The following is a 72,089-nucleotide window of genomic DNA, read 5'->3' as shown; positions in this document are numbered from 1 at the left end:
GAAAAGGATAAACTTTTACGATTTCAAGATAGTACTAAGATTTTGGATAATATTCTTAGTATTCAAAGGTCTCCTGCCATCAAATATGGTCTTGGTTTTCATGAAACTGTTAAAGGTGAATCTAGCTCACAAACTGAGGCAAGGAATTCTAATGTAAAATCTAAAATGCTCAACAAGGGGATAAGAGGTCAACCCCATCAAAAACCAAGGAAAGGAAGTCTTCAAAGAAAATCATTTACTTAGAACTATGGAAGTGTTAATCGAATCTTTCCTCCGATGAATGATGTTGAATGTTCTACCTGTCATAATTTTGGACATGTTGCAGCCAAGTGCAGAAGTAGAATGTTTCAAGTTAATAACCATCTCACAGAAAGATCATCAGCTTTTAGGTACTTTAAGGGATATTGTTTTTCTTGCAATATATTTGGTCACAAAGCCATTGGTTGCTATAGAAGTAATATGAAATATATAATATGTTATGCATGAAACTAGTTTGGGCATATAACAAAAGAGTGCAGGGACAAGTCTATGTATCACCATAGACAATATGGTATGCAATCAAATAAGCACATTTATATCAGAAAATTTGAAAAAGATGAATCCACCAAGAATCAAGAAAGGGAAGATCATATAAGGTGTGATATTTCTCTCTGCTCTTTCAAAGATGAATATGATAGTAGATGTTATCATCACATGACTAGAGACAAGAGTAAAATGGAGTATCTAATTAAGAACCATCATGGTAATGATATTCTTGAAACTGATGTTCTAGGATTAGGTACAATCAGAACAAACTTAGAGGGAGCTGAAAGTGTGAAATTTCAGTACTTCACCTTCCATACGCAGATCTTATGAAGTATAGTCTTGTATATATGCGAGTTTGAAACTGCACAGTCATGTATATGTTGGTTTGATGAAGAAGCAGAGGGAGAGACTTAGAAAGAGGGCCTGATATGGTTCAAACAATTATCAATTGTCTTTTCTATTTTTATGGTTGATGACTACAATCTGTGGATGTTATTTAGAAGTGGTTTTGACCCTCATAAATTGTTGATGACTTGATGTATAACTAGTTGATGATGTTTCCTTGATGATTCTCACTGATATATGCAATGATCAGATCTGACAGTGAACAATTGGCACAGGTTCAGGGGGAGAATATGTTATGCTTCTAATAATGCATTGTTGGCATTATGTTTAGAAGTCTTTGGTACATAATGATTCTTATCAATGGTGAGGATTCTTATGTTGTTGAAGTTTTTAAATGATACATCATGCTATGTTGTGGTCATGGGTTGCCTATGATGAAATCTTAGATGATACTTATATTGCTTGAGCCACATGGTTGTTATTCATATCATATTTATGGATGATTCGGATGATTCTTTTGATGATGCATATAGTACATATGTTATGTTGTTTACATGGTGATCTTCATAAGTTTAAGGAGAAGAACAAAGCTTAATAAAAAAACTTCATTATTTGATGATGATAAGTGTCACTTATTTCTTTTATGTTGTTGTCATCATGATTCCTATAGTTATTGGCTATCACCTAGTTGAGGATTGCTACTCTTGATGGTATCAAGAAAGTTTGACAAATGACTGTAAGCTCATGGTTTGCTTTTTACATTGATGAGAAGCTAGATACATATTATGTTGTTAATGGATGATGACTATGGTGCATTCACATACATATGATATGATGTGAATGGTTTTTGTATTACTGCTTGGAGGTATGACATATTCTTAGTTGATTCATGGAAGGCTATGTTAAGGCTTTTTCTACTAAGGAAACAAAGCAAGTTGATCTTGATAAGATCAAGAGGATGAGTTGATATCTATATACAACATACTTTGTCATAGGTTGATGATATTAAAGTTACATTGTCTTATCTTGCAAATTTATGATGGACATATACAGGTTGCTATTCTTGATGTTGCTAATAGATTCTTATGGTGCAGATCATATATGATGTATGATAATTACTAATAACTATCATGGTCTTGTTTAGGTTTTTGGTCTTTGTTATAAATTTCATGTATATCATTTGATGTAAAGGTCACGTAAATACCTACGATGTGACAACTGGCATATTCAGTCATGTATGGACTTTTGAAATCATGTCAAATATGTAATCCCACTAGGTTGGGTGGATGAGTCAAATTTGTATCCCCACTTGGTTGGGAGATTGATGAATGTATGAGTCATTGGTGATAGGGAGGTCATACTCACATAGTTGAGTTATAGAGTCATGTTATTCTTTTGAAAAAAAAATAAAAAAATTTGCAGACTCTAGATGTGCTCAGGGGGAGCATGGACAGTATAGTTTATCTCAGCATGTACTAAGGGGGAGTTTAATCAGAGAATTCAACATGTGCCTCGGGGGAGCATGATCAGTGTTCATATTCAGCAGTTCACATATGGCATTATTCATTTAACATTGGTCAGTCAACCCTTTGCCCTTGATGTCAAAGGGGCAGAGTATCTTGGTGTTTAGAGAGTAGCCTGATGTTTTGAAAAGCTTGGTGCTTGTATTGATGTTATTTACAGGTTGTAGTGACCAAACACCAAAGTGGTTGCCATCAAGTCCAAAGGGGGAGATTGTTGGCATTATGATGCATGTGTTGTCCTTGATGGCAACTCACTTGTAACAGAACAAGTATATGGTAACTAGATGAATCGAAAGGTCAAATTAGAGGTGACAGAATGATGGAATAGAGATACCAGAGGTGACATAATGATGGAACAAAATGATGGTCAAAGGCTTATGGATCAGAATCAGAAGCTTAATATGGGAAATTGTTGGTATTATGAATTAGGTGTTGTCCCTAATAGCAACCTACCTGATGATTTGTCCTTGATGATAACCTATTTGATGAATTTATTACTTGATAAAGGTATAAACAAGATGTGACAGAATGCATGACAATTGTGTTTATAGATGTGACAAAATGCAAGGAAGTTCTGAGGAATTAGTTCAGAAGTGATGTATGATGGAAACTCACATTGTAATAGGTCAATTCAGAGATAACAAAGTAATGGCATAGAAGAATAGGATGATGAGACAAAGGGTTGCATATCACAATCAATAAATCGAGGAAAGAGAATGTTTTAAGTTGTATACGTTGTTTAACCTATTCCAAGTAGTGTATACACGCAGGTACACAAAATAAAAGGAGCATATACGTATGCACATAGTTTCACAGAAGGAAAAGTGTGTATGGGATAGAAAATTAAGGTTAAAGAATACCAAGGGTCCATACCATGGTATTAACCCACACTATTGAGTGGAATAACAGTTACTTGATCCCGTCTAAGAATACCATAGGTTCTAAGTGTTATTTTGGTGCATGGTATTGAGAAAGGCTTTAAGTATATAAGGAGGAGAAGATCAAAGGGATAAGTGTGCAAGAGAAGTGCAAGTGAAAGGGTTTTTCATGAATACTTCTATCTGAAGTATATTTTGTGTTGTAAGGGTTATGGTTATGATATAGATCTTAAACATCTTGTGCACCCTTCGATACAATGATGGATCAACATCATGAGACCTGAAATTACTAACCGTTGTATGATCTGATAATGGATATGCTATATCTAAGTACTAACACGTGTTTTATCATTTAAATGTTTTGATCTAGGTATATCTAAAGTCTTAAAAAGCTATGAAGTTATAATTCATTATTTGCAGATCTATATGCAAGTTTGCCTCGGTGAAGGCACGTATACACGCAGGTTCGACACTTCCAAGTAGCGTATGCAAAGGAAGGGATTTTTGTTCAGAAATGACTGATCTATCTGATCAATGCTACTATTTTACTGATGTTTTTAAATGATTTCTTCATTAGTTATGAAGTTAAACTGATTGTATAAGGAGATTGAGTCTGCATGACTGATTGATTGAGTAATAAGGGTGATCTTTGCTACTTTTTGTTTATAACTATGTAATATGATAGTAGATCTCCAGAATGTCTTTAGTTAGTACAATTTTTTGTCCAGAAGATTTATGATTCAGTATCTTTAGACTAGGTTACCATAGGGGGGTTGAACATTTGATCTTTAGACCTATCCTCCTCTCTATAGACCATGTTACAATAGGGGGTTGAACCTTTGATCTCTTAACTTCCAAGATTTCATATCACTTTGATCACCAATTGAATTTGAATGTCGATATTAATTCAAGAGGAGGCAGAACCAAACTCTACATGTTGTAATAGTATATATGGTCAACCACGATAACTCATGGTCAACATGGTCTTCCATACTTGATGATTGTCAATTATCCCAATCTACCATAGTCAACCATAGTCATACATGGTCAGCTGTAGTAACCTTAGGAAACTATAGCTACCATGATCAACCATAGTCAATCATGGTAAACATGGACAAGAAATATGTAATCTATAATACTACATTGAAATATGTAATCTATAATACTACATTGAAATATGTAATCTATAATTAATTAATAAATACATTAATTAATTAACATATTAGTACATTAATTGTAATAATTGTTACATGGTCAACATGGCCAACCATAGTCAAAATGGGAATCAATATGGTCAACCTTAGTTAACCCCAATCATTTATAAGTAAACAATGTCACATTTTGAATTTGCAATGTGATGAATAACAAATTATGTCACAATGTGACAAACAATAAAAGATTTCATAATGTGATGAACAATAAATGACGTCAGAATTTGACAAAAAAGTAATGTCACATAGTCAACATGGCCTTCATAATCAACCACAATCATCTATAAGTAAAGGGTTGCAAACAAAATCGATGTCACAATGTGACAAATAACAAATGTTGTCACATTGCAACGCGATGAACAAAAAACAATCTCACAATGTGATGGAAAATAAATAATGGTCCACTTGGAAAAAAAATATGATGTCATAATGTGAGGAAGAATAAACAATGTCACTGTGACAAACAATAAACACCATCAAATGTGACAAATAACAAATCATGTCACAATGTGATGAATACCAAACGTAATGTGATGAATAACAATTGACATCTCAATGTAGTGAACACCAAATGATGTTGCAATGTGACAATAAAAAAAATGTGACAAACAACAAATGCGTCATAATGTGATGAACAAAAATGTCGTCACCATGTGATGAACTATAGATGTCACCTCAATGTGATGAAAAAAATATGTTGTCATCATGTGATTAACAAAATATTTCATGGAAATATGACGAACAATAAATGACATCACAAAGTGATGACCAAAAAATGTTATTGCAATGACAAACACCAAAGAATGTCACAATGTAATGAGAAACAAACATCCTCGCAATCGAACAAAAAAGGTTGTGTAATGTGACAAATAAATATCAAAATCATAATGCAAAGAACAAAATTATTTTCAACCATCATTCACCAAATTTAACTGATTCAACGATGATCGACCCTTGGTTGACCATGGTCAAACATAATTTACTAGAGTCACTCATGGTCAGGTATCATCAATTATAGACAACATGGCCAACCATGGTCAACTAAGGTCAAACATGCTCAAACCATGTTCAATAAAATGGTCAACTATGGTTTGAGCCTCAACGACCCCCCTTAAATATTTTGTGAAAACATTTAGGGGCTCTCCTACCAAAATTTCATTTTAACAAATTATTTTGTAAATTTGCTAGATCTTTCAATTTGATTTTTCTTTTTTGGTAATTGATTGTGTTGAATTTTTGAAGATAAGGTTTTTATTGGGAATTATACATGAGTTATTTTAAACCATGTTGTAAAATCACACATTATACATAATAAAAAACCCCAAATTTTCTCAAACCACAAAATTCCAATGAATTCACATTTTTCACTTTTCATTGTGAGTAGAGCAATCTCGACGTTTTTATAAATTCCTATCTCTTTCCCATAAACCTATGAGTTATGATTTCTCGATATGATGCACATTATTTGTTTTGAAACCCCAAAATACCGATATAGCCATGCACACCAATATCCCAATATATTGGTACCTTGGTGCTTAGTTTTTCTAATTGAACATTTTTTTCGACAGTTTGATGGCCAACCATAGTCAAATAATGTCAAACATGATCAAAGCATGTTCAGTAGTGGTAAACCTGGTTAATAATGGTCAACTATGGTGTTGAGCCTCAAAAACCCCCCTTAAATTTTTTGCCAAAAAAATTAGGGGCTTTCCTACCAGAAATTCATTTTAATAAATTATTTTGTGAATTTACTAGATCATTCAATTTGATTTTCATTGTTGGTAATTGATTATGTTGAATTTTTGAAGATAAAGTTTTTATTAGGAATTTTACATAAATTATTTTAAATCATATTATAAAATCACACATTGTATGTAACTAAAAAACCCCAAATTTTCTCCAACCCCAAAATTCCAAGGAATTCACATTTTTCATTTCTCATTGTAAATAAAGTAAACTCTGTGTTTTCCTAAATTCCTACCACTTTTCTATAAACCTATGAGTTATGATTTCTCAATAATTTTCACTTTATTAGTCCGTTCCCCTTTGGAGCTGGCAGGGACTATTGTAATCGTTTCTCAATCTTTGCATAGAAACCAAAGGTGGTCAAATGAATTTAACTATATGTTTTCAATTTATATTCTATAAAGTACCTTTTCTTCATCCTAAGGATCATCCAACCGTTGTTTCAACCAATTAGTAGTTTAGAGTTCTTATTTGTCCTAATATCTAGGGAAGATGTACTTATACTTAGGATAAATGTGAATTGAAACAAAGAATATTAGTGTCAATTAAGTAATGATAATTAGTTCGAGACATTTTATGTTATGTTTAATTATGTTCACGAATTAAGGGCATACACCAAATAAACCAAAGAAACACAATGCTTTGTCGTTTGCTATTGTTTTTCCAGGTGCTCTTTTTTTTCCACTCTTATTCTGCCAGGTTAGATAGCATGCAGAATGGATGGCCACCCAACAAGCGACATGGAGTAGCAACTTGATTCTCCATTGATCGCCCCACTTTACCACTTTGGGCACAAATTACTTTCCATTCTAGGCCTATTTGTCAGCACATAAACCCTGCTCTAATTGATAATCTGGCGGTACCACCTGAATGGTTGATAATATGATGGTTCCACCCGAGTAAATGAATACCCATCCTTGTTCCATTGGATTTGTTTTCTTTATGTTGATATTCCAACCTCACCTCTGCTTCTTCCCTTTGCTTTTTGCAACAACATAATTCCTCTACAACAATTTTTGGAGAACATGTTCGACAAGTTCTCGCCTTTTGATATTTATATGGGAAGCTTTGGGGGAACAAATCGTACTGTGTAGATGCTTGAGCATAATCTCAGGACACAAGATTATAAATGCATTCTCCTGGAGTTGCTCTGCCACCTCTTATTGAATTAAGTACCTCATGTTTATAGAGTGCATGTGCAAGAAGAAGATGGAACCAATGATATGTGTTATGGTTTTGAACAAAGATAAGTTGGTTCTTCAACTAACTCTACCTCTCTCACTTATATTGATGATGCCTCCTCTTATGCGGAACTCTACGCCCAAACAATGTTTCAAAGAAAAGAAATTTAATTTTCCAATTTTCAAATATAACTATAGAAATAAGAAAACTTAGTTTGTAATTTTGAAAAATAACTTCAATCTAATTTAGAAATGCCAAAAATAATTACAAAATTCAAATTTATAGTTTAAGAGTGAGATAAAGTTGTGAAAAATATTCTTTCGATAAATTTTTTTTACCCCACATTCTCAATATACTAAAGCGAGCTTAGATATCTTATATAACAAAAATATTTGTAATGAGAAATGATTTCAGCACATCAATAGATATCTTAAAAAATATTTCTAAAATCCAAAATAAATGGTTTATCAAAACCCTACTTTTATCAATAAGCAAGTTTCCTTTATCTATAGTGTAGTAGATAAGAGCACTATCAAGTAGTTTTAATATATCACCTGTTGTTGTTGAGACTGCAAACTCTAGGCGAACAACTCGTATTGATCCCAATGCAAATGGTACCCAAAACAATCCTGATGCGAAGATCCACACACCCCTTACGCAATGATAAACCTATTTATTAGCTTGCTTATGTTTTTGGGCTGGTCTAATATTATGCCACTAATATTACTCATTTCTATCCCACTTATTTCTATCCTTAATATAATTTTCAGATGTAGCTCTGACTCGCAGTTGGTTCAACACGACATGGGAAAAAGAACAGTTTCTTCCACGACTCTCTCACTTTCTCTCTGATTTTCTTTTGGTGTTCATGCCTACATACATAATAAGGAGAGTGGAAGAAGATTAACTCATACCCTTATTAACTCATATAGGGAAGAAGTTAAGCTCATACAGGTAGGGGGATACTCATATAAAACTTCTTTCTAATACACACAGAAAGCTTAGCCATGCAGCCTTCACCTTGTTGGACTTGACATACATGTACTTTCAACATCAATACGAGACATAGAGAAACATATAATTACGTTGTAGTATATTAATGGAGATGTTTCTTAAAATATGTTAGGTCCCTATAATACTAGTGTATTCCCTCATTGTTATTATCAGTGTAGTCCCTTATTGTTATTGTTGTGTCCATGTAGTCCCCATATTGTTATTATTGTGCCCCATAAAATCCCACTATTGTTATTGTTGTGCCCTTACATTATTATTGTTATGTCGGCTCTGATTATATTGTGACCCCTTAGACTCCTATATATAGAAAGGAAGTTTTTTCATTTGAATCATCCAATAATTGTTCATTTGTGTAATGTAAAGGAGGTTTCCCCCTTGAAAAGGCTAGGGTTTCGCTTCTTCAAACATGTCATCTTGGAATTTTCGCTATAAATGTTTTTCTACGAGGCCTTAGAAGTTGAAATGTTTACCATGTGAAGCTGAGATCTCAGAGAAAGTTTTGTAAAAATTTCAGATCTTGGTTCGCTATATTATCAAAGATATAATCTGAGGAAGTTAAGGTTTTTGTGGGCTCCAGAATTCTGTCTCAAATAGGTGACCTAGGGGAAATTGTCATAACGTTTTTTCCAAGAGGCTTCAGAAGCTGATATTTTCACCACGTGGATCTGAAATCGTAGAGAAATGTGTGTAAAAATTTCAGATCCTGGTTTGCTATATTTTCAGAGATATTCTCTGAGGAAATTAGGGTTATTGGAAGCTCCAAAATTTTGTCTCAAACAAGGGACCTAGGGAAAATCGTCATAACTTTCGTTAGGATTGGATTTGAATTCTGTAAAAAGTGGCTAAAATTGCATGGAATTTAGTTTTTCATGTAGAAATTTTAGGGTTGAAGGTTGAAACAATGATACGTGGAATCCCATACAACTTTTCTCTACTGAACCAATCCATAATCAGGTCATTGTGGGAGATTTGGCATAACGCTTTCTTGAAGAATCCAATCTCGATCAGACTATTGGGGTTGGAAATAGGACTTAGAGAGATACCATAGGAATAAATTTTAGGACTTGGAGATCTAAAATCATAGAGTTACAATCATTTCAAGATCGAGCTCCTAAAATAAAGAAAAAGGTGTGTATTTATTTTTTTTAATTGCATAACGTTTGTTTGAAAAATCAGTTTGAAGTGATTCAAAGGCATAGTGAAGCATATATATCATTGTTTGATTTTAGAATGCCTCGAAGCAAGAAAATGGAAACACCTAGTAAGCAAATAGAAATCTCCACTATGATGCACAAAGAAGAGGAAGAAATGCAACATGATATATCAAAATTACAAGACCAAATGCAACAAAATTTTGCTCTCACAAAGAGTACCCAAAAATGAATTGGAAGCTAATATGGATGGTTTGAAGAATATTTTAAAATCATACATGGAAGGTTTGAAGGATGGTATGAAAGATAATATGGATGGCATGAAAGCTAATATGGATGGTATAGAAGCAACAATGAAAGGCAACATGGAAGATTTGAAGAATGGTTTAAAAGCAGACATGGAAGGTTTGAAAAAGTTGCTACAAGAAATGCTTCCTAATGGAGAAAAGGTAGTAGATGAAACTCATGATGATAACAAAATAAATGTTAATCATGATTTCATAGAATCTAACATTGGATTGAAGACCCACCATATTCCAAAGATCAATATGAAGAAGTTTGATGGCAAGGATCCAGTAACATGGATACTACAGATGGAGCAATATTTTGATCTCCATAATGTTCAACACACACAAAAGGTATCCATTACAACTTTATATTTAGAACCCAATCAGTTTGTATCATATCAATGGCTTCGTTCTTGTAAACCACTTGTCACTTGGTCAATTTTTACGGAGGAAATGATAGAAAATTATGAGGATACAAAGAGAAACACCTTATTTAGCCAATTGAACAATCTCAAACAAAAGGGTTCAATGGCAGAGCACATTGAGGACTTTCAAAAATTGAATATAAGGGTAAATGATATTCAAGGGGAGCATAGGATTGATGTCTTCATAGGGACTTTAAAGGATAACATCCAACATGAGGTTTGCCTTTGGGAACCTAATTCATTGTATAAGGCATTCAGGTTGGCAAGAAAAATTGAAAGAAAGCTTATGGAAACGAGGAAGCCTACCATTCACAACTATAAAGATGGAAGTCTTGTTGCTCCTAGCCTCCCAAAACCTACAAGGTTGACACCACAATAATTGGAAGAAAAAAAGAGAAAAAGGACTTTGTGACAGTTGTGATATAAAATACACTAAAGGTTATAAGTGTGCTAAGAAGAAATTAATTTACATAAATTATGAAGAGGAGGAAGAAAAGGAAAAAGAAACATCAAAAGAAGAGGATATGCACCCAGAACCAACCCCAGAGAAAGAAGAAATGAATCTGACCATATCTTGTAATGCATTGGAAGGAATTACCACTCCTAAAACTATCAAGATAGAAGGACATATCAAGAAGAAAAAGGTAATAATGTTGATTGTTTCGGGTAGTACCCATAATTTTATTCATTGTACGATAGCCAAGGAATTGAATTTTCTTCTTATATCCAGCACCAGAGTGTCAAGTGATGGTTGCAAATGGAGGAACCAAAAAATTCTCTGGAAAGTGCCATAATATGACACTATCCATGGGAGTATATGTATTGAACAGTCCAATGATTTCCATTCCAATGGGTGGTGTTGATGTTGTACTAGGAGTCCAATGGTTACAATCTTTGGGTACAATAGCTTTTAATTTTCAAGAACTTTTCTTGAATTTTTTTTGGGAAGGAAGGGAAGTTGAATTAAGGGGTATCACAAGGAAAATAGGAAATATAATAAGCTCTACTGGCATTACAAATCTTCTAAAGAAATAACAATGGGGCGTAATTGCACAATTATGTTCACTAGAGGTTCAAACATCGAAATCATCTATTTCTCCAGTTCTCCAAAAAGTCTTAGACAATCATTCTAAGGTTCATGCAGTGGAAGATCACATTAAACATCAACAACAAGTTCTCCAATTCTTACAGGATAACCTCAATTTGGTGTTGAATATAATGAAACAACAGGAAATAAACATTGCAGTGAAATAAGTTTTTATCTAGGTGACTGGGTATTTTTACAGCTACATCCATACAAACAAATTTCCCTCAAGTAAGCTAAGAAGGATAATAAATTATCACCAAAGTATTATGGTCTTTACAAGGCGATGAAAAATATTGGTACTATGGCATACAAATTGGAGCTTCCTGCATCTTCTCGAGTGCATCTAGTTTTCCATGTTTCATGCTTAAAGAATTTTATAGGTGACAAGCTCCTAGTTCAAGCAATATTGCTAGAAATTGAGGAGGAAGGAAAAATCATATTTGAACCTGAAGCAATCATGGAAAAAATAAATTGACATCTATGAAGTCGATCAATTTCAGAGTATGTCATCAAGTGTAATAACTTCAGAGTATGTCTTCAAGTGTAATAACTTACATGCTGAAGATTCCACATGGGAGGATGATAATTTTATACATAAGCATCCAGAACTACTCAAGCATTGAGGACAACACTTTTTTTGAAGGAGAGGGGCATGTTAGGTCCCTATAATACTAGTGTATTCCCTCATTGTTATTGTCAGTGTAGCCCCTTATTATTATTATTGTGCCCATGTAGCCCCCATATTGTTATTATTGTGCCCCATAGAATCCCACTATTGTTATTGTTGTGCCCTTACATTATTATTGTTATTTTGGATTTGATTATATTGTGACCCCTTAGACTCCTATATATAGAGAGGAGTTTTTGTCATTTGAATCATCCAAGAATTGTTCATTTGTGTAATGTAAAGGAGGTTTCCCACTTGAAGAGGGTGATTTTGAATTCGTTGATCTGTCTCTTCTATTTTGTGAGCTGGTTGCATAACAAAATACATAGAGAGAACTCTTAATACATAGTCTAGTTGACTATTACGAAATGAAATGCTAACTTTGGTGGTAAATCAGGGAAAGCAGTAAAATTACTCACTGAGTCCATACATGTAATTTATCTGTAAATACGAGACTAAGAGAAACATGTAATTACGTTGTAGTATATTAATGGAGATATTTCTTAAAGGATATAGAGAGCACTCTTAATGCATAGTCTAGTTCGCGTGGACTATTACGAAATGAAATGATAACTTTCATGATAAATTGGGGAAGTCAGTAAACTCACTCACTGAGTCCATCCATATGACTATGATCGATGGCGGCCCTATAGTGAAGGAGGGCCATCACAAATCCAAAAGAGCCCTTTAATTATATGAACATGTTTGTTCTCAGAGCAGCCAATGCAAAAAAATATTGCCAATGCAAAGAAGAAGAATACGATTCATGTCACCCATCACCATCTTTCTTCCTTCACTCAACCAATTTGTGTTCCAAAGGCTAAAGGTAGGTGTTATGAGGACAAATCCCTCTTTTGGACAAGAGCGGTCTCCCTAGACTTCTAAGAACCCTAGTAACAAACACACAGTAACTGCTACCTTTCTCTAAGTTCTCATAGTTTGAAATAAATAGAATGAAAGAGGCCTCTTATTGGTTTAGTGAACTTATTGATGAGTTCCCTCGAAGATTTTGATCACACGCTCTTTTATGCTACAAATTTCATCTTGTCACTGCCAACAACTTCTCTGAAATGTTCTGAAAGAGATCTGCAAAGATAGAGACAAACAAGATATCAAAGCATACAACATATAATCAAAGAGATAATTAACTAATTAACCAATTATACATGTAAATTGATCAATAACACAACAAAAACTCATGTAGGTGATCAAGGAATCCTACAAATCAAATGAATAGAGATGTAACTGAGAAAGAACAATTTCTTATATTCGTAAAACTGGAGAAAAGCCTTACAACCATGTAACCTTGGTGTAGCAAGCCCTTTTTGCAATATCCAACCTTCTCCCTTGCAAGACAATCCTTCCAACCTAATCTCAACAGTGTAAACCAATATCCAACCTTCTCCCTTGCAAGACAATCCTTCCAACCTAATCTCAACAGTGTAAACCTACTTCCAACAATCCTGTTTCAAACCTCAGACCTGTAATGGATTTATAAGTCAAGGATGGGAAATTATGGATCCATTCTCCAAGTGATGAGATCCACTATTAGTAGGATAGAGGTTCCACAAAGGAAGGGGAGTTACTCCATGATGGGAGGGATCAACACTAAATAGGCACTCATTCTAAGCTTGTTGGTTGGAATAGATGCTACCAACAATGCTTCTAGACTTTACTTTTTATTTTTACATACTTCAAGTCATGTTCACAAGTCATAGTGGAAGACAATGTGTACTTCTGCACAGATAATAATTGTCTTGCTTGCGTATGCGCATGAATAAACTAGGTAACTACGAACATAGCCAAAATCAAGGTTTTGTACCATAGGATCTAGAAATTTCACTTTCTTTGGGATGATATAGTTTCAAACTTTACAGGGGAATCCTATGGGACACATGTGTAGATAACAAGAGATCCAAACCGATGGTTATTTTCCTAATGCTGTTGGCATTATGAGATAAGTGTTGTCCTTGATGGCAAACCACACTGATGAGAAATCATAGTGCAGAAGGATAGCAACAAGGAATTGATGATCAGACTATAAGAAGAAGAGAAAGTTCATACACGCAGGTTCATTAAGCCCAAGTCGCGTATACACGCTAGTTCACTAAGCCCAAGTCGCGTATATACCAAGTCGCGTATACGCAGGTTCGCTATATACCAAGTCGCGTGTACACGTTGGTTGGCTTCAGTAAAAGTGCGTGTATGTGGAAAACTTATCTTTGGTCCACGGCGGTTATTTCTTGGAAGTTGTGCCTATGGTTTTGGACCTTGGTGTCTCGTCGGTCGTGTTGATCCCTAGTTTTGAAGCTGATGGTATTGGATTTCTATGGTTTTGGCTCTTGGTATTGAACAAGGCCTAAGGCTATATAAGGAGATGGAAATCATTAGGCAAGTGTATCTGAAAAGCTCTTGAATATCTGATGAAGTATTAGATCCAGTATGCAGGTTATTGGTTGATGATGTATTGCTTGATCTGAAGGCTAAGGAGAGATCTCATCGGTTGATGGAGAACAAGATCTAAGGAGAGATCGGGATCAAATGGTTTGAAATGAACTATCTTTATGATGCTTATTCTAGATCTACATACTGACGCATGTATTGTTCTATAAGTTTTATGAGTATGACTGATGTCTGGTACAGGTGCAAGTTATGAGAAATTATTTTTAGATATGTACGCGGGTTGTCTTTGGCAAAAGCGCGTATACACGCGGGTTTGATTCATCGAAGTAGCGTATACATTGTAAAGCTTGATATTTGAAGTTACATATGGGTCTGATGGTTATTACAGAGTTCTGTGTCTGCTCTGTGTTCTGGTGACAGTGGTGTTAACAGGGTTTCAGTGATTCAGAGTTTGATGATTGTTTTGAGCTTCAATGATAGTTATGGGTCCAGTATGAAAATTGGATGAAAAGTGGCCTTTCAGTTTATGTGTTGTGCTTCAGTGTATCCAGTCTGAAAATTGATGAAACGTGGTACCTGGAGGAGAGAAGATTGTAGGCAAGCACCTACGTACTAGTATCTAAGCTAGTACAAAAGCTAAGGGAGATCTTTGGAGCATTGTAGCAGGTAGCAGCCTGTGTACTAGTAAATGGATCGGCTAGTACAAGAGAAAAGGGGGCTGTAGCTCCCGTACTGGTATAAGACTGCACCAGTACAAATATTGTAAAAGGATTTTCTTATTAAGAAGAAGATTGAGATGACTTGCAGCAGGTGGTTTTCACCCACATTGGGTTTCCACCTTATATCTTTGTGTTCATGTGTGTGGCCTTTGTGTGATGATCTGTTCTGTTATACTGCACCTGTTTACTGTTAATATGGTTAATAATGTTCTGATGTATTTACTGAAGATAAGCTAACTGAATCATAAGATTTCTGGATATACGCTAGTTTCTTTAGACACAGCAGCGTGTACACGCGGGTTCACTTAACTGAAGTAGCGTATATGTTTTTGAGCATTGAAAAAGTTTTAATGATCTGATAATACTGATTCACCCCCCCCTCTCAGTATTATTTCCAACAATTGGTATCAGAGCAGGTCCTTTGGTAGAAGCTTGATCGCTTGAAGGAGATCCGTGGAACAATGGGAAAGAAGCTTAAGAAGAAAGCTCATAAGAAGAAGAAGACATCTCAGAAGATCTATGACAGTGGGAGAGTCGATTGGGGATTAGGTATAAGAAGTTCTTCAGATTCAGAATCAGATTCAGAATCATTATCAGGTATGAATGTGTTATCCTCTGATGTTCCTGCTATATTTCCTTGTGAAAGTGATGGAAGTGATAGTGAAACTACTGAACATGCTTTTATGGGTGAGCAAGAAAAGTATCAAATAGAGGCAGTATTTAGAAGGCTTACAGACAAAGTTAAAGATCAACAAGATATATTGAACAAAAGGGAATGTGCTTTCAAAGAAGAAGTTACCAAACTAAAGGTCCAACTAGAAGAAGGAAACAAGGTAAGAAAGCTACTCAAGGACAAGGAAGACCAATGTCAAAAATTGCAGCATGAAGTGACATCATTAAGAAAAGAAGTCAACGAAAGAAGAACAACCATCAAGAAACTCAAAGATAGATCCAGCTACTATGAAAATCTTGAAGCAACAATCCTCTCACTAAAAGGAGATCTTGAAGAATGAAAGAAGCAAAATACAGATCTACTCCAAGCTATTGCAAAACAAGAAAACGAAGCCACCAGCTTAAAATCTCAACTAGAATGTGCCTTCCGAGTTCGTCAAATGCAGCAGGATCTGAATGAAGAACAAGAAAAGGAGATTCTCAAACTAAGGGAACAAATGGAAGAAGGAAGGAAAGATGAAGAAGATTTGAAAAAGCAATCTCTTGAAAAGGAAGAACAGCTTCAGGTTGAGGTAAATATCTTGAAAGGTAAACTAGAAGAAAAGGATAAGCTTTTACGATTTCAAGATAGTTCTAAAGTCTTGGATGATATTCTTAGTAGTCAAAGGTCTCCTGCTATCAAGACTGGTCTTGGTTTTCATGAATCTGTTGAAGGTGAATCTAGTTCACAAGGTGAGGCAAGGAACTCTAAAGAGAAATCTAAAATGATCAACAAGGAGATGAAAGGTCAACCCCATCAACAATCAAGGAAAGAGACTCCTCAAAGAAAATCTTTTACTCCTCCTATGAATAATGTTGAATGTTATGTATGTCATAATCTTGGACATGTTACAGCTAGATGTAGAAGAAGAAGGGTTCAAGACCATCATGCAGAAAGATCATCACACTCAAGGTACTTTAATGGATATTGCTTTACTTGCAATATGTTTGGTCACAAAGCTGCTGATTGCTACAGGAGGAATATGAAACATGTAAGATGTTATGCATGTAACAAGCTTGGACATATAGCAAAGGAATGCAGGAACAAAGGATGGACATCACACCAAAAGGAGAAAACCTCATCACACTTGAAGATATGGAGGAAGAAGGAAGTACAGTCAGCACAATGTACTGAGACACAGCACAGCACAGACATATCAGACTCAGGGGGAGCTGAAAGTGTAAAACTTCAGCGTTCTGAATCTCATACGCAAGTTCCTTAAAGGGAAGTCGCGTACATACGCGAGTTAGACACTGCAAAGTCGCGTATATGTCAGTCTGAGGAAAAGCAGTGGGGACAGGATCAGAAAAAGGATCTGATATGATTGAGTCTATTATTTGCTCTATTGGTTACAGTCTGCTGAGGATGTGTCGAAATGTTTTGTTACTTGTATGATGTCTAGAAGTGTTTTGATCCTAACTTGAGGATGATGATGTTTTGATGCTTATTGCTGATATATGCATGATCAGATCTAACAGATGGCACTGGTTGAGGGGGAGCATATGCCTTTAGTAATTCATTGTTGGCATTATGGTTAATAATCCTTGGTGATGATTCTTATATGACTAAATGATATATCTTGTTGTGAGTTGTCTATGATAAACTCTCATATGATTCTTGAAGTTACATAGAAGATGTTCAGATCAGATTTATGGTTGATTCTTTGATGATGCATGTATGGTGCTTACATGGTGATCTTCATAAGGACAAGGAGGAGTACAAAGCTTGAATACACATCTTCCTCACTTGATGATGAGTCACTCATATACTGCTGTTGTCATATGCATAAAGATCATACAGTTATGATACAGTCACTCTTGTGGATAAGGATTGTTGCTGCTGATGATATCAAGAAGTTTTGTCAAATGAGCTTGAGCTCAAGATACATAGTGCTGATACATGAATGACTACTCAAAATTGTTTTGTTGGGGACATGGTGATGAGTTCTTATCTATATGATGATAGGTTGATACTTACATATGTTGATTGATGCAGATGTTCCCAAGTAATGATACTTGGATCATGTAGATCTTGACGTTGATGTAATGGCTATGGTGGTTTCACATGTAATGTGAATGATTTCATGATGATGTTTAAAAGGAGGAGTTGACATCTATGTTCAGACATACCTTGCTGCAGGACATTTACAGGCTGCTGATATGAAAATAGTTGTACACGAGTTTCATAAGGCCTATCCGCGTATATACGCTTGTTTATGTGGATGCAGACGCGTATATGGAGTTTTGAAGGAAATCAACATGGACAGATGTTGGTTGCAGAAATTCTGATATGGGTCCGACAGAGATCATCTGGCACAGGTTCAGGAGGAGCAAATAATCTTCCAATGATGCATTGTTGGCATTATCTTAAAGCTTTTGGTTCTAGTTCACATTTGTTGTTGGTTTCAAGTGGAACAAAGGCGAAAGGAGAACAGAAGGATCTCTTGGTTGCTGAACTGAATGGTGATTATCAGATGTTGCTGGTGACTTTCATAAGTCTTGGTCTAGTTCTTTCGTCTCTATGTCATATATCTCTTTTGTGGTATCTCTGTCATGGTGTCAAGGTCATGTAACGACCTATTTTGGTTTCCCCACTATTCCTAGGATGATTGATGCAATATGTTTGGTTGTCATATGTAAACTTTTGATGTATCCCCACTTGGTTGGGTGGATGAATCAATTTTTGTATATCCTCACTTAATTGAGAGATGGATGTATGTATGAGTCTTTGATGATAGGAAGATCTTTTATGATGTATAGAGTCATGTTCTTCTTGAAGAACATCTTTTGCAGATCTTTCCTACAGTCAGAAAGAGCATGAACAGCACACTTCAGCAGTACAGAGACTTGGCATGTACTCAGGGGGAGCATTGGTACACTTTGGCATATACAAAAGGGGAGATCATTCGGAGATTTTAACAGATACTCAGGGGGAGTATGGACAGCGAAATGTTCAGCAAAGGAAGAGAACATCCTGGTCCACCCTTTGCCCTTGATGTCAAAGGGGGAGAGTGATTTGGTGTTGTTGCCATCAAGTCCAAAGGGGGAGATTGTTGGCATTATGATGCATGTGTTGTACTTGATGGCAACCCTCTCATAGAAGAATATCTCACTTATGTATAACTGGATGAATCTTCAGAAGAGATATCAGATGTGACTGATGGAGGACAGCTCAAAGGAATCAGATGATAGTTCTAAGTGTGACAAGTTAGCTTTGCCATCAAGTTCAAAGGGGGAGATTGTTGGCATTATGAGATAAGTGTTGTCCTTGATGGCAAACCACACTGATGAGAAATCATAGTGCAGAAGGACAACAGCAAGGAATTGATGATCAGACTATAAGAAGAAGAGAAAGTTCATACACGCAGGTTCATTAAGCCCAAGTCGCGTATACACGCTAGTTCACTATATACCAAGTCGCGTATACGCAGGTTCGCCAAGTCGCGTGTACACGCTGGTTGGCTTCAGTAAAAGCGCGTGTATGTGGAAAACTTATCTTTGGTCCACGACGGTTATTTCTTGGAAGTTGTGCCTATGGTTTTGGACCTTGGTGTCTCGTCGAACGTGTTGATCCCTAGTTTTGAAGCTGATGGTATTGGATTTCTATGGTTTTGGCTCTTGGTATTGAACAAGGCCTAAGGCTATATAAGGAGATGGAAATCATTAGGCAAGTGTATCTGAAAAGGTCTTGAATATCTGATGAAGTATTAGATCCAGTATTAAGGTTATTGGTTGATGATGTATTGCTTGATCTGAAGGCTAAGGAGAGATCTCATCGGTTGATGGAGAACAAGATCTAAGGAGAGATCGGGATCAAATGGTTTGAAATGAACTATCTTTATGATGCTTATTCTAGATCTACATACTGACGCATGTATTGTTCTATAAGTGTTATGAGTATGACTGATGTCTGGTACAGCTGCAAGTTATGAGAAATTATTTTTAGATCTGTACGCGGGTTGTCTTTGGCAAAAGCGCGTATACACGCGGGTTTGATTCATCGAAGTAGCGTATACATTGTAAAGCTTGATATTTGAAGTTGCAGATGGGTCTGATGGTTATTACAGAGTTCTGTGTTTGCTCTGTGTTCTGGTGACAGTGGTGTTAACAGGGTTTCAGTGATTCAGAGTTTGATGATTGTTTTGAGCTTCAATGATAGTTATGGGTTCAGTATGAAAATTGGATGAAAAGTGGCCTTTCAGTTTATGTGTTGTGCTTCAGTGTATCCAGTCTGAAAATTGATGAAACGTGGTACCTGGAGGAGAGAAGATTGTAGGCAAGCACCTACGTACTAGTATCTAAGCTAGTACAAAAGCTAAGGGAGATCTTTGGAGCATTGTAGCAGGTAGCAGCCTGTGTACTAGTAAATGGATCGGCTAGTACAAGAGCAAAGGGGGTTGTAGCTCCCGTACTGGTATAAGACTGCACCAGTACAAATATTGTAAAAGGATTTTCTTATTAAGAAGAAGATTGAGATGACTTGCAGCAGGTGGTTTTCACCCACATTGGGTTTCCACCTTATATCTTTGTGTTCATGTGTGTGGCCTTTGTGTGATGATCTGTTCTGTTATACTGCACCTGTTTACTGTTAATATGGTTAATAATGTTCTGATGTATTTATTGAAGATAAGCTAACTGAATCATAAGATTTCTGGATATACGCTAGTTTCTTTAGACACAGCAGCGTGTACACGCGGGTTCACTTAACTGAAGTAGCGTATATGTTTTTGAGCATTGAAAAAGTTTTAATGATTTGATAATACTGATTCACCCCCCCCCCCCTCTCAGTATTATTTCCAACAAATGCGACAAATGACATGTAATAAGAGGAACTGTGAAACTTTTGCTTCCTTTGCTATTCTTGGAGCAGCATTCACCATTTTCACTAACCATTTTCACATGCCCAAGGGGATATAGCTAGCTATGATGAACTCAAAACCTATCGAAGCACACAATTTTCATGGTTTTGGGGCATTTTTTTTATGCAAAATGAAACTGGACAATTCTCTCTCACGTGTCCACCAATTAAGAAATCATTTCAGTTTGATACAAACACTATAGGCCAAGTATATTAGCATGATGCAATGTTAACTGGTGTGCTTGAGGCTTACACACTATGTTATGGAGACTAAGCGGTGAGGACACGTAATCCTCATGTGAGAGCCCACATGGTTTATCATGGTTGTTTTTAATTTATTTTTTTATTCCATGCGTTATGTTTCATGTTTCTTGTCTGCCAAAACTATGTGGCCCAATTTCTCATTCTTATTATTGTTTCCCTTTATGGTAACATAATGACTTTACAATATCTACATATAAATGGAGTATCACAAACATGAGACCCCTTGTCAGCTCCACGGTTGCGTTTAGAGTTACGGGTTACGGATTGTAATTAAGATTTGGAACTAGTTTTTCTAGTGCATCTCCTAATCCAACTGTAATTTAGGGCTCCAGTGATAACCCTACCACATTAATAGAAACAAAAAAATGTAAAGAGCCCATAAGCACTGAGAAGAAGAGTGCCAAGAATTTTCCTATCTAATTACTTTATTCTTTAGTATGCATCCATCAATTGTAATAAACCACGACGATGTGCAAACCCATATTTGCATAATGCAGTTAACCTAACCTGCTCATAAAACCCATGATTACAAACACTCCCAAGCAACGACTCAATTGACAACTACAAACACACAATCTGCCACCATAAGGGGCAAGCGGCAGGCAATTGAACAACAAATAATGTTTCATTACTTTATAGTTCAGAGAGATGATGACTAATTCCAGTTGATGTTGGATTGGTGTGGGTTTTTCTACTTCATTATGCTATCTTCTAATGATTTCTTTTTTCTTCGAAGATGCTTCAAACTATCGATGCGGAAATCACATACTTCCCCACTCTGGAACTACAAAAAATCTCTCGAGGAGAAGAGTGAACCATCGTTTATAAAGCCCCCTGCATTGCAGGCCTTTACGATGCCCTTGGATACACATTCTGCTCCAAAAATTTCCGGAGGTATCATAATTTATTTGAAATCCCTATGGTTGGCGCTTAAATAAAACTAAAAAATAAATCTAAAAGGAATTGTTAAAACAAAAACACAAAGAAAAAAGTGAAATGGTAAGTTTATTCTTTTCTTTGTACAAGCATGTATTTTATTCTTTTGGGAAACTAGAGTCCAGAGTCCGTTTATTCTTTTGGTCAGCTAGAGTCTAGAGTCCATTGACTTAACTGCCTTGTGTAATAGGATATGTGATAACACTGAATGTTTTCTCAAGTTTAGCAGGATCAAAACAACATATCTGCCACAAAAAGAAGTCAGAATTTCAAAATCTAAGATTTCATTTAAAGATCAAAGCTTATTCCTCCAACAATTGACGGGAGCTAGAACTTTCTTTCCTGTGTATCAAGGGAAACAACTAGTGCATGAGAGATGCATCCAACTACATAAACATTCGATTAGAACCCTAATTGATGTACATAACTTGGCATATTAATGAATAAAAATGAATAGAAGTGGAAACAAACTTGTTTTTTTCTACCTTAGGAAGTCCTCCCACACCTTCACCATTCGCAATCCCAAATTCATATTCAGAATTTGCTTCATTGGCAACTAGATCATAGAAATAGATCATGTAGAGTCACATGGAATTAGATCATGTAGAGTCATGTTTAACCACCATATTGGCATTATGTAATATGGAGCTTACATTTCCATTACTTAGATATCATAAGTGTTACCCTATCTTATTAAGCAGTACCAGTATAAGCTTTATCTCACTCGTATCTAAGATTCAATACTAGTCCATGATTCCGTGTATGCTATTATCTCAACATCATTCATTACTATTACTTAGGGATGATACGTACTTACTGAGTGCATTACCTGTATAAGCTTTATCTGGGATAGTTGCTGCTATAGTCATCATTAGATTAGGGTTCAATCTATCTTAACTAGACATACCGTATTTGATCTAAGTAAGTTTTTGTTTGTGCTACATGAGCTTACACCTGCTTGCCTTTGTTCCCCATGCTCACCAGTCAATCTATGTAATCTATGTGAACAAACTAGGCATATAGAATACACCCTACTTATAATGTTTCCATAATGATTCAATCTATATTATACATAAACCTTACTAATCATGTTTCCATAATGATTACAACTATATTATACATAGGCCTTAGCGTCGACATCAACTCCTCTTAGTGTCCTTTGCTTAAAAACATATATTTAATTATAGTCCTACTGGGCGAGGTACACTTCCTGCTCAGTAGGGACTTGTTTCCTAGCAACCCTTGTTTTTTTTGAAACCCCAAAATATTGATATACCCATGCACATTGATATCCCAATATATCGGTACCTTGGCACTTAGTTTTTCCAAATGAGCAGTTCTTTTTATACTCAAATATGCTTGAGCCTTATTTTCTATTTAACGGGGTTTTTAACAACACTTAAACACAATATCTTAATATTGGCATATCATTGTTTTATTATAACTACACTTTTCACAAAAATATAGGGGTTCTAATAGATTAGTATGACTGATGAATGGACGGTAATTAACAAATTTCTGTGTAAAATAATAGATAATAATATTGGAATATCAAAAATTTTATGTGTCCCAGTATGATTGATGTCCCAATGTCCCGATGTATCAAAATAATAGAGTTTTCCTATATCTAAAATTTCATGAAACTCCATGTTGATGGTTGGAGATATCTTGGTTAGCAATTGGAGAAATCGTTTGATCAAGGTCCCAAATAGACCAATACTCATTTGGATAGTGATTCTCACCAATATGTGGGCCCAGTTTCCACAAAAGAGATTTTTCCTTGAGAGAAGACTGTGTTGAAGTTTAACTAAATCCTAATTGTAGTTCTAATCTATTTGCAGAAAATAAGTTAGCTATTCTATTCTATATTTTATTTATTCTAAATTTTAACTATCCCATGAATGTAATTGATTAAAGTATGAAATGAGAAGAATGGACTGCTTAAAGTTAGAAATAATTCATTAAATTTAATAGTAATCATGGAGACAATACTAAAATTATTCTTTAAACAAATAGTAAATGAAAAAACAAATTTACCAAAGCATCCATACTTCAAGGTGATAACATGGATTCAGGTTACACTTTTTGGCAAAACAAGGGTGCGTTTTGGTAAAAAACGGATGCTCGATCAAGCAATTTTAAGCGCTTGATCGAGTTGTTGAGGCTTTTAAAAATAGCTCGATCAAGCATTTAAAAAATAACCCTCAATCAAGTCGCTTTCTAACCCAATTAAAGGCTCAATCGAGCTATATATTTTGATCGAGCGCTTAAATTCAAAATTCAAATTGCTCGATCGAGCCACTAATTAACCACATAAATGACTCGATCGAGGGTTTCATTAATGCTCGATCGAGCAATTTTTATTTTGAATTTAAGCACTTGATAGAGCTCCTGAGGTCCTAAAAATCATAGTTTCAACACTCCTTTTACATATTTCTCTGCAACCCCATTTTATACCCTAGCGGATTTAGGGAAGAATTTGTCCTTAAGTGGCGGAGTTGATCATTTTGGATTCGTGAAAGAATCCTCTACCCAACATATGAATTTGATACTTTCGAATTCATATGATATTTTTCATCTTTTTTCTTTTGTAAATCAAACTTTTTATTAATTTCCAAAATATTTTACATATAGTACCAAAAAACTAGTGGTCTCACCTTGATCGGGTTTGTTGACCATCGATAATTGACCATTACAAAACATCCAAAATAAACTAAGGTTGTTGCCCAAATCTGATAAGGCCAAAGATATTAATAAACCTGTAAAATGCATAGCACCACAGTCACCATGTCTAATCGTCGAAATTAATGGATGTCAGATTGTTAGTCTTTGTCCTTGCGGGGGAGGGGAGGGTGATACGGGTAGTCTACATGTTATTCTAGATGAGTTATCCATGTTTCCAATTTGCCCAGCTTTTCTGACAGCAGATTCTAACCATGACACACCACAACCACATGCTCACCAAGGTGGCATTGGAAGTATTGCAGCTCCTGGAGTGTTGCCATCACAGTCACATGTTCCTCTCGGCGATTCTTATCCTGAGCCTCCAACATTTCCTAAACAAATTGCACCGATGTCCGGGAAGTGGCCACATGACAAGGAGGACCCCCATGCTCACACCCACACCTAGTATGGCTCGTACTATTACCCCTGCCACTACATCAGGTCATTCCACAGCCACGACCATGACCCCTGTGAGTTTGCCTACCTCCTCCATGACCATAACCAGCCTTCACGCCCCACACTGAACATTCCCCTTGCAGCCAGGTTGGGCAGGGGAGGATTTGGCCAAACGAGAAGACCATGGAGCCGACTTCATATTATGTATCACCTCACCTAAACCACCAAAGAACCACAAAAACAAACATAATCAATTATTTTTTGGCCACCCTAAATCCACTTCGAACCTCCCAAAGAGTGCACCAGCCCGTCGACTAGGAAACCTCTACCCACACCATAATGAATCACAAGGAGGTTCCCCCTTCAGAACCACCACTCGCTCTTGAATCCAAGATTTACCACCCCTAGCTAGACTTTAATCCACCAGCTCCTTTATGGTTGTTGTGGAACCGTGCACTAGACACATAGCCACTAAAACTTCCTCTACAACAAGTAATTCCCCCACTACTAGAGTCCCCTAGTCATCTTGTAGTGCTGACGTGCTTTGGGGGAACATTCCTTTACCATGACCAGAAAGAAGAGCACTACAACACTCCAGAGTTCACCAGGCACCCCAAAAAGTAACAATGTTTCCACCTAAACCAAAAATTTAAGTGAGTGAGGAAACATTCCCCATAACACTAAATATAACATGTCCCAAAATGCAAAGAAGAATGTTGAACCTAAAAATTGATAACAAACCTAAAGGACCCAAAGCATAGTACACCATAACAACACAGGACCTTGAGAAAAATAGTCCTTTGCCAACACCACTTAGACCTTGCTACAAGACCAATTTACTGAGAATCCAAATGGATAAACACACCAAGATGAACATAAAGAACCAAGACGAGCATACTTACCAATAGAACCCCACTATCTTTGAGTCCAATCTCATCAAGTCCACTAGAGTCTCTCAGATTCCTGTCTATCCCATAGCCAACACGCATCAATTTTCCTTCGAGACCCTCATTGGTATAATGCAAGAGCCACAAATCTTGTTCTCCAGAACAAATTAACCACTGAATGGTTTGGACAGCCATTTTCCCAAGTCTTTAAACCCATCTCTTTGTACTGTCACCATCCCAGAGAGACTCGATTGTCACACACTTGCAGAGTAAATGAAACAATATGGAGAGAGGGAGGGGGGGAGGCGACACACCTACCCTCCCACCACCTTGAGTTAAGCCTTGAGTCATGTCTCCACGTAGGAGTGATCAACTACCTAGTTTTCCTCCTCCTAGGCATGCACCCCGATTGGGGTCATCTAATTTCTTTTAAACATAACACTTGAATGTTTTTTGGACAATTTGAAATGAATTGAATAAAAAATCAATAACATAAAGTATACACAATGAAAAGATTTCAAAAAATACCATTATCTTCACTTATGGGTCCTCTCCAAAAGGGTACTCTTGGTTTTTCAATTTATTTAAAGACTTGAAAAAAATCTTACGTGAACACATGTGTCTCCAAAATTCAATTGAAATATTACTTCACCAACTTCGAAAAATAATAAAAATTGGCATAAAAAATATTTTTTAATATGAAAAACTTAGTTATCTCCATGTATATATATATATTAATTACACATTCTATACTAAGTTATGCTATGTGAACACTAAATTTTTTTGCAAAAAATATCATTAGGACAACAACATAATTCTCTACATATTGTCTTTTTACTCTGAATCAAAATTTTCAATGCTTATATGAATTTTGAGGGTTGCAATTCGATAAAAGAGGAAAAACTTGAAATTTCATTGGCACATTTGGTCCATAGGTGTAACCCATCTTCATACATAATTCTCCACATATTTTATTTTTAGTTTGAATCAAAATTTGCAATGCTTATATGAATTTTGAGGGCTACAATTCGATAAAAGAGGAAAAACTTGAAATTTCATTACCACATTTGACCCAAAAGTGTAACCCAACTTCATGCATTCACCCTTCAATAGCCATCAATCTATTCAAAAATAATCAAAATAATATAACAAAATTCAATATCTAATAGTAGTGCATTTTTAAAATCTATTTATACTCATTTATAAGAAAGTTGAAAGATAAATAATTGTGATTAAATAAACTTGCATGAAAACGTATGAATAACAATACCATACAAAGTTTTAAGAAACAAGCAATTAAATCACTTCAAAGCTCTTAATTATTTAAAATATTGTCTTGACAATGGTGTACAAGTCTTATTCTCAATAATTGAAAAACCTTCTCTTAGTATGAGGTTCCATAAATACATTTTAAAAAATAACAAAAAATAGCCTTTTTCTCCTAGACTAACTGAATCATATTAAAAAGATAAATTATTTCTTAGAAAGGAAATTTGTTTATGAAGTTTTAGGATTTTCTTCCTGATCTGTAGTATTTTGTTTATCAATTTCCTTTACATAGGTCTACCATCCAGAATGAACTTACATAATTTCTGAAATTAATTTTGGAGTTCAAATTCCAAATTAATTTCACAACAGTAAATTTTTTCATCAACTGTGTTTATTTCTCCATGTAGTTTAGAACATGCATCTTTTATCGTTTTTATACAAGTCAAAGGGTCAACCAACATTTGATATATGGACTACATGGACCATCTATCTAGACTTTGTATTGAACTTTCTTTCCTCTTCTCTGCCACTGAAAATATGCAATTCAAAAATCGCCTATGATAGTCTTTCCCACGAATTGCATATTTGGCATGTCGAAGTCGATAACGACATAGGCTACATTGTCTATAAGACTAGCATAGTATTTGATTACATCAAAAAAATTATTTAGAGAAGCATTAAGTTTTTGAACCCAATTATATAAGGAGATACAAGCTTTCCATTTGTACTCCTTAGAGATCCTTGAAATATTCCCAGTGCTATATCTTGTACATTGTCTGCCAATTCATCATTTTGTTGAATGCACTCTGTGCATGACTATGTTCAGACAATTTACCTATAAAGGAACTAGAGAAATCATTTAATTTTTTATGATGAGCCTAAATGTAGTTCATATGTTGATAAAATTCTTCTTGAGACAGTTTAAGTTGTTCATTAGATATCAATGCTTCTTTTTTGACAAGCTCAACATCCAATTGTTTTTCCTGTAAGTTTTTAACCTATGATATTGGTTAATCAATTTGATCATCTTTTATGCAAATGAAATTGTATATGTTTTCAGTAACTATTGAATTTTCTTTTTTAGGTTTTATTCAAGAATTTTCAGCCAATATTGATGTTGTTACAAAAGCAAGGTAGTTTTCTTTTGATACTTGGCCTCCATTAAAGTGTATTGCTACTGAATATTATCTTAAAGAGTTTTAATTTTTTTCTTGTTTCTTATTAATGGTCTCTTTAAGGTTTGCTATAGACCATTTATTCATACGAGTGAATACACCTATTGAATCAACAACTTCATCAATGAATTCTTCTCGATTGAGCTTTGAAGCATCCCAAATCATTACTTGTTTTGTTGGGGATGCTTGTTTTTCTCTATCTTTATCCTATTTGGTCTTCCATTAATGATAGCATTTGTAACGCTATTGAAAAAATAGTTTTTGAGGGGAAATTATTCTTCTTCAATTGGTTCACTAGAATCTACATAGATAATACTGTGAGAGGCAACTCTTGGATAGGCTAATAAAGGGATTTATGAAATTGCAGCTATTTTAATAAGTATTGAAATTTATTCAAGTTGATATGCTTGAATATTTTTTACACAAGTATGTTTAACTCTTGAGCTTGACTTTGTTGAAACTATGATTCAATATGAATTTACTTTTAGAGCTCATGTGTCTAAACTTCCTCTATTTGAGTATGTCGTGACTAAATCTTCTCTATCTTAATTTTTTCCATCTAAGGTTGTTGAGAATATACATGCTATGTCTGAAAATTTGTATACACCTAATGTGCTTGAATTTTATACTTCTCAACCTCTTCTACTTACATTTTTTCTATTTGAGCTTCCTATGGTTGAGATACTTATTGAACTTGAGTCTATTAGGGTTGAATGTTTAACATAAATTCAGTACTCAGGAATATTTTTCTTCATCATTGCATGCTTAAAATTATGTTATGATAGGTTCTTTTGGGATCTCTTAAATTATTTCTTAAAATTATTCATATGTTTTGGCACCTTGAAAAACCTAATCAAATGGTAAAACTTCATTTGTATATACTTTGAAACATTTCTGAGTCTTGCAATGTTCCTTATCAATGTTGTGTGGATCATGTTTCTTGAAATCTGTATCATACAACTTTATTTACTCCAATGTCATTGATATTATCCTAGCATGCTTTAGGTTATTCAAAGCATATACTTCTAATTTTATTAGGAAAGAAGGTTGTAACTTTTTATAACCATATGGAAAATCTCTATTAATGCTTGTCTCAACTATTTGATAGGAAATTTCCCTAATGTTAACCTATCAGGATCATACTAGGAAGTGCATGAGGACGAGCTTAACATTGATAAATTCTAATGTAAGAAAATGTATTATCATGTTGTAGTTGCCCTAACAATCCCTCCAAAATTTTTGATCCTTAAAAAATTTCGGAGCCCCTATACCATTCCCTTAGCTGTCACCCACTCTCGGGACCTTCTCGAGAGCCTTGAACTAACTCCATCTTGTAAACCTAACTCCTGAAAACCTTCAAAATTTTGATATATTTTCCTAGTTGTAGGTTGCATCAAAACAACCCTTGAAAACCGAAAAAAATTGCAACCCTGTCACCTAATCAAATTTATGATCAAGTCAAGTCACTAGGTCGCAGTGAAAAGTCCGTGACCTATCTTCCCTATGTGACCTTACGACTGTGTGACCTCTCTAGGTCGCAAGACCATAGGGTCATAAGTCGTATATCTACGAATTGTGCTACTGATGTGACTTTGTGACTTTGTGACCCTTGTGGTCGCAAGGTTACAAGGTCAAAACGTTTTATAGGTCAAACAAGTGTGACCTATGTGACCTCACAACTTCTCAACCACTTGATTCCAAGGTCACAAATTCTTGAAATCACATAACGTGCAACCCCTGTGACCCCCGCACGTGTGACTAAACTTATAAATATCGGCCCGCATTGTTCATTTGGGAAATTTTCTTTGGTCGCACGAAGGGTAGAGACGCTCAATGACTAGAAGAGGTGCAAGAACCTACCAGGTAGGTGACTCTTCCCCTCCCCTACTAATCATTTCTTTCCACCATTTATCTCCCTCTTCCACCTTGACCCTGCACATTCCAGACCAGAGGGGGTTTTTATCCAAATTTTGGGCTCATTTTTTACCAGAAACCCTTAGTTTCTCTATTTATTCCTCAAGAACCCCTCTGAGCATTTTATTTAGCCATCCTCATCCTAAATTGGCCTGCATTCCCTGAGGACCAAGCCATCTGATCCTGAGAGGCCCCAAGAACCCATCCTGAGCCTCATTTCACTCATTGAATCACCCAAAGGAAATAGATCGCACGGTCTAAGGCCATGATAGGATTATGGACGTGACATCGCAACCCTTGCGACCTCCACAACTCCTTGTTCCCTGCGACCTTGCGACCTTCCAAGGAATCCTCTTCTTGGGATATGAACACTATAATTTGTGCTTACTACCAGGACTTATTTTTCATGTCAACTCTCTCATCGTGGGAATGCTTGTTTAACATGCCAGGTGATGTTGATCTCGATTTCATCTCAATCTCCTCCTTCGACGATGAGATGGAACCTCCAAAAACGAAATATACTCGTAGGAGTTCCAAAAGTAGTGTGCAGGAGATTCACCAAGCCCTGCTACCCCCCATCTATGGGGATACCACATGCAATATCAACAAAAGCACCAAGTTCTCCTGGTTTGACATTTACACAGAATTCGCTAAACAGGAGATCCCAGAGGACCAAGAGGATTTCCAAGTATACATAAATGTCAAGAGGTCGAAACTCCACAAGGTGGCCTCACATCCCCCATTTTTTCCATGCACTGAGACCATTGAGTGGATCATATGGAATACAGACATAGATCAATGGATGGTAAGGGATCACTCAGGTGCACCATTCACAACTATCTCCTCTATAGACATCGTTGCATATTACAGGTTACCCAAAAAGGAGGAGGCATTTAACACCCGGTGGCTATCAAATTTTGTAATTTCGACCAAGGACATTATGAGGGAATAGTGGCAAGACCCATCTAAGTTCCAAGTTATAAGCGATCAAATATACAGAATGGGCGGACTAAAGAAGGTTTATCAACTTATCGCCGCTATGATGAACCGATTTTACAGTTGGCCAGACGCTAATGTTTTCCTTAAGATATGTGTCCCTATCATGTATGCCTTTTCCACCAGGGAAATGGTTTTCAACTAGGCCAAAATCCTAGCTTCAATGCTAAGAACAAATATAGTTGCGGCTAAACATCCTAAGCCATACCAACTGTTAGAATTCTATATGGCCTCATATCTCCTGGATATAGTCTGTGCAAGGTGCCAGTTTGACCACTAGAGCTATAACTAGACCATAGCTGCAGGGAAACCAGTGCATCAGCATTAACAAGATCTTCTAGAACCCCAACTACAAGGGTATGCTCGACACCATATATGAATCATTTATTTCCCCATTATATCAGGTTCTTTTCGGGGAAGAACTCCCTTACATGTCAAAGAGGGCCATGGAGACCATCATCAAAGTAGCACATTGGTTCCCAATCCAAGAGGGGACATTCATCAGAGTTTTTGGTTCTTACAAGACCCCGCATGCACTTCCTCGATTTTCCACAGACAAAGTACTCATGCAAGAAGTGTGCTATCAGATGACCCAGGGGTTTTCGAAGACACTTAGCAAGGGGAAGAAGAAGCCTTGGCCTACATTCTCTCTCGTTATTAGACCTAACATAGTGGAAACATTCAAGGAAATGGAGGAAGAGCAACTAAAGGGATGTCATTTTGCAGCTCTGAACCACTACACATATGATCCAGAGAGGGTAGTAAAGGCTCATTGGAAAAGGAAAAATTTCAATTGGTCATACCCACATTCTGAGCAAGATCTTGAAGATGGGATTTGAAACTGGTACAATTCTACCAGGGAACTCAGCCCTAGTTAGAAGCAAGAAAGAGACGATGAACAACCTGAACATTCCTAGGAAAACGTGAGCCTTCAAGAGAGATCAACTTCTCTAAAGAGGAAGAAGGAGAAGAAGAAGGAAATTGGGAAACTCAAGAAACACAAGGAGAAAGAGGTAGAAGATTCCCCAAGTGACCAAGAGGTAGGGGGATGATTCAGGAGCATCCGGACTTAGCTAGCAATGTGATTGTATGTTCACATGTTGTGGCTAACAAGAGATGAATTTAATAATACCTAAGTGGTCAAAATCAATTCTTAGTAGAGAGGGTTGGATCTCTCGAAAATTATCTTTACTCCAAGTATTGTAATAATTAGAATATTGTATTATTTTTAGAATAGGAGATAAGTTGTTAGTATAGGTGTGTATTAGAGCTTGAGAATAGGGATTTAATGGTTGAGTTGATAAAAATAGAGATTAAGTTAACAATGCAGTTAGGATAGGATTTGATTCATAAAAAAGGAAAGAATGTAATGACAGAGAGATTAGATGATCGAGAATAGAGTAAGTAAGCGAGAGGTGTGGGAGAGATAGGTTTGGAGAGTGAACAGAGGTTAGACAAACTGTTGTAATCGAGCCAAGAGGGCCAAGACTCTGGAAATTCTATTTTATTGAATAAATGATTAAGTGTGGTGTTACGTGTTAATCTTGGTGCATAAATTCATTTGTATCTGTGTTTTGGTGTTATGGACCCCAATCGAGCATTTTTCTTTGTTTATACATTTTATTGATAATCACAGTTGATTAGTATCAAGGGTTAATATTGAGCTTGAGCACTAAATCTTTCCTTAAATGTATTTCTTAAAAGTATGAATTAAGCACATGGGTAGTATACGAAAAGTGGTAAGCGGTATCTCACGCGCCCTAAAAGTGGTAAATGGTATTTCTAAAATTCACACGATTAGCCTAAGTGGGTGACACGTAGCATGAGAAAACCATAAATTTCACGCGCTCTCAACCTGATACCAGTGCCGCAAGATTACACGCAAGATTGCGCAATATTCGTTGGATTTGAAGGAGTGAAATTGACAGCGTGGATTGAAGCACCTGACAAAAGGAAAAGTCAAAGAAGGACCGATGGTGATTGGTCAGGAAGGTGGGACCCTCAGGAGGAAATACACATACAAAATTTGATTAAAGCACAATTGATTGGTTCTAAAGTTAACCAGTAGTCTAATTCCAGACTACCACCCCATTTTCGTCAACCTCCTACATCATTTTGGTATCAGAGCAAGGATTAATTTTTGCTGCAGTAAACAACCACTGAGGAGAGGAGCTAGAATAGTTCAGGGAAGACCTATAGCGAATGCAGTTCTGCTAGATGAGATTCAAAATATGCGTACAAGGATAGATACAATGGAGACTGCTCAGAGGAGATCACCTGATGAAGGAGATTTCAGTGTTGCAGAAGAATTTTTTGATGAAGAAGAAGAGGATGAAAGTGAAGCTACCAAAGTTCTCAAGATATTGGCCAAAGCAAGTGGAAGACCAAAGGTGGAAATACCTTTGTATGACGAGAATCTCAATGTAGAAGAATTGATGGACTAGATCAGTTCATTAGACAAGTATTTTGACTATGAGGAGGTTGATGATAAAAATAAGGTGAAATTTGCAGCTACCAGATTTAAGGGTCATGCAACTATCTGGTGGGATGAATTACAAACATCCAGAGGGAGAAAGGGAAAGCCCAAGATCAAACAATGGGATAAAATGGTAAGTAGATTGAAAGCCAAATTTATGCCAAAATATTATTAGTTAAATCTTTTCAGACAGTTACAAAATTTGAGGCAAAAAGGAATGACTGTCAAAGAATACACAGAAGAGTTTTATAAGCTGAGCATTAGAGAAGGACATGCAGAGGATGATGTAGAAAAGGTAGCCAGATACATAAATGGGTTGAGATATGACATACAGGATGAAATCAGCTTGTTGAGTCTGAAGACAATTGAAGATGCCTATCAAGCAGTTTTGAAGGCAGAAGAGAAGATATTGAGGAAGAAAAATTAGAGGAATAGAGGAAAAAGTTCAACAAGAGGTAGAGGAACTACCAGATCAAGATTTTAGCACCCTCAGGTTGAAGTAGGAGGTTCAAGTAGTAGACCACCACAGAGAGGAGAATTTAGTAGAGGAAGATTTTCACCTAGATGAAGAGGTCGAGGAAGAGAAATTCAGTGTTACACATGCGGAGAATGGGCACATGGACCATGGGACTGTCCTCATAATAAAGTAACAAATTAGAGGAATGTGAATGTGGTTGAGGCAAGGGAAGAAAAACCTCAAATTAAAAACAAGGAAGAATCACCTGAAATAGGAGAATCCTTCTTGTTGGAAAGGGTATTGCTTAAGGCAGAGAAAGAGACAGGAGAACCAGCTCAGAGAAAGAGTTTATTCATAACTACATGCAAGTCCAAAGGAAAATGCTGTAAAGTGATAATTGATAGTGGAAGCACTGATAACCTTGTTTCTACAGAAATGGTGGACAAGTTAGGACTAGTGAAAACAATACACCCTACTCCTTACAAAGTATCATGGTTGCAAAAAGGACATCAACTTATTGTGACAGAACAATGCAAGGTAGAGATACAGATTGGTACTTATAAGGATGTGATATTGTGTGATGTAATGCCAATGGATGTATGCCATGTGTTGCTGGGAAGACTGTGGAAGTTTGATCAGAAAGCTATTCATGATAGGAGAAGAAATACGTACACTCTGGAAAAGGATGGAAATAAAAACACACTGCTGCCATTGAAGGATGAAGTAGGCAAAGAAGCATCTGGAAACAATGTTTTGCTGATGAGTGGGAAAGAATTGTTGCAAGAAGTCAAGAAGAATGAAAAGATGCATTTTGTTGTCATAAGGAGACCTAAGGTAATTTTAACTTCCACAAACTTAGATAATTTATCTGAAGAAATCAAAAATCTGTTGAATGCTTTTGTTGATATTCTTGTGTATGAGTTTCCAAATGCATTACCACCCATCAGGAGTATTAGTCATCATATTGATCTAATACTTGGAGCAAGTTTGCCAAACAAAGCAGCATACAGGTTAAATCCTCAAGAAAATTCAGAAGTTGGAAGACAAGTACAGGAACTGGTGGATAAGGGATTAATCAAAGAGAGTCTTAGTCCATGTGCTATACCAACAATACTCAGTCCAAAGAAAGGTGGTGAATGGCGTATGTGTACGGATTCCAGAGCCATAAACAAGATTACTATCAGGTATAGATTTCTTTTACCATGCATGGATGATTTGATGGATTGTTTAAGTGGGTCAAAGTATTTTTCTAAAATAGATCTGAAGAGTGGATATCATAAAATAAGGATTAGAGAAGGAGATGAATGGAAGACTGCATTTAAAACAAATAGTGGATTGTATGAATGGTTAGTGATGCCTTTTGGACTCACTAATGCACTTAGCACATTCATGATATTAATGAATTAAGTATTGAAGGAATATGCAGGCAAGTTTGTCATTGTTTATCTTGATGATATTCTAGTTTTCAGTAGAAGCAAAGAAGAACATCTGGAGCATCTTAAGTTGGTTTTAAGAACTCTGCAAAAAGAGAAACTGCTGATAAATATGAAGAAATGTAGTTTCATGAAATAAGAATTAATCTATTTGGAATTTGTAGTTTCTAAGGAAGGTTTGAAAATGGATCCAGAGAAAGTCCAAGCAATTTGGAACTGGCCTACTCCAAGAAACATATTTGAGGTAAGAAGCTTTCATGGTCTTGCAAGTTTTTATAGAAAATTTATCAGAATTTTTAGTCAGATTTGTGCACCAATTATTGAAACAATCAAAGAGACTAATCAGCCATTCAAGTGGAAAGAAGCAACAAACCAAAATTTTAAGTTTCTAAAGAATAAAATTACAGAGAAACTAGTTTTAGCTTTACCTGATTTTGGGAAAGTTTTCCAAGTTGAAATTGATGCTAGTGGAGTTGAAATTGGAGCAGTTTTGAGTTAGGAACAAAGACCAATAGCCTACTTTAGTGAGAAACTAAATGAAGATAAGAAGAAGTATTCTTCTTATGATAAAGAATTTTATTCTATTGTGCAAGCTTTAAAAAAATGGAGAGATTATTTGCTACCAAAGGAGTTTGTATGATATTCTGACAATCATGCATTACAGTTCATAAACAACCAGCCAAAATTGAACCAGAAACATGCCAAGTGGGTAGAGTTTTTATAGAGTTTTACTTTTGTGATAAAACACACAAGTGGTAAGTTGAAAAAAGTTGCTAGTGCTTTGAGCAGGGTAAATTTCATTGTACAAGAATTCAGAGTTGGCGTTGTAGGATTTGAAGAAATGGCTAATATGTATAAAGATGATGCAGAATTCAAAGATATTTATGCAGTTGTACAAAATCCAATAATTCATAATAGAAGTCAGTGGTTATATTATCTATCTAAGGAGGTTTATTGTTTAAAGGTAACAAATTGTGCATTCCTAAATGTTCTATGAGGGAAAACATAATCAAGGAGAAACATAGTGGAGGATTATCTGGTCACTTTGGACAAGACAAAACCTTTGCTCAGGTAAATGCTTTTTACTATTGGCCAAAGATGCAAACTGATGTTAAGAAATTTGTTGAGAAGTGCAAAATCTGTCAGCATGCTAAAGGGAGAAGCCAAAATACAGGATTGTACCAGCCATTGCCAATACCAGACTGACCATGGGATGCAATTAGTATGGAATTTTTTTTGGGTTTACCTAGAAATCAAAGAGGCAATGATTCCATTTATGTTGTGGTAGATAGATTTTCCAAAATGGCACATTTCATTGCATGTAAAAAGACTAGTGATGCAACACATATTGCTAATCTGTTTTTTTCAGAGGTTGTAAGGTTACATGGATTGCCTGTAAGTATTGTGTTTGATAGGGATACAAAGTTTGTTGGGCATTTTTGGAGAACTCTTTGGAAGAAACTAGGTGCCAACCTTAGTTTTAGTTCAACATATCATCCTCAAAAAGATGGATAGACCGAAGTGGTAAAACAGAAGCTTGGGAAACATATTGAGAAGTTTAATGTATAACAATCCTAAGCAGTAGGATTTAGCACTTGCTCAAGCTGATTTTTCCTATAATGACACTCCAAACCGAAGTACTAGGATGAGTCCATTTCATATTGTTTTTGGAATGAATCCAAGAGGTGTGTATGAACTCAAAAATTTGGGTAAATAGGAGACAAGAAGTGCAAAATCTGAAGAGTTTGCAGAGCAGATGCAGAGACTACAAGAAGATGTCAAAGACAGATTGCAGGAAAGCAGTGGCAAATACAAACAGAGAGCTGATATGAGGAGGAGAGAAAAAGAATTCCAAGTGGGAGATCTAGTGATGGTATACTTGAGAAAAGAAATATTTCCTGTTGGGACTTACAATAAACTAAAGATGAAAAAGATAGGGCCATGTAGAATTGTGAGGAAGTTTTCAACTAATGCTTATGAAATTGAATTGCCAGAAGGGATTGGAATATCACCTATCTTCAATGTTGCAGATTTGTATCCATACAAGGAGACAGAGTCAGAGCTACAGAAGGAACCTGCAGGAGATGAAGTTCAAACTTTAAATTGGGAAGAACAAATGCCAAAGACAGTCAAGAAAGAGGTGGAAGCTATTTTGGAGAAAAGAGTATCCAAAAGAACCAGAGGATAGGTTTATTTTCAATATTTAGTCAAATGGAGGGGACAACCAATGGAGGATGCTAGTTGGATAACAACGACAGAATTACAAAAGTATGGAGTCAATCCTGAAAGTTTGGTGAAGGATTCTTTTCTTCCTCGGGAGTCTGATGCAGGAGCATCTGGACTTAGCCAGCAATGTGATTGTATGTTCACATGTTGTGGCTAACAAGAGATGAATTTCATTGACTTGAGTGGTCAAAATCAATTCTTAGTAGAGAGGGTTGGATATCTCGAAAATTATCTTTACTCCAATTATTTAATAATTATAATATTTTATTATTTTCAGAATAGGAGATAAGATGTTAGTATAGGTGTGTATCAAAGCTTGAGAATAGGGATTTAATGGTTGAGTTGATAAAAATAGAGATTGAGTTGTCAATGCAGTTAGGATAGGATTTGATTCATAAAAGAGGAAAGAATGTAATGGCAGAGAGATTAGATGATCGAGAATAGAGTAAGTAAGCGAGAGGTGTGTGAGAGATAGGGTTGGAGAGTGAATAGAGGTCAGACAAACTGTTGTAATTGAGCCAAGAGGGCCAAGACTCTAGAAATTTTATTTTATTCAATAAATGATTAAGTGTGGTGTTACGTGTTAATCCTGGTGCAGAAATTCATTTGAATCTGTGTTTTGGCATTCGGGACCCAAATCATGCATTTTTCTCTGTTTATACATTTGATTGATAATCACAGTCGATTAGTATTAAGGGTTAATATTGAGCTTGAGCGCTAAACCTTTCCTTAAATGTCTTTCTTAAAAGTATGAATTAAGCACGTGGGTAGTATATGGAAAGTGGTAAGCAGTTTCTCGTGCACCCTAAAAGTGGTAAACAGTATTTCTAAAATTCACGCAATTAGCCTAAGTGGGTGACATGTAGCACGAGACAGCCATAAATTTTGTGCGTTTTCGACCTGATATCAGTCGTGCAAGATTACAAGCGAGATTGCGCGATATCCATTATATTTGAAGGAGTGAAATCAATGGCGTGGATTGAAGCACCTGACAAAAGGAAAAGTCAAAGAAGGACCGATGGTGACTGGTCAAGAAGGTGGGACCCTTAGGAGGAAATACACGTACAGAATCTGATTAAAGAACAACTGATTTTTTCTAAGGTTAACTAGTAGTATAATTCCAGACTACTACCCCATTTTCGTCAACCTCCTACATTAGGGGAGATGACGAAACATTAGAGCAAAAAAATGAAACCTTGACAAGGAAAAAGAAAGATATCAAGAGGAAATGAGAATAAGAGATCAAACAGTCGTAAGATTCAGGTGGCCAACATTCCAAGGACCAGCTTTAGAAATGAAAGTGGCTAAAGGAAGAAGAGAGGAAGAAGCAACTAGAAGAGAAGTGATTAAAGGAATAGGGAGAGAAAAAGGCTAAAATGGAAGAAGAGAGGAAGAGACTAGAGTAAGAGCAAAAAGAACAAGAAGAGATACACAGGAATGCCAAGGAGCTCAGGAAGAAGCAAGAGCAAGAAGAACAAGAAAAGAAGTAGCTAGAGGAGGAGTAAAGGAGGAGAGCAGAGGAAGAAAAGAGCAGAGAAGATGGCAAGAAAAGAAAGAAGAAACAAGAAGAGGCCGATAAGGAAGCTCAAAAATAAGTTTAGAAAGTTGAGCTTCCTTCGTTGGATGTTCCCCCATCCACTACCCTCGCCAGAGTACATCTCCCTCTTAAGGAGTTAGGAATTCTTGAAGAGGTAGAAGACGAAGTGCTAGACCTAACCAAGCTCACTTTTGATTAGGTTAATTTCAATATCATGCAAGAGAGAATGAAGTGTTATGCCAAGAACCCTGTAGAACCACTATCACTGACCATAGAGAAAGAAATTATTCTCGACACTACAATTAACCATGATATTATCGCCTCATTCAGGACTACTTTTGTGACCACTACTGAACTGAAGTTTGCTAGGATGAGAAAACGAATCGCAAAACTCTAGAACAAGCTCTACGCATCCGAGCAAAGGGCCGCTAAAGAAGAAGAAGATAGAATGGAGGAAGAAGAAGAAAATGCGGCCGTCTACTTGATGCACTCTAGTATGAAAGAGCTACATGTTGCAATCAAGGATGAGGCTGAAATGCTTAGTGGATCCATGATTATGGTTTATGAAGAAATGTCAAAAATGCATCATATAGTAGCTCCAATATTCGCCATACAAACAAACATGAAGGAAAGGTTTGTTATTGTAAAGGAATTCGTTGTAGCTCTGGATAGCATGCATGAATGATCCACCAAGTACCCAGGTGCACCAGCAATAATCCTAAAAAAGGATTGGATCACTACAAAAAAGGCTAAAATCTAGCTCTACATCAAGATCCAATCATGAGATAAACTAGCCAAGGATGTGGATAAAGTGTTGGCTTCTTACAAACACCTTTTGAGTGGTTTTGAGTCAATGATCGAGAACCATGGGGTTCCATCTATCAGAGAAATTGGGTAAGTAAATAAGTAGGAAGAAATATCACGGGAAGTTTAGGCGTTTTTTGACACTTTCTAGCAGACTGCTGACTCAGACAACCTGCAGGTTACAAAGGATAATATCATGCAATACGTGGTGGAACCAATGAGAATGTACACAAATCTAGTGACACTAGCCAATCAAGTGAACGTTAAAAAAAACACTGTCATCATGGACACTCTCGAGTGTCTACACATACATGACGAAGAAAAACCACATATATCCCCCATAGCTACTAAGTACAAGCTTTGGCAAACTTACCTAGTGGATCATCTACATCTAGACGTCCCAAAATTGTCTATTATTAACTTGATAGGATAGGATTTTCTTATTTTATGAAATTATCAAACTAGAATAGTGTAGGCAAATAACAAAAGATCTGAAGTGTCATAAGGAAGTCTAAAGCTCATGAGGCAGTCAAAAGGTCATGAGGAAGTCCAAGGGTCAAGGGTAGACCAAATGTCACTCTTTTTTTTATAAATACACCCTCATGGAATATTGTAAAGGGGACTTTTAGCTTGGGACTTATTTTGGTACATATTGTTTTGAGAGAACTTGTGCTCTTCTAATAAATACAAGGAGTAATAGTTGTTTTCCACTATTGGATTGGATGGACACTTTATGTTGCGATGCCATGGATATTATTAGCTCGATGAATCAAAGGTTCCTATGAGTTTTTTGATGTGCAGTCTCCTCGTGTATCTTCCTATGCTATGAATCTTGTTTTACAACACATGGATGGTATATGATATGTTAACTCTGTGCTTATATTGATGAACTGTTTTATTGGTATTGGCATAATATTATTGTAGGTTGTGCATTCACTTGTGCTTATTGATGCTTAGCTAATTTGAGATTGTTTATAGTTGTTAAGCGTATTCTTTAAATATGTGTGATCTTATTTGAATTTTTCTAACAATGCTTTACTTAAGGTTCATGTTGTAAAGTTCTAATATTTCTATTGATGGTATTCGTGTTATGAATATTCATTGGTTATTTTCATTTTGTTTGTTAAATTTCATGTGTTCTGCCTAGTCGGTATACCACCTCCATCCAAAGAGAATCCAAATTACCCATACGACAGTCGAGCCTACATACCAAACGAGATCCCTAAAACAAACGGTGTAGAGTCTAGCTAGGATTCCGCACCAGGGATATCCCTTTGCTATTGCTGAAGAATTCCACCCCGTCAACAGATTTGGTGCTAGAAGGAGGGATTGATTTTTGCCACCAATACACGCCCTCACATAGAAACTTTCCATCAAGCTAGTAATTAGCCCCATCCTATTACCCCTGAAACACCTTATCACCCCTATTTTGGCCCACCTTTTGGGAATCTCCAGCTCGGGAACTCCCAACCTCCTCCACTTGAAGACACCCCTGAAGGGGAAGAGCCTCCTCTCTGTTGCAACATATTTTATTTTTGATAAGTTAGTTGTTATTTTATAAAAGAGGGTATAAAAAACAAAGAAAAAAAATAAAAATATGAAAAATAAAAAAATAAAAAAATATCAAATAGAACCCAATCAAAAGAAAGTAAAAGATTTGAATAAGTGTGCTTGTTAAAATGCCACTTCATGAATAAATTCCATTTTGTAATAATAAAGGTCTGTGTGCAGTTTGTTTTTATGCCACAACCTTTTCTTCTGGTCTGAATCAAATTGTTTAATCTTGATCAAATCATTTAAATTTTTGTTCTAGACTAGAGAATTAATTTAACCAAACAGTTTAATCTTGGTTGAAAATTAGAAATTAGGTTAGATTAAGACAAATAAAAGGCCTAATATACTTTAAAATTGGCCTAAAGTCATATAGATTAGGTTTAGAATAGTTGATTAGATTATTAAGGGCAGCTAGTCTAAATGCGCCTGTGATTGTATTAATTCTTATTATTGTTAATTACCCCGCTTAAGTGGTGATTAATTATTGTAAAGGCTTATATGTAAATTCTCTTTAAATCAATCTCATATATGACAAAGATGTTTGTCGGCAAGTGTTAATGATTGAACCAAAATCAATGGTTGTTGCCCTTCCCGCCCAGATCAACGATAAGGAAGTGCTTCACACCCCCAGCTATAAAACGAGATAACGGTTGGGGGGGGTGCGAAAAGTGGTTTCTACCCATGCGGCCCCCCACCTATGTGTTGTCCTCTCAACGATTTGCACCCCCTAGCTGTAAACTGCTTACATCTACCCCCCCCCCCCCTGAAATCCGCTATTCTCACTCTTGCATCTTCTGATACCACCTCGACATCTAATCCTATCGCACCACCTTCGTCCAATCCTTTCATGCCACGTGCCCTCCATCTATTTTTATAGTCATTCTTTTTAACCGTTCTTGCTATCTGTTGCCAAATAAATGCCTTATCTGTTGCCGAATAAATGCTTTCCTGTTGCATTGTAGATGCTTACCTGTTAAGTTATTAATTTTATGATTAGCCCATTATTAAGAACTTCTTCTGTAACGGTAGCTTAAATTTCCCTATAAATACCCATTGTCCCCATTACAGTGGCTTTTATTACTGTTCCATTGCTTCTAAATTATTTAGTTTCCTGGAAAATTTCTATTGAGCCAAGTCTGTAACCTCAATCATTTCTCAGCTATTTTTGCAATTTTCTGTCATATTACAATTTCTGTCTAATATTATGGATCCTAATAAGAAGGAAAAAACTTTTGCTAGTTCTTCTTCAACACAGAAAAACCTACAAGCTTCTGATCCTCTTGACCTGGACCATATCCCATTAGCCGACCAATACTTCAAAATCACAGATACTGAATGTGAATTTGACATGCTTGAATTGCACAATTGGCTCAGACAAACATACCTTGATTCAAAGGATGAAATAAACCTTTAGGAATCAAACCTTCCTCTGTACATGTTTCCCCAAGCTCATTCTTTCCCTAATTTGGTTATTTGGTGTCAATCCAAGTATAATCCCTTGCAAAGAATAGTAGTGGCTCAGAATGGTGACATTCTGATAACCATCACTGCTGAAGCCATAAACAAAATTCTTTTGATACCTGAGAGTGATTCCCTTAGCTTTTTCTCCCCTACAACTCTGATTGACCTATATCATAAACTTACATTCCCTCAGAGAGCTCAGATCTTTGAGATTTTTCTCCCTGAAGATGCTGAGCTTCCCAAGAAAAATCCTCCTTACTCAGCATCCATGTTTCCAAAGAGAGCCAAGAAAATTATTTCCCTCATTTCCTTCCTGTTAGGCTACCCATTAGATTAATGGGTAGATGAAGCTATCTAAGGTTATTTGTCTATGTTTTCAAAAGAAAACAAGCCTACCTTCATGTATAACTATAGTCAATTTTTAGTTGATGTTATGCATGAGCAGCTTATGAATATCACAACTGAAGGAGTATGCAAATATTATTTTGTCTTATTTCACATGTTTATTTTTCTTCAGGGAGACAAATTGCCCATTGTTTTGCACAACCAGGAGAAACAATAAGATCAATCAGTGATTCATTGGACCTTGTTGATCAGAAAGAACTCAACTGAGTTCAAATTTGCAGATTTCATAGACTATTTCATTCACCCAGTAGCACAACTTTTCAGCAGTCAAAGTGAACCAATGGTCAGTCCTGAAATCAAGAGGATCTTGCACCTTAGTGATCAAGTCAGAACAAGAGACTGGTATCTCTACGAGAACTACACTGAGATCAGAGTATATGGGCATGATTTGGCTCCATACAAGTTTCCAAAGTATGTTCCAATAAGAATTTTCTCTTTGGAATATATAAGGCAAATGATGAATATGGATGAGATACATTTGATCTCAAGAAAGAGAAAATCATAGTTTAATATTAAAGCACAGTTTGGGTCATTCATTTGCAACACTAGATCAACTGGTTCAAAGGTAGATGCCATACTCAAACATATGGGTTTTCCACCCAGCTTCACTTGGTCCTACGATCCAGTCATAATTATTTCATATTTAAGGGTGGAGCTTAAGACTACTCCTTATAATCACACACCTAGGCCTGAAATTGAGAAATTTAGAAATCAGGAATCATGGGAAGAGAATACTCTTCAAGAAGCAGAGGAACAAGTCTTGCCTCCTTCTAGTCATCAGACTCCAGTTTCTCAAACTAAGCTAGACAAAAGGCCTAGGGAAGGATCACCATCATCAGCAATGGCAGAAAAGGAGTTCATCCACTACCATAAGAAATCGAGGATTGAATCAAAGACTACTATTACTACTGCAACTCAAGGTCAAAAGGAGCCTATTTTCATCAATCTAGATGATTCAAAGGTATCTATATGCACCGAGGATCCTGCAATTACTACTCCTTCTTCCTCTTCTACTTCACAAAATTTGCTAGAAATTACTCAGTCTGTTGGACCAAGTGAAACATAGTCAAATGTTTTCACTAACTTTCTTGAGATCAAGAAAAAGAATGAAGCTTTAAAAGCTAATGTATATGCACGGTTTTGGGAGTAGACTTCCACTTCATAACATAGGTTATCAAAAACATTTGACAACGAGAAGGGAAGAATGCAGATGGCCTTTCTGCAGGCTCAAGTACCTTTTCCCAAAGGTTCTTTTGATTATAAGAAAACTATATTCTCATTTGATTCCAATCAAATTCATCCAATTAACCAAATGGACATGCATAGGCAGTCTAGTGAGATGTTGTTCTCAACCATGACCAACACTGATATGACATTGTCTAAGCTTAAAACTTCTTTATCAAATGTGCAGTCTCAATTGAAAATTGAGAAAATATCATCTCTAGTTAAAGATAACAGGGTTAAGTCATTGGAGGACTTAGTCATTAAAATAAGATATGACCTTACTAATGTAAAAGTAGCAGAAGATATAATTAGAAGGAAGGACAGAAAATAAAAAATGGCAGTTTGTATGTTGAGGAAATGCAGAAAACACACGGGTTGAACAGAAGGATAGAATAATTGCAAATTCAGTCACTGATGGCACAGACCTTGGCCCAAGCCAAGGAAAGCATCTGGGAAGACATTAGTCAAGCCATAGCAAGGAAAGCATTTGGGCATACATTAGTCAAGCCATAACTGAAATATGGCCATCCATTTAGATCTTTTTCGAGCAAGAGGAACTCATCAACAAATGTCAAGTAGCCATTGATGAAGTGAAACAATTGGTTAAAGATAAACCGAGTGAGGCTACTTATATGATTAAAGTTCTTAATTCAAAGATCAGGATCGAGTTGGAGAAAATATAGATTTTAGATAGAACATAAACCATTTTTTAGATCAAGAAGGTTCTCCAAAAGAAGAACTTTATGACACAACTAGAAACTAAATGTCAAGCATTAAGGAACTATGTTCAAAGGTTTCACTTTAAGTATAATTTACTTAACCAGAGAGGATTTCCAGGATTAGTGGCTCCAAATGTTAGGCTTATCAGATTAGAAGATTACTGCCAGAAAATTTACAAGAAAGCAACTAATAGATCAAGTTTTGCAGGCATAAAAGGGCACATTACAGGGAAGCAAGCATTATAAGCTTTATATTTTGATTTGACCATTAAACATGAAATAAAACATCCTTTTATAAATAAGCCCACTTTTGAGAAATACACAGAAGTAGATTAAGTTTACAAGAAATTGGTAAATCTCACCACACCAAGTGAAGAAATATGGGATCACTTCTATGAAGTAATTGAGTAACTTTCATCTTCAACCAATAGATAGTTGGGTAACACTTTTTGGGGACCAGCCATCAATAGATTCCTAAAGGATAGTGCCACTACTTAGGAGTTTTCCATTTCCTATTATTTTGTATTATTTTTGTAAGAAATATCTCTAACGGATATTTAGTTTTGTATAAATAACTCCTCATTCGAGTTATTATTGGTTGAACCCTTATATGAATGTTGAGAACAGAATTGTAATCAAGATGGAGATTTGTAAAGCTAATGAAAGGATTCTAAATTTTCCTATTATAGTCCTGTCTTCTTGTAATTTTTCATATGTGCTTATTTCATTATTTATGGCTTCATATATTCAAGTCTTTATGCAAAGATCTGGGTAAGATCATACTGAGTATTAGTCAATCTTAAATCCCCTGTGAAGTAATCAACAATAACTGGGGACTAGATTATATGGCTATTTGTTATTATAAACTCCCCTATATCAATTAATTGTCACACAAATATGCATTTGTTTGAATATATTTTTTTCTACAAGAAACGTTGTTTGCATGTATTATTTTCTTATAACTAATCAAATATTTTGTTTGTATATTTAGAAATTTATACCATCACATATTCTACTATTCATTCACTTTAAATCAATGAACTATAGCTAGACAAAAAGTAGCCCTTTCATATAGTTTAGTAGTTGTTAAGGTTTAAGCACTTGTTTTAAATAATTCATATCATTGGTCATCCATAAAATTTAAAACCAACAAAATATTTTAGATGCTCTGGCATGACTAACTGACCTACAATCATCTCAGAGGAAAACACTCTCTATGAAGCTACGTATGATCAGTTGAGGGTCCTGCGCCCTATTACTCGTAAGTTCACAAGGGGTTTGAAGTGCATTATTTCCACCAGCTCCTTGCCTAACCCGTGCACCTCCAAGCCTCACCATACACATCAAGAAGTCCTGGTTAATTCTATATTGAATTTAATTGGGATGATTTTGGATGATAATGTGAACGTTGTTGAAAGCCTCTCGATTTAGGGTTTGGAAAGTCCCCCATCATCTAAAAGGGAATGCCCAAGGAGAAAAATCACATGGGAAAACAATCAACCACGACAAGAAGAGACACAGGGAAATAATCAACCGTCATTGGAAGATACCCAAGCCAACAACTAACCACTGAGAGGGAACGTTGAGGCACCCCTTGTTGAGAAATCTAGGGAATGAATAGTTAAAATATTTCTCTACTTGATAATTGCTTGTGTTATACTTTTACTTCTTAACTTATACTTCATTATGTTATTATTGTGTTATTTTCATCAAGAAAATTACCAATAAGAAAAATAAAATACAAGTGACACATTATGTAGGCTTGTCAGCCAGGGCCAAAACCTCTCACCTCTTGAGAGGAAAACTTGATCAAAATTATTCTTCTAGATATTCAATTGATGAGTACCAAGACCATGATAAAGACCCTTGACTCTAGTATCCTCCCAAGAACCTTATCATTAACCTTGATACTCTTCCTCTTCCCTTTCTAGACTTTCTTTGAACTTCTCTCCTCGAATCTTTCTAGAGAAACTTGGTCTCTATACATCAAACTGCTTCTTCTCAACTTCTCCCAGAGAAACTCAGTCTCTATGATCTCGCTTGCTTCCTCTAGAGAATATCAGTCTCTATATCTTTATCTCAGTTACGCAGAACAAGTATCCCATAAGAATCCTTCCTTTGTTGCCCCAGAAAAAACCTCCTTCGTTTCCCTAGAAGAAACCTCTTTCGCTTCCCCAGAAGAATCTCTTCTTCGCTGCCCCAGAAGAAACCTCTTTCACTGCCCCAAAATAATCTCTTCTTTGTTGGCCCAGAAGAAACCTTCTTCGCTATGCCAAAAATAATCCTCCTTCACTTTCCCAGAAGAAACCTATCTTCACACTTTCCTTTTAGCCTCTTCTTCGCACTACTTCTTCACATCTTCTTCGCACTTCTTCTTTACCTCTTCTTCGCAATTTTTCTTGTCAAGATTCTTGCTTTCAAGTGAGGCCAAGTTATGATTTATATACACTTCATCTCATGTCCTTTAGGCCGACATGATCACTACAGGTTAGGCCAACTTCTGCCTTACATCGTTGTAGGTCAACTTGAAGAGGATAAGTGACAAGGTCTTGGAGGATACTTTACATAGGAAAATTTTACCTTTTACAAAGTGTAACATGACTTCATTACATTAAAATGACTCTATCATTTTATGACTAGATGAAAAATAATTCCTAAAGACTCTCAATGGGAGTCTTGAATCAAAAATAAAATCTCTTTCTCATAAAACCCATGAAGCAAGTCAATAAAATAATTTATTTTTATTCCTTAAATCTCATTGCATAATTGCATGTCATTATGAATACTAAACCTAGTTACACTTTTCAACACTCCCTCTTAACTAGAGAGGTATTCATAATGGTACGTGTGCTTTCTCAATCTGAATAATTTCTCATAAGAAGAATTTGGATTGGTAACTCATTTGTATAGCATCATATCATACAACATTGTCTCATAGAAATGCCTTGACTAACAACTCCATATCTCCACAAGGTCTGAACTCTATGTTGGTGAGACCAATGATTTAAAGACACTCTCTATTAATCTAAAGATGATTTGAGGTTGCCATTGATGTTAACCCAAGCAGCACCAAGGGATACCCTGATCTTGCAAGGGAATTTTGACTTAACAACTTACTCTATTTTGAGTCAAGGACCTTATATATATATTCTACTCGTCGAGATGTTTCCGTTGATATATGGCACACCATGTAATTCTTCACGGTTTGAGATATATTCATGTTTGAAGTTAGTAACCCCAGTCAGTGGGCTAAAACCCTATGGGGTTGTGGCATGGAACTCATAATTGGTTTCTTTCATTGAATAGTCAATAAAAATTCATTTTTTAAGCTCATAAAATCCCTCCAACATTCTCTATAAAAGCCCCTCTCAACTCTATAAAAAGAAATCTCATATATCCTCCAAATGAAGTGATCGTGGCATTTTTGGTATAACTTCATTTTTGCGAAGTCTTAGATTCTGAAATGAAAACCCATTTGATTTTCACTCCTGATGAATGTTGTGACCAAATTTCAGATCTTGTTTCGCTATATTTTCGGAGATATGATTTGTGGAAGTTAGGGTTTTTGCAGGCTGTCGAATTTCATCTCAAAGAAGCGACCTTGGGAAAATCGTCATAAATCTCTATCAGAGAAGAGGATTGGAATTCTATAAAAAGTGGCGGAATGTGCATGGACTATAGTTTTCTATGTGTCAATTTCAGAGATGAAGGAGGAAACAATGACACTTAGTACATTGTACAAGTTCTCTCTACTGAACTAGTCCATAATTAGGTCATTGTGAGAGATTGTGCATAACTTTGCCTTGAAGAGTCCAAATCGGGTCAGACGTGTGGCATTGGAAAGAAGAATCAGAGGGCTTCTATAGGACTGAAGATCCCATTTTGGGGATCTGAAATCGTAGAGATACATCAGATTAAATATCGTGCTCCTATAAGGCAAGAAAAACTAGATCAAGTGTTATCAAGAGGTGCAAAGGACCAGACTTTCTAGGGCAGTGTTGATGCCTCGAAAATTGTTGCATCAACATCGGGGAAAACCACCTGGTCCGGACCTTAAAGGCAACTCCTTTTCCATTTGGTGTGGTGGCTCCTGTTAGCACTTGAAATTTCACCTCAGGCTGAAAAGGAAAACCTCAAAGCTACATCAAACCATTCAGCCTCGTAGCTAGCCCTACGGGGCAGGAGAAGGCTCTCTCCGGTCAATCTCGGTAGATCTTCAATGGGATGAGACGACCAACAAGGTAACACTGATATTAGGCTAGTAAACTGATTTGAAGGTTGATTTGGGGGTTTTTGGGGTTTTTGGTGGCAAATTGAGGAACTGCAATTTAGGGTGCGGGGATTGGACACAGTTTCTGCAGGGGGGTCTTTGGGGCAAGGTAGGAAGCTGTATTGATGTCTTTAGCTGAAAGGGATGATTAAGAAGAAATATGAGAGGGCTAAAGAGAGAAAACAATGGATTTGAATTCTCTTTAGACAGCAGAAAACATAGAAATTAAACAAATTTAAAAGCAGAGCATGGCTAGCATGAATTCTAACTTTATCACTTCATTTGTTTAATATGCAGTAGTACAGAAAGGAAATGAATCACATAAAAAAGCTTACAATAACATGTAGAAACACACCATCAACACATGAGTCCACAAGAATCCCAATGATGACTGCAAAACCCTGGTCTTCCTTAGCAAAAAATTGCAGAGATACAAGTGAAATAATACAATGATAGCTTCTCCCTCAAGAGTCCAACCATGAAAATGAGCAAAAGAGTGCATAATATAGATGATCTAACCTCTTTCCCCACCTCTAGGGGTCGAGCTCCCTTTCCTAGGAGCTGTTTCAACTACTTCTAAACTGAGCACTAGATAATAGGCAGTCATAACAACTTGCCTCTATAAGCTAGGAAACCTATCCATACATTAAATATTTACCATTTACATTCAAGAAAATTCTAGAAGAGTTAAACAAGAGTAAAAATATCCAAAAAGTGCCACAAGTACAGTCAAGAGGACCACCATCGACCTCAGAAAGTCAAACTGGAGCTAAACTGCAATTTCTGAGCTGAACTGGTCAAAACTGGCAAAGTTCCCTCAACGGGTCGCGCACATCCTCCTCAACAGGTCGCGCACGTTGGAGCCCTGTTTGGAGGCCTTCCTGGTGTCAGAATTGGGCGCAGGATGGCTCGTTGGAAAGGTCTTGGAGTCTACTTTCCAACCCAAGTGGAATTTTTTAATTTGGAGTTGATTTGACCTATAAAAAATAAAATCTCCCAAGACTGGTCAAAAAGTGCCAAATGAGGCTGCCTGAAAGAAGAGTACTGTTGCAGTCAACTTTTGAATACCTTCCTCAACCCCAAATTGAGCTCATGATAGCTCATTGGAAATATATTTGTGTCTAGTTATCCTTTTACTCATCACGCAAATCATTTGGCCAACCCAGATAGGAGAAAACTTGATTTTCCCAAGGTCACTTCAGAGGTGTCTTTGATTCTCCTGAGGCAACGATATTCTTGAAATTTATCTCAAAAAATGACACATGTGAAAAAAGTGAAGGAGGTTTTTCTTCTTTGGCATGTTCTGGACAAAAACCTCTCTCAGTTTTCCAAAATTCATCTTTTATTGCTCTAGAACATCATTTGAGTGCGACTTGTCCCGATGTGTGAAGCAAGGAATTTTGTCGAAATGGAGCGAGATGAAGGGGATAGGGGGCTTCTAAATTCTTGGGGAAATTTTTTGGAGTGGGGAGGGATGTTAGGAAGTAGGGGAAAGTAGAATCTCAGTGATTGAGTGAGGGGAAGGGGTCCAAAAGGGCAAAACACAGGCCCAACCTAGAAAATTGCCAGGTTGTAGCTAGAAACTAGGGTTTGTGGAAAAATGAGGAATTTGGTGGATCTAAGGGATGGGAAGTGTTTTATAAGGTACTTTAAGGATAGGGGAAGGTGTATGAACATCAGGAAACAAGTTTTGCCGATGATTTGGCCGTCCAAGAGAAATTGGCTTCAAAACCCTAGGAGAGGGAAATGAGCTTGCCTAGGCACAACTGAAGCATGAATAAATGACTCATTCGACACTGACATGATAATGACAACCCTCTGAATGATGATAGGCTCAGCCTAAATGATGACATGGACTGACATTTGGGCAAAGCCTAGACCTAATGCCTAGTGAGCAAATTTTGCTTGAAGACTCACTGAAATGACAAAATTTGACCTTGACACTCTGAGACCACTTTGTAAGAGCACATTTGATCACTGGAGGAAGGCTAGAAAGACTGACACTAACAGCTCCGACTGGATATTATGGGACCAGTTTCCCAATGATTTATAAATGAGATGGATAAGTGATCAGTTTTCTAATATCTAACGGGAATGATGGATGATTTATTCTAAAATGAAACAATATAAATAACTAATATATCCCAGGAAGTCTTTCTCTTAGTGCAATTTTTTATGATTCTTATTAACAAGTAGGCATATAGATGACTCTACTTATAAACAAAAATATTTATTCATATGATAATTACTTTGTTCAAGTAGTTGAACAAAGTAATAATTAAATCGTTATCACACTAATCTTTATATGTCATTGACATACATATGTATGAAAAATAACAACCCTTAAACATTCAATAGTGATAAGTCAAAGAATTGCTGTGAAAGCATATACATGTATCAGTAATAGCAAAAATAAATAAATGTTGATTCACATAAAAGCATGAAGCAAAAAACATAGATAATAGTACCATATGTGTTTGAGTCTCCTCCAATTTGAATTGCATTCAAATCCCGCCTTTCAACTTGGAAATTCTTTTACAGGAAGCAATAGTGCATATCACATAAAAGTATTCTTCATCAAAACTCAAAATTGAGGTCCAATTTTTATAAAAGGAAATATATCGGAAGCACAGTAGTGCAACTTCCGATCCAAGTATTAATCCAAAAATTTGAGAACCCTTTCTAAAAACATGAAAGGGTCTATAAATACAATTAAACTAACAAACTATGAAATAAATGTGCTATGTGTTGGTATAACCAAATCACAAAAATTGTGACAATCTTATCAAAATAGGCATGCTGTAGTCGATCAAAATGGTTCACTGTATTGGCTGACTATCTTGTGACTTGAGCTGGCAAATGACGAGCATCGGTTGAAGTTCTAGTGGATGACTCATGTGCGAATGTAACTGAGCAGTATATGTGGCATCAGTAATTTTGGGAATCATATGGCCGATTGCATCGGTGAGGTATTTCATCGCTGTCCACTGACTATGTGGTTTAACAAGGAAGAACTAAAAGGTTTCCCATGTTAAAGTTTGAATGCCTGCGATTAATCTTTCCCTCTGCTCCGACTCCTGTTTCCATGTCTATTATAATGCTTTCACTGATGGAAGTTTCCCTAGAGAACACTCTGTAATTAAATTTGATAAATAAAGAGTATCATTAATCAATTCCACCAGATTGTTCGTCGTCGATCTGCATCTTGATGTCGCTCTTTCTGCCTTCATCAGTTGATATTGCTATTCAGCGAATAGGATTTCTTTATACAATTCCAGAATTTGTGGTAGATTAGCAACTTTTCCTTCTTCGGTTTCTTAACAAGAGAGAAAATTTGTTAATATTTCATCTGCTTGCTCCAATTTTAGTCTCGCATCAACTAATTTATCAATCATAGATGATGAAATTTCACATAGAGGAAGAACAAGTGAGATATTATGAAACAATAGGCTCAACTGTTTAGACAATGCCTTGGTGATTTGTAGAGCCTCCAATCTGAATTCTCCCACTTGGGGATATTCTTTGAATCTTTCTATCTGGAGTGATAGTTGAGTGATCTGTTCTTCCTTTGATTTCTTCAATTGTTCATTAAATGATTGCAATTTGCTCAATGCTTGGGATAATTCTTGTTGCTTATGAATTGCATGTTGATCAATCCTTTGTTTTTCTTTGAGCAATTTCTCGTTCAATTGATCATTTGACTTCCTCTGGGTTGCTAACTGTTGTTCCAACTGCTCTATCTTCTGTTGCTTCTCTTGTACCTGTGTTTCCAGCAAAATAATTGCTTGGTATTTTTCTTTGAGCAAGTTACTTACCTCCGATGCTTTGTCCATTGTAGCTGCTGTGTATGCTCTAGCATACTGAGAAAGTTTAGTGAGATCTTCAGAAGGGTTAACTTCTTCTCTCCATACCACGTTTGTTATCTCTATTTGTGAAGTCAAAAGAGGAGATTGATCAACTTTCCTCTTTTTCTTTTGTCTTTTGACTATAGCCCTATGCTTAGGGCTATAGAAGACATCCAGTGGTGGTATTTCTTCTACATGTAAGACAATTTCATCGGAGGGATTTTCAGGGATTATTTCTACATTCTTTTGAGTCATGGGTGGGTCACTAGTTCCTTTAGTCGAAACTGTATTTATTACTGATTTCTAACCAGTTGTTACCTCAGGTGTGTTGAATCCTTGTAGACTCTTAGTATTACTGATGATAGAGTCAAATTTTTGCCATTCTCTGATTAGTTTAGGATCAACATAAATGCTTGAATCAATGAGTTCACCACTTTTTCCTAGTCCCTGCTCCTATTCTGGAAATTTTTCTTTTTTGAGGATCTTCTCCACTATAGGAGTCTTGTCAGCAGCTTTCTGTTCGCTTTGGCTCTGTGGCTGAACTGTAGGGGTTGTAGCTAATAGGTCCAAAGGCGGAGTTTGCAACCTCTAGGCTCTGAGCCTATCAAATGTTTCTAACCCTTCTTCTTCATACCTGATCCTAGCCAATCATTTAACCTTAAAAAATGTTTCGGTTGAAGCAAATAAATCATCAAAGTCATCCGCTTCATGATCAAATTTAGCAAGTTTAGCTTGAGTGGTAACATTATGGGCAACCTTCCTTGGGTCATATTGCCTGTTCGGAATCGTGGCAAGATTCAACATCTGAATCTTCTCTACCTCTTTCTCTTCATGCTTGTAGTCATGTAAGGTAAAAATGCCACATCGTAGGGGAAATATAGGCCACATCCATTTCTTGGAATCCCTAAGGGTTCTTGATGTCCCTTCGACTGTTATTTGATATGCCAATTCCTGTGTTAACAATTTATTAGGAACATATAGAGGGAGAACATGGGGTTTAGTGAGACTGCCAAAAAGCCTCACATAGATAAATTTCTCCTCTCTGAACCAGCTACCTACTGCTGTCAGGTCAACTGCTACTTCCTAGGATATCCTGGGGGCAGGCTTATTGAAAATAGAATAATATACAGGTAAAACAAAACCATTACAAATTCTATACAGGTGATTTTTATAGTGTGCATTCCACAACTGTTTATGGTAAATGTGAATAGGATTCGAATCTTGGGAAGTCCACTTCCATCTGAATATCGGGTATTCAGAATTAAAACAAATAATATCCAGAATATATGTACTGTAGTAGAAAGGGGGAATGACCCGGGAAGTTGTATATGCTTTCCTTCTGTATTCTAATATCTCAGTGGCTAGCCTATCAGACAAAATATTTTCCCAATCCATAACATAACCATTAATTGCGGCTTCCATTAACAGGACCATTTCTATAGTAAATTTGACAGAATCATGTTGTCCCCATAGTCTAAACATCATAGCTCCAACGTAGCAATAAGGAGAAGCTAATGAGTCGACAAGATACTTACCCGATGACTTGTGCTTGTGTTTTTTCGGGAAATGTCTCTAGTGCTTGATTGGGTCCGACTCCAAGTCATTTTCCTTTACAAATTCTTCTAGGAATGCCTTGTTATATCGTTTCTCAGGCGGAGGTAGATGGTACATTTGCCTGAGATCTTCAGACTTGAATGAGCCGAATATCTTTTCATCAGCCGTGGAAAATGTTCTATCTGAAGTTGGGATTTTCTCAACAACCCATTTAACCACATCAGTATATTGCAAAATTTTGGCCTGCGTTTCTATCTTGTGAAGGTATGAACATGCCAATTCCTTGAGAGCTCCCTTTGACTTGTTGGTTGAATCGGCTGTGGCTTCCTCATCTAAGTCTTCGGGTTCCTCTGCTTCTATCAAATTATAAATGCCTTCCCAGTTAGCATTTCCCAGATCGAGACATGTTGTATCTGATATTAATCCCTTCTTGCTCGGTCCTGGTTCCTTGGCCACGGGAGTTGCTTTGGCTTTCTTAGATTTCTTCCTCATCTTCTCTAGATTCATGGGTTCGAAGAAACTCTGCACAAACAGTTTCAAACCATAACACAGAGATATCACCAATGAAAGCGAATATGGAAATGAACAGAATTACGATGATTAACATATGATAAATTAAATGCAGTTAAGAATTACCATGAATAAAATCTTTTAAAGGATTTACTCTTAACTGTATAATTTAATAGCCATCCGAACCGCCAATCGTGATGAATAATTACCATAAATACCCATCTCTTCGATCGTATAAATGATTATTTCAAGCGTGTCTTTGGATTTCCTTGATCAATGATCAGCGATAAATCGCAAATCGCAATCGGGAGTTTCAAAGGTAGAGGATTTAGCACTTACAACAAATATCTCTGATTGCCGAAAAGTGATATTATAATAAAGCAGAGTATTATGCATGTAAACCGTGTCATGGAATGTTTTTCTCTTGAGATGTGCGCCCAATTGATTGATTGCAATCAGGGCTTGACTTGCGCTTTATCCCTTTGTCAACGAATATCTCCGATTGCCGATTGTGATTTCCTTTATCGGATCGTACGATTTGATGGGCCTTTTACGTATGTTCCTTTGGGATATGACATCGTCGATTGCCGATTGCAATTTCCTTAATCGGATCGTCGGAGGATTTGATGAGGCTTTGTTTGTGTGTGTCCCTTTATCATTGCGATATGAGATCTCTGATCACTTTATCGCAATGTAGAATTATTTATAATATTTTTAAAGGAACACTTTTCTCTATTCGAAAGGCTTTATAAAATGAATTATTTATGTCAGGCCTTTTGATAAAGATTTTTCTTGTAATGAGGTCAATACCAGTTTTATTTATTAACTCACAAATCTAACTAAGTTTATTTAAAAAGGTACCCATTTCTTATTGAAAGTTTTGAGTAAAATTTTATAGAAATGGGGGGTTGTTGTACAACACAACAATTGGCGATTCACGGTAAGAAATAGTTATCTCTGAGAAAATAATATAATATTTTAACCTTCTTAATCTGAAAACCTTAGTGGACAGAGAAAATCTAATATAACTAGGTAATCATAAATTCTGAATATAATGAAAACTATTTTTGCTATCTCTTTCTCATCTCAAAATTAAATACATTCTAAGTTTAAGTAAGCCTTAATTGGTTGATAATGATAAAATGATAGACTTCTCCAACTTAGCTTTTATAATGACTCATTTGTCATAGGTAGAGCCACTACTGCCAGAAAACGTTCATAGTTGCAGCGGGGTTACATTTTAACCATTTGATCATTCATTATCCCATCTATTTCAGAGTATAATTTAAAGAATGAATCCAAAAGATATGTTTCCGCACTTTTTGTATTGCATTTTCTTTTTTCCTTATTTCTTTATTTTGTAAGATAAAAAGCCATTGTCCTGGTTTGGTGGCTAGCTATTGACAATGCTATTCACTGGTTGTAATTTAACTAAACAAGTTGGCTCGTGATGAGACCCCTTGTCTTATAATAATAAGCCATTACTTTGTTTTGGTATGCAGTGTTGGTAATGTCAATTGAACTAGTCCCCTATGATTATGGTAAGCAAACTCGTGATGAGACCTCTTATCTTTTATATCAAATATATTTTAAAATTACACTTTGAAAAATCATAAACTTTGATGGATGGGATGAATAATTTTCTCCTTAAGAGAACATGGATGACAGTTTTGAGAGTTGAAGATGCTAAGATTGGATCAGTCTTTGCTTTCTATTGATAACCTTTTTTAGGCTTCTAAAACTTAGAATGATTTACAATATTTTCAAGTTTTGAGAAGATTTCACAAAAATAAAAAGGGTTTTCAGAGTTTAATTATACCTAATTTCCTAGAACTTTTTTCTTTCTCCTTCAAGGCTTCCATCTATCAAAAGTAAATATTAAATCTATTTTCTTTTGAGTAACCTTTTCAAAATAGTAAAGGCAAATAGAAGACTATTCACAAACTTATTTCTAAGAAGGAAAATAAACTAATTATTCACACCAATATAACTGAAAATTGAATATTTACAAAGTGAGAAGGGGTTACCTTCTCAATTGAAGAATTTTTTCAAAATAAGCCCATTGACAGGAAGAGAATCTCTCTTTCCTGAAAGATCTTGCAATATGAATGTTGATGGGCCTATCTTCAAGCTGATTTGAAATGGTCCAAGCCACATTTTTCTGAAATTTAGTGTGTTTTCCTTTATCCTCATAGGCTTTGTCCCATTTCAAAACAAGATCACCAACTTGTAAATGTTTTGAGCCGGTTGAAGTTGTATCAAAAGAAGACTTAATAATTTGTTGATGCTTCGCATGGGTAATTCGGGCTTTCTCCCTTTCATCCTCTAGTTTCAGGATCTGATTATGTCTCAATTGAATAGAAGATGAGGGATTTTCTTCAATAAACTGCACTAAGGCTAGTGATGGAAGTACTAAGTTTGCTGCTATGACAGCCTCCTTTCCATACACTAGATTAAATGGAGAAGTGCCTATTTAGGCATTCTGTGTTATACGGACTTCCCATAATGCAAATATCAAAGACTTATGCCAATTCTTATGATTCTGATCAATAGTCCTCTTAATGATTTTGATAAGACTTTTATTGGTGGATTCTGCTAAACCATTACCCTGGGGGTAGTAGTTTGTAGAATATTTCAATTTGAATCCCCTTTTGATAGCAAACTCAAGTATGGAATTACTGGAGAAATAAGATGCATTATCAAAAATAAGAGCGTTCGGGACACCAAACCTGGTAATGATGAACTGATCTATGAAATCAATGATTGCCTCAGAGTTTGTTGTCTTCAAAGGAATTGCTTCCACCCACTTAGTAAAGTAATATGTAGCTATAAGGATATACCTATGCTGTTTGGATGAACGTGGAATAATTTTTCCAATGATATCCAATCTCCATTGTTCAAAGGGATGTTCAATGTTGACTAGTTGTAAAGGAAAAGCTAGCTTCCTTTGTCTTCCACTAGTAGTTTGACATGTTCTGCATTTCCTTACATATTCATGAGAGTCTTTAAATAAGGTGGGCCAATAATACCGAGCATGAATAATTTTGTGGGCTGTTGTATCAGCTCCAAAATGTCCTCCTGTTGGACCATCATGTAATTCTTGCAAGACCTTTTGCGATTCAGGTTTCTCTAAGCATCTTAACAAAATTGAATCATAATTCCGTCTATCAACAATCATAAAGTTTTTTGCTTTCAATCTTATGGCACGTTTATTTTTATAAGAAAGATTAGAAGGAGCATATCCATTTTTCAAATAGAATATCAAATCTACATATTGGGATTAAGGATTAATGGTACTTATCTCATTAATTTCTTCAATATGGTTTGTACCTTCATGTTCCTGAATATTAGAAGCTCCTGCTAACAACCTGCAAAAACCTTGGCCTTTGACAATATTTGCTGGTCTAATGTCCAAATCATACTCTTGTAATGCTATGACCCAATTTTCCCTTTTTTCTCCCAATTCCCTTTGAATTAGTAACTGTCTTACTGCTGAAAAAGGGACTATAACTTTGGTGTGAGATTTAAGAGAAAGGGCCTAAAACGTTTAATGGCTTTATATACAACAAAGGCTTGCGTTTCAATTTTGGAGTAATTAATTTCAACACCTTGAAGATTTGAACTATAAAATGAAATTGGTGCTTCCAAGTTTTGATCGTTGATTTGTGTCAATAATGCTGCATAAGATGAATTAGATGCAAAAGTATATAAAATGAAATGATTTGAAAAATTAGGGGTGTTTAATGTGGGAACATTTATGATTGCTTGCTTGATTAAATTAAAAGCCTCCCTTTATATATGCCCCCATTTAAACACTGAGTTTTTCTTGATCATGATTTGTAATGGTAAAACCATCTGTGAAAAATCTGGAACAAATCTTTTTACAAAATTAATTTGACCTAAAAATGATTGTGTTGTTTTTTATTATGTGGAAATGGGATATCAGAAATCTCTTTGATTCTATCTGGGTCAATATAAATACCATCTTTTGAAACAATGAATCCCAAGAGTCTACCTTGGTCAAGAGCAAAAAATGACTTCTTAGGATTGAGTGAAATGCCATACCTTTTGCAGCGTTCAAAGATTCATTTCAAATCATGTAAATGATTTGATATTTCCTTAGAGAATACAATAATGTCATCCAAATAGACAACTACCGATTTATTGATTAGACTTTTGAATGTTATGTCCATCGCTCTTTGGAATTCAGCTCCAGCATTACTTAACTCGAAAGACATTTTTTGATAGGCATAAGTTCCCCACTTAGTTCTGAAAGTAGTCTTAAGTTTGTCATCGGGGTGCACCAAAATTTGGTGATACCCTGAAAAACCATCTAAGAAAGACATTAATTCAGAACCAGCTACTGAATGGAGAGTTTGATCCATCGTTGGTAAAGGGAAGTTATCCTTTTGACTCGCTTTATTAAGATTTCTGAAATCAATACAAATTCTAATGTCACCATTTTTCTTTCTTACTGGCACCATGTTGGACACCCAATTTGAATGTCTAACAGGAAAAATTATCTTAGCTTTCAAGAGTTTGTTTAACTCGGCTTTTATTTGACTCTCGAGGTTAGGATGATTTTTTCTTAATTTCTGTTGTACTGGTTTTTCTTCAGATATCATTGGAATTGTATGCTGTATGATAGAAGTATCATATGTTTTCAAATCATCATATTTCCAAGCAAAGACATTTTTATATCTATGCAATAATCTGATAAATGCAATTCTTTCTTCTGAAGTAAGTCCTAATCCCAAATTGATGTTTTGTGGCTTGTCCTCTATACCAAGGTTTATTAATTCAAATCTCAAAGTAGAACTTTGAAGCTTTGAATTAGTAACCTGTTTAAACCTATCTTTGATGTCATAAAGGTCTTCAAGTTTTACCACTGGTTTAGGTATTGAATTTTCTTCAAGTTTTTGTTTCATTTGAAGATCATGCTCACTTTCATAAATAATTTGATCATCACAAGACTTATCAGAAGTTAAGAAATTTAAAATGTCATCATCATGATTGAAAACTCGCCAGTTAGTGACATTATCGGGAATCAATGGTCTGAAAATTAACTCTACTGAAAATCTATCGGGACTATAATACTCAGATGGAAGGAGCTTAGAAGCAACATTGGCTAGTAAATTTGCTACTGCATTCTGAGACCTAGGAATGGGAGAAATATTAAATGCAAGAAAATGAGATACAAGGTCTTGTACCAAGGATTGATAATGTTTAAGGTGACTAGAAAGGCAATGTATAGTATTTCTGACTTGTTTTATAACAATTTCAGAGTCACCAAACACTTTCAAATATTGTACCTTAAGACCAATTGCTTTATAAAGTCCTTGAATCAAGGCTTCGTATTCAACAGTATTATTTATGCACTCAAATTATAATCTACATGATAGAATGGTATTTTCTCCCTTAGGACTAACTAGAATACATCCCGCTCTTGCACCTTCATTAGATTTAGACCCATCAAAATATGATGACCAAAATAAAGGTTTATCTACAGTTTTATTTACAATTTCCTCAGAAATTTTAACACACCTTGATGTATCTGTTTGGGAAATTTTTTTGATTTGAGATGTGAAATTATTAACTGAGAAAGGTGATGATTGAGAAGTAAAATTATCAAAGAATGATTCAGATGAGTAGTTACCAAGAATGTTATTGTTGAATGCTATAGGCTGGTTTTCTTGTTCAAACTCTGTTACAGTATGAGTCATATGCTTCTCCTGATCAATCTTAATTTAATTTGGATTTCCTTTATAGGGTAGCCACATGTGAGACCAATTGGTAGAAATGTAACCATGAAGTTTCTCAGACCAGTCTCTACTTAAAATAAAACCACAGAATTCAGGAATATCAGTAATTAATATGTCAATTCTCTGAACCACTCTTGGATCAGCTGATAACCTAATGGTAACTGAGTTGATTTCTCCTAATACTTGGACCTTAGTTCTATCCAACTGGACAATATGTATTGCAGACTTTTGGGGCTCAATATTTAGTTTAGAACAAACTGAGGTAGACATTATATTCGATGAAGCCCCTAAGTCTATCAAGCAATTGTGCAGATTTCTATTATAAATCTCGCAGGTCAAGAGAAAATGAAGATTATAGGAATTTGATCTATCTCTGATTAGAACAACATCAGTAGCTTCTACTCCACCAGGTGGTGTTTTACCTGTCTCATTAGCAGCTTTGGACATTACAGCATTTGGAAGCGGAGAAGAAGGTATTGCATCCAATTCTTTGAGTAGCAATTTTTGTTGATGTTTGAGTTTACTAAGCTCAAACATAGTGATATTTTCTTTTGTTTTCTTCATGTCTTCAATGATGTTGTAATCCATAGAGTCTGCAACTACTAATGTTTTAGATGCTGAAGGTGCATTGGAAGCTGATGGCTGATTTTGAGTAGGTGTCGTTGTAGAATTTTTTGTGGGAACCTTTTCTTTAATAGTAGTACCCATGTTACTTTTCTTCTGAGTTACTTGAACAAGTTCTAGAGTTCCTTTACTCCTGGTATTTACTGGGAAAGCTTCTTGTTCATTTTCAGTATCATAATTGGGAAAAATGAAGTCCCACATGCCATGACATTCTTCAGCTACCTCTTCTTTAGTTTCTTCAGATGATAAGATTGTATCTTCTTCTTCATAATCCTTGGGATCTGACTTTGCATTGGATATAGAATTAGGGGGTTTTGATTCTGGTTTCTTAAAGTTTCTAAATGGCTTTTTAGTTGAAGTCTCAGCTACTTGTTTCTTGTTTCTATCATCTCATTTGACATAGTTTTTAGAACTTTTTGTAGACCTTCCATATCATATGGATCTTTAGCCATTTTCTTCTTTGAATCATCTTTGAAGGAGACTTTTTTAGATTTTCTATCTTCAAGAGTAGCTTTCTTTTCTAAGGTGATGATACATTTTTCCATAGCAAGCACATCTTTCATATTTTCTACTAGAGTAGGTTTTGCAGCTCTATCTACAAAGATTGCTATCTTTGAAGGTAAAGTTGTTATATACCATTCACTTCTAACTTGTTCACTAGGTTTAGAGGCAGTAGGAATCTTATTTAAGAGTTTATTGAATCGTAAATTGAACTCTTTTATAGGCTCTCTAGATTCTATTCTAAGATTTGAAAGATCATTGATTAATGTTGCTACAAATCTGTCATCACCGTATTTAGTTAAGAACCGTTCTTGAAAAATATTCCAACTAGTAATGGATCTTGATGGTAAGGAAAAGTACCAAGACCCCACTGATCCTTGTAGGGTATAAGGGAAAATTCTGACAACCACATCTTCTTCAGTAACTCCTTTTAAGTTGACTAACAACATAAATTTTTTTGTGTTCGTCTGCCTATATGCCTACATCTGGATTGAATTTTGGCAACCTTTTTCAGGATGGGTTGGCAATGGGTGCAAAGATGCAGGCATGGTGACTGCACCAGGATTGTTCCATGGGTTCTGTGCCATTGTCGAGCTACTAATGGATGCTAGTGTGGATGAAGTTCCAGATGGTTGGGAAGGAGAAAATATTGAAGTTTGAGATGGTTGGGAAACAGATGTTGAAGTTCTAGTACCTTGTTGAACGACAATCTGGAGTGGAGGAGTGCATGGTTGACTTTGCAATGGAGAAGATGAAATGAATGATGATGATGATAAAGTTTCACTATCAGACCCTTCAGTTGTCTTCCTTGCCCTTTTCCTTTTAGGCAAAGGTAACTCAGTAGGTTCAATACCAAGCTTTTCACTCTGAAGTCTGGTGAGGGGGTGAGAATGAACAAATTGTGAAGTCACACTGCCTTGAGATAACTCAGATTTTTGTGGTGATATTGAGAATCCTTGAAGTTTGTGGATTAGAGACTTTACTTCAGGATATTATAAAGTTGATTTAATTGAGATGTTTTGGGTTTGAGCAGTGGTTGTTATCTCCTCAACTTCTCACTTGAAAACTGGAGTTTCAACATGCAAGGGAGAAGTCGGAGGTGAGGTGGAGGGAGTAGTTCAGCCCTCCTTCTAGCGCAAAAAATGTGATGCCTCGAAAATCACTGCATCAACATCGGGGAAAACCACCTGGTCTAGACCTTAAAGGCAACTCCTTTTCTGTTTCGTGTGGTGGCTCCGATTGGATATTATGGGACCAGTTTCCCAATGATTTATAAATGAGATGGATAAGTGATCAATTTTCTAATATCTAACGGGAATGATGGATAATTTATTCTAAAATGCAACAATATAAATAACTAATCTATCCTAGGAAGTCTTTCTCTTAGTGCAATTTTTTATGATTCTTATTGACAAGTAGGCATATAGATGACTCTACTTATAAACAAAAATATTTATTCATATGATAATTACTTTGTTCAAGTATTTGAACAAAGTAATAATTAAATCGTTATCACACTAATCTTTATATATCATTGACATGCATAAGTATGAAAAAATAACAACTCTTAAACATTCAATAGTGATAAGTCAAAGAATTACTGTGAAAGCATATACATATATCAATAATAGCAAAAATAAATAAATGATGATTCACATAAAAGCATGAAGCAAAAAACATAGATAGTAGTACCATATGTGTTTGAGTCTCCTCCAATATGAATTGCATTCAGATCCCACCTTTCAACTTGGAAATTCTTTTACAGGAAGCAATAATGCATATCACATAAAAGTATTCTTCATCAAAACTCAGAATTCAGGTCTAGTTTTTATAAAAATAAATATATCAGAAGCACAATAGTGCAACTTCCAATCCAAGTCTTAATACAAAAATTTGAGGACCCTTTCTAAAAACATGAAAGGGTCTATAAATACTATTAAACTAACAAACTATGAAATAAATGTGTTATGTGTTGGTATAACCAAATCAAAAAAATTGTGACAATCTTCTCAAAATAGGCATGCTGTAGTCAGTCATAATGGTCCACTGTACTGGCTGACTATCTTGTGACCTGAGCTGGAAAATGGAGAGCATCGGTTGAAGTTCTAGTGGATGACTCATGCGCGAATGTAACTAAGCAGTGTATGTGGCATCAATAATTTTGGGAATCATATGGCTGATTGCATCGGTGAGGCATTTCATCGTTTTCCATTGATTATGTGGTTTAACAAGGAAGAACCAAAATGTTTCCCATGTTAAATTTTGAATGCCTGCGATTAATCTTTCCCTCTGCTCCAGCTTTTGTTTCCATGTCTGTTCTAATGCTTTCACTGATGGAAGTTTCCCTGGAGAACACTCTATAATTAAATTTGATAAATGAAGAGTATCATTAATCAATTCCACCAGATTGCTTATCGCCAATCTACATCTTGATGTCGCTCTTTTTGCCTTCATCAGTTGAGATTGCCATTCAGCGAATAGGATTTCTTTATGCGATTCTAGTATTCGTGCTAGATTAGCAGCTTTTCCTTCTTCGGTTTCTTTCCAAGAGAGAAAATTTGTTAATCTTTCATCTGCTTGCTCCAATTTTAGTCTCGCATCAATTGATTTATCAATCATAGATGATGAAATTTCACATAGAGGAAGAACGAGTGAGATATTATGACATAATATGCTCAATTGTTTAGGCAATTCCTTGGTGATTTGTAGAGCCTCCAATCTGAATTCTCCCACTTTGGGATATTCTTTGAATCTTTCTATCTGGAGTGATAGTTGAGTGATCTATTCTTCCTTTGATTTCTTCAATTGTTCATTAAATGACTGAAATTTGCTCAATCCTTGGGATAATTATTGTTGCTTATGAATTTCATGTTGATCAATCCTTTGTTTTTCTCTGAGCAATTGCTCGTTCAGTTGATCATTTGACTACCTCTGGGCTGCTAACTGTTGTTCCAATTGCTCTATCTTCTGCTGCTTCTCTTGTACCTGTGTTTCTAGAAAAATAATTGCTTGGTCTTTTTCTTTGAGCAAGTTACTTACCTCCGATGCTTTGTCCATTGTAGCCGCTGTGTATGCTCCAGCATACTGAGAAAGTTTAGTGAGATCTTCAGAAGGGTTAACTTCTTCTCTCCATACCACGTTTGTTATCTCCATTTGTGAAGTCAAAAGAGGAGATTGATCAACTTTCCTCTTTTTCCTTTGTCTTTTGACTACAGCCCTATGCTTAGGGCTGTAGAAGACATCCAGTGGTGGTATTTCTTCTACATGTAAAACAATTTCATCGGAGGGATTTTCAGGGATTATTTCTACATCCTTTTGAGTCATGGGTGGGTCGCTAGTTCCTTCAGTCAAAACTGTATTGATTACTGATTTCTGACCAGTTGTTACCTCAAGTGTGCTGAATCCTTATAGACTCTCAATATTACTGATGATAGAGTCAAATTGTTGCCATTCTCTGATCAGTTTAGGATCAACATAAATGCTTGAATCAATGAGTTCACCACTTTTTCCTTGTCCTTTCTTCTGTTCTAAATTTTTTTCTTTTTCGGGTATCTTCTCCACTATAGGAGTCTTGTCGGCAACTTTCTGTTCGCTTTGGCTCTATGGCTGAACTGTAGGGGTTGTAGCTAATAGGTCCAAAGGCAGAGTTTTCAACCTCTAGGCTCTAAGCCTATTGAATGTTTCTAACCCTTCTTCTTCATACCTGATCCTAGCCAATCCTTTAACCTAAAAAAATGTTTCGGCTGAAGCAAATAAATTGTCAAAGTCATCTGCTTCATGTTCGAATTTAGCAAGTTTAGCTTGAGCGTAACATTATGGGCAACCTTCCTTGGATCATATTGCTTGTTCGGAATGGTGGCAAGATTCAACATCTGAATCTTCTCTACCTCTTTCTCTACATGCTTGTAGTCATGTAAGGTAAAAATGCCACATCGTAGGGGAAATATAGGCCACATCTGTTTCTTGGAATCCCTAAGGGTTCTTGATGTCCCTTCGACTGTTATTTGATATGCCAATTCCCGTGCTAACAATTTATCAGGAACATATAGAGGGAGAACATGGGGTTTAGTGAGACTGCCAAAAAGCCTCACATAGGTAAATTTCTCCTCTCCGAACCAGCTACCTACTGCTTTCAGGTCAACTGCTGCTTCCTGGGATATCCTGGAGGTAGGCTTATTGAAAATAGAATAATATATAAGAAAACAAAACCATTACAAATTCTGTACAGGTGATTTTTATAGTGTGCCTTCCACAATTGTTTGTGGTAAATGTGAATAGGATTCAGATCTTGAGAAGTCCACTTCCATCTGAGTATCGGGTATTTAGAATTAAAACAAATAATATCCAGAATATATGCATTGTAGTAGAAAGGGGGAATGATCCAGGAAGTTTTATATGCTTTCCTTTTGTATTCTAAGATCTCAGTGGCTAACCTATCAGACAAAATATTTGACGTTAAGAATTACCACAAATAAAATCTTTTAAAGGATTTACTCTTAACTATATAATTTAATAGTCGTCTGAATCGCCAATTGTGGTGAATAAGTACCATAAATACCCATCTCTTTGATCGTATAAATGATTATTTCAAGCGTGTCTTTGGATTTCCTCGATCGGTGATCAGTGATAAATCGCAAATCGCAATCGAGAGTTTCAAAGGGAGAGGCTTTAGCACTTGCAACAAATATCTCCGATTGTTGAAAAGTGATATTATAATAAAGCAGAGTATTATGCATGCAAACTGTGTTATGGAATGTTTTGCTCTTGAGATGCACGCCCAATTGATTGATTGCAATCGGGTTTGGCTTGCACTTTATCCCTTTGTCAACGAATATCTCTGATTGCCGATTGCGATTTCCTTTATCAGATCGGAGGATTCGATGGGCCTTTTACAAATTTCCCTTTGGGATATGACATCGCCGATTGCGATTTTCTTAATCGAATTGGAGGATTTGATGAGGCTTTGTTTGTGTGTGTCCCTTTGTCATTGCGATTTGCAATATCCAATCACTTTATCGCAATGTAGAATTATTTATAATATTTTTAAAGGAACACTTTGCTCTATTCGAAAGGCTTTATAAAATGAATTATTAATGTCAGGCCTTTTGATAAATATCTTTCTTGTAATGAGGTCAATACTAGTTTTATTTATTAACTCACAAATCTAACTAAGTTTATTTAAAAAGGGACCCATTTCTTATTGAAAGTTTTGAGTAAAATTTTATAGAAATGGGGGGTTGTTGTATAGCACAATAGGCAACAAAGAGCAAGGTGCAGCAAAATGATGCAGCAGAGGTAAGCTACAGGTAAGTATCTTCTGTATATTCATGTTCATCTCTTAATTGCATTAGTTTCTTTGTATTCTAATTTGTTGTTTTTGTTTAGCACTCACACATGTTCTGCAGGATGAGGTAAGTTTTGCTATTATCATGTCATGGGTATTTCTTTGAAGACTTTTTGCAGGTATTATATATTCATTAAGAGAAGACTCAATGCATAATATAATGTTCTGAAGAGTGAGAAAGGGTAGCATGACAAGAGCAACAATAAAGGTGTAGAACAACAACAAGAAGTTCACCACATGAAGTCTTCAAGTGGGAAGCACTACATACAATCATTGTAAAAGTATCATTGTACAGAGTCATTGTAAAAGCATCATTGTAAAGGTTGTACAAGTGTCTATCTGCCAAGAGTTGAAGAGGCAGTTTCGGGAGGCTAGGATCATAATTAGGTGGTTGTGTGATAGTTGGGGTTATGGTCTAGTGTGTCTTCTTCTTCTACATCATTCTATATCATTGTAAAGTGGACCATTTTCCCTGGTATGGGAGTCCATTCTTCTTTTATTCTTCTATAGGGTGGTAGGCTGGTGCTAGGCCGGTGCATGAAGTCACCAACAGGTTCAAGCCTATGAAAACTTCAGGGTGGTAGGTAAACAAGCAAGGCAAGAAGAAATTATTCAAAAGGATCTTTCTCTCTAAAGAAGATAGCTCATCATTCGATGAAGACAGTGACAATGAAGAAGAAGCCAATGAGAGAGTATTTTTTATGTCCAAGCACAATAAACAAGAGGTATCAAACAACGAAGAAGAAGGGTTGACCATAGAAGAATTTTCTAAGAAGGCTATCAAGCTTATAAAAGAGCTCAAGGCTGAGAAGATCCATTCCAATACTCTTGAAGAACAAGTTCAAGTTCTCAAAATTGAAGTTGAAGAACACAAATGTATTGAAGAGTCACTTTAAAAGAAGTTGGAAGAAAGCAATCGAGAAAGGGAAGCATTAGAAGCTGAAGTAGTCTCGCTGCGTAAGGAAGTGAAGAAGGGAAAAATTGTCCAAAACTATGCCAACAACTCAAGGGCATTGGAAGAACTCATCAACAATCAATGATCTTACAACGACAAAACTGGCCTCGGTTACAAAGAAGAAGAAGTAGGACCTTCTACAAAAAAATACAATGAACCTATGAGATCTGACAGGCATGTAGACTTCATTGAACAAGATTCACAAGAATAGCCTTGGAAGACAATTCCCTGACAAAGATTTCCATCCAGGTACCAACATATTTTTCATGGCTATTGTTATTCATGTGGAAAATTTGGTCATAAAGCTGTAGAATGTCGCACGTACCCTAGGAACCAATACAATTCCAGGAGATCTGTCAAATATGAACCTCCCAGGGCTCAACAAAACATCAATAGATTTGAAAATTTAATAAGTAATATTGAATGTTACAAATGTCAAAACTTTGGAAACATAGCTAGAGATTGCAGACTTGAAAATCCTCCAGGAGAATCTTCGAAGCCACAAAATGAACGAGCATGGAAGAAGAAGAACACTGATAATTGTGCTCTTGCTCTCAAGGCTTAAAAAAACAAATATGTGTGGTATGTTGATAGCAGTTGCTCAACGCATATTACTGGAGATAGAAAGAAATTTGTATCTCTGAAAGAGAAGAAGGATGGAACAGTGTCCTTTGGAAATGATGGATCTTCAAATGTTATAGGATCAGGTACCATCAGTCTTGGAAGCAAAGATGCTCTAGCTAAGAATGTTATATTGGTTGAAACCATGAATCACAATCTACTCAGTGTTGGAAAAATGTGTGATCAAGGACACACAATGCTATTCAACTCCACAAATGTGAAATCAGGAAAGGCGGGTATGGTAAAATTGTGGCTACAGCAAGTTGAGCTCCAAATGACATATATGTTTTGGATGAAGCAACTAAAGCATGTATACTATCTAAAGAATATGAAAGCTGGTTATGGCACAAATGAATATGTCACATAAACTTTGACAATATTTTCAGGATAAGAAAAACGTAAGCAGTACGAGAAAATCCAAAAATCTCAAAACCTTCCAACACACTATGTGAGGCCTTTCGGCACAGCAAGCAGAAAAAATGTGGATTTAAAACAAAAGAACACTTTGCATCACATCCATTAGAATTAATAGATACTTATTTATGTGGTATTATGGGAACAAAAGGCTTAGATGGATAATTATATTTCATGTTAATGATAGATGACTATACCAGGATGACAACCGTCAGTTTCCTAAAGAAAAAATCTGAAGCATTTGAGTGCTTTAGATCTACAAGGAGTTGGTTGAAAATGAAACTAGTTTAAAAATAAAGTGTCTAAGATCAGATAATATCGAAGAATTCACTTCCAAATTATTTCAGCAATATTGTGAGGAAAATGGAATAAAAAGATAATTTAACAACACGAACACCTCCACAAAATGGAGTTGCTGAAATAAAGAATAGAATCGTACAGGAAATAGGTAGAACAATGTTGAAGGACTCAAAATTGGATGAAAATTTATGGGTTCAAGCAATTGATACAACAGTCTTCATTATCAACAGAATTCTTCTCAGAAATAATTGCAATAAGACCCCATATGAATTATGGAAAGGAAAACCAGCTAATGTAAAATATTTTAGAATATTCGGAAGCAAATGTTATATCAAAAGAGAAGATCAAAATTTGGGTAAGTTTGAATCGCGTTTTGATGAAGGTATCTTTGTTGGTTACTCACGCAAAAGAAAGGCCTATAAATTCTATAATTTAAGAAAAAAATAGATAGTGGAGAGCATAAATGTTACATTTGACGAAGATAGTGTTCTAACGAATAATGATGAGGATCTAGAATCTTTGAAACTTGAGACAGAGGCTGAAAAAGGTACAGAGAAAATTCTAGAACAAGAAGCAACTGTCAACTAGGAAGAAGTAAATAATGAACAACAAGATATATAGGAACAACAACAAGAAGCTCCTCCAAAGAGAAAAAAAGAAAGGATTCAAAAGAACCATCCATCAAATCAAATCATTGGTGACATAAATGAAGGAATTGGAACAAGAAAAGGTCAACAGTTTCGTTCATCACAACAAGCTCACATTGCTTTTCTAGCAACCTTTGAGCCTAGTAGTTTTGAGGAAGCCAACCAGAATGAACATCGGGTAGTAGCTACGAATGAAGAATTGGATCAAATAGAGAATAATAACACCTGGGAATTAGTTCCACGACCAAAAGATAAAAATTTCATTGGGACTAAATGGGTGTTCAGGAACAAATTGAATGAAGATGGACAGGTTACCAGAAACAAAGCAAGATTGGTTTGCAAAGGTTATGCACAAGTGGAAGGAATTGATTTCGATGAAACATTTGCACCAATTTCTAGAACGAAATCCATATGGATATTTCTCTCCTATGCATGTTCAAGAAAAATAAAATTCTACCAAATGGATGTTAAGTCAACATTTCTGAATGGAGAATTAGAAGAAAAAGTTTACATCGAACAACTTGAAGGTTTTCTACTATCAGAAAAAGAAGACTATGTTTGCAGGTTAAATAAGGCTTTGTATGGTCTCAAGCAGACTTCTAGAGCATGGTATGCTCGTCTTGATGGATATATACATCAACAAGGTTTCAAGAAAGGTATTGCTGATAGAAATATCTATGTACAAATAGATAAAAATAATTTAACAATCGTTGAGGTATATGTGGATGATATAATCTTTGGTAGCAATGATGATCGGCTAAGTAAGAAATTTACTACAAAGATGCAAAGTGAGTTCGAGATGTATTTACTTGGTGAGTTGACATACTTCTTAGGGCTTCAAATATCTCAGCAAGATATATTCATATGTCAAGCCAAGTACATCATGGAAATGCTCAAGAAATTCAAAATGGAAGATTGCAAACTTGTCCTTACTCCGATGTTAACAGGTTGCAAATTGAGCATAGACGACTCATCTAAGGATGTGGATCAGAGTTGTACAGATCATTGATTGGTAGTCTTCTATATGTAACAGCCTCCCGACCAGATGTTATGCAAGCAGTTGGACAAGTAGCAAGATTCCAAGCAGCACCAAAAGAATCACATATTATTGCTGTCAAAATAATTCTTCGATATCTAAAGGGCACAACAAAAT

The sequence above is a fragment of the Pinus tabuliformis genome, chromosome 8 (assembly GCF_031772625.1).
Source record: "Pinus tabuliformis cultivar Carrire ecotype Pingquan chromosome 8, CPIR1, whole genome shotgun sequence".
Taxonomy (NCBI): Eukaryota; Viridiplantae; Streptophyta; class Pinopsida; order Pinales; family Pinaceae; genus Pinus; species Pinus tabuliformis.
Note: the sequence above shows the minus strand (reverse complement) of the source record.